This window comes from Vanellus vanellus (genome assembly GCF_965231255.1).
Source record: "Vanellus vanellus genome assembly, chromosome: 6".
Taxonomy (NCBI): Eukaryota; Metazoa; Chordata; class Aves; order Charadriiformes; family Charadriidae; genus Vanellus; species Vanellus vanellus.
In genome coordinates, this window is record NC_138911.1 from 36,845,452 (window position 1) to 36,898,076 (window position 52,625).

Below are 52,625 nucleotides of genomic sequence, written 5' to 3' on the forward strand. Positions count from 1 at the left end.
TACAAGGGCATTGAGAGGACCCTCAGTAAGTTTGTAGATGAGATCAAGTTAAGTAGGAGTGTTGATCTGCTTGAGGGTAGGAGTGCTCAGAGGGACCTGGATAGGCTGGATTGATAGGCTGAGGCCAATAGTATGAGGTTCAACAAGGCCAAGTGCTGAGTCCTGCACTTGGACCACAACAACCCCATGCAATGCTACAGGCATGGGGAGGACTGGCTGAAAAGCTGCCCAGCAGAAAAGGACCTGGGGGTGTTGATTGATAGCTGGCTGAACATGAGCCAGCAGTGTGCCCAGGTGGCCAAGAAAGACAAAGGCACCCTGGCCTGCATCAGGAATAGTGTAGCCAGTAGGGCTAGAGAAGTGACTGTCCCACTGTACGCAGCACTGGTGAGGCTGCACCTGGAGTACTGTGTTCAGTTTTGGATGCCACAGTATGAGAAGGACATTGAGGTGCTGGAGCATGTCCAGAGAAGGGCAACGAAGCTGGTGAAGGGTCTTGAGAATAAGTCTTATGAGGAGTGGCTAGGGGACTTGGGGTTATTTATCCTGGAGAAGAGGAGGCTGAGGGGAGACCTTATTGGTCTCTACAACTACCTGAAAGGAGGTTGTAGAGGGGTGGGCATTGGTCTCTTCTCCCGAGTTACAACCAATAGGACAAGAGGAAATGGCGTCAAGTTGCACCAGGGGAGGTTTAGGTTAGACATTAGGAAAAATTTCTACACAAAAAGTGTTATCATAGACTGGGACAGGTTGCCCCAGGAAGTGGTTGAATTGCCATCCTTGGATGTATTTAAAAGCTGTCTAGATATGGTGCTCAGGGACATAGTTTAGAAGTGGGCCTGGTAGAGTTAGATAGCAGTTGGACTTGATGATCTTAAAGGTCTTTTCCAGCCATAAAGATTCTATGATTCTGAAAGAAAACTATTTTGCTGTGGACTACTGGAGAAGTTATGATGACAATGTTCTTGGGCTCACTTATAGTAAATAAAAGCTTTTATCTGTCCCTGATGCCAGAATTAAATGTGCTTTAGGTTTTAGTGATACAGAACACAGATTTCAGTTAGCAATATCTATACCTTTCACTGCATACTAGAGTATCATAATATCGCAAAGACAGCCCCACTGTGTGCTACTTCTGAAACAGCTGAACTTTAATGCAAGGTAGGCAGATAGTCCTTCTAGGCAGATGATCAGTGCTTACTGTGTTTCAGCATTCCCCTAAATAGGAAAACACCAAAATCTTTAATAAGTAGAAAGGCTGAGCTATTACTTGTAGAACTGAGGCTCAAAGCTACACAAATCAAAGTGTGCTTCTGCTCAGAAGAATGCCACCAGCTAATAACATTTTCTGACTTACCAGACTTGATGTTTTTATATATTATCAAGATATATGTTCATTGCTTTTCTTACTGGAACAACTAATTTTGGTCCACTGTTAAAGTCTTCCAGAGTAAAAACAACAACAAAAAATCTAACAGTTTCACTTACACATAGATGACAGTGCGAGATTGCTGCCAATCAGCTTGCAAATTATCTGTACAAACAACTAATGATAAACCTAGGCATGGTTCTGAAATTAAATTTTAGACTCTTTGATGACTTTTAACTCCTTTAGGGACTACAGGGTGAAAATACAGGGAGGAGAAATTAAGTTATTAAAAATTATGAAATACCTAAATTTTCCTGGACTGGCTCACTTCTTTGTCTGAAAAGAAGAAAAAGGGAAGAGGAGTTTGGCCGTTTTGGATCTCTACCCAGAATCACAGTCAGGGTACTGATGAAACTCAGGTACTGGTGCATTGTTATGCACTGCCTGATGCATATATCCATTCATCAGTGTCAAATTTCCTGGACTGAATGTGAAACCTCTAATTTGGGTTGCAAAGTCATGCACCTGTGTATAGTATGCTTCACTGGAATATATGAGCACTTCCACAAGCATAAATGCAATTATTTTCAGAGTATTAGTAAGCAATTGGAAAAATTCTCACCAGCACAGCTGTAGGTCAAGAAAAGACTTTATCAATCATCTTTGTGAAGTACAGTGAGATTGTTGGTCCCATTTAAAATGGGGAGCAGAGGCACAAGGGAAAGGCCACAGAAGTTGTGGTACTCAAAATGAGACAACTAGGACCTTTTTTTCCAAAAAACTTATTAGCTTTACTTAGTACTTTGCATCATCATTAACAACTTCCATCAGTATGCCTCCTTATTTGCCCCTACTACATATCCATACTATGATCGGAATGATGCAGAGGTGCTGTGAAAGAAATTGTATCTTGTTTCATAGTTAAAGTCAATATTGACATCCATACATATAATGAGACAAATGAATCTCCTCATTTTGGATTACACAATTCTTCAAGAGGCATCTCTACATGGGAACACTGTCATAACTGCAGTGGCTTAAGGACACAGGCAAGATGTACAGGTGGAGATAAGACCTTTCATTAGACCAACTAGTATAATATAGGAAAAAGTCAACCGATTTCCAGATGCTGCTATTCTTAAAGTTTAGTAAAGCTTTCAACATAATTTCCTACAATATTCCTGTATTCAATTTGGGACACTGAGGCATGGATGGGTGGACAACTAGATACCCATCTTGTAAAAAGCTGTTTGAATGGTTAGGCTCAGAGGATATGGGTTGTACTCTAAACTGGAGGCTGGCAGCCTGGCACAGGGATCTATCCTGGGACCTGTCCATTTCAACACTGTTATCAACAATCTGGGGGAGGCGATGAAGCGCATTCTCCTCAAGTGCGCAGGCAACATCAAATTCATAGAATCATAGAATGGTTTAGGTTGGAAAGGACCTTGAAGATCATCGAGTTCCAACCCCCCTGCCATAGGCAGGGACATCTCCCACTAGACCAGGTTGCCCAAGGCCACGTCCAGCCTGGCCTTGAACACCTGCAGGGATGGGGACTCAACAACCTCTCTGGGCAACCTGTTCCAGTGCCTCACCACTCTCAGAGTGAAAAATTTCTTCCTAATGTTTAATCTAAACCTGCCCTCTTCCAGTTTAAAGCCATTCCTGCAACTCTGTTAGCGTGGCTCCTTTGGATCGTAAGTTATATTTTAAAGTAATCATCTACTGATTGAAGCTCTGAGAGCAGAAGTAGTATCTTGCCTTTCCACCGAGCAAATCTCTGATCCTCTGAGGACACAAAACAGCCATGAATCTATTTCACAGTGGGAGACCATTTCATCTGCAGGATGTCACGTTCAAGGATGAGTATGTCAGACTGCTGTGTGGGCATGTAAGTTATAACTGGATTTTTGTATGAGATTGTGTACTGTAAGATTTGCACATGAATTACCTTCTGACCACAAAGCTAGAGAGTATTCTTTCTGTCAAACCTCCGTTTATTGGTGTGTGTATGCACGCACATGAACTTCTCAAGGAAAAATGTTAAAGAAAGAGCAGAGATAGCTGGGATGTACTTCTCTGAAGTATAATTCAGCCAGGAGGTTGGCTTAACAACAGAATTGCCACACATAATACCACAGACCACATGACCTTTGGATATATATTAATGTATTTGTGTTTCTTAAACCACAGTAACCTTCAAGCTCTATGCTAGGAATGAGCTTAAAACTTACTCAGAAGAACATCACCTACTGAATCACTGATGTGATTTCCAGGAGTATGAAGGGTTTTTCCTTTTATCTGGCGGTCTTCTGCAAAGCAAAAGTCAGGTTGGCACAGCTCCTGGTGTGATAATGGTAGTTACCACTGCCTCTGAGAAAAAAGTGTCCTTTGTAAAATTGATCATTTTGGAGTCGTAGAGAGAAATGTGCCCTGGTTGTTGGCAGAGAATTAACTTTGAATACCTGAACCTTAGCAGTTAGTCTGAAAATCAAAGAAACCGTTTATGAAAACTGTCTGGATCTCGGTGTGAGGCACAATGGTATTATGATGCCTAAGTAATTTTTAAGAACATAAATTGAGCTCTCAAAATAAGCTGTTGACAATGCAGCAGCCAAAGTGCCCTGCGACCCAGTACTTTTGTACTGCTCCATTGAGTTTATTTCTCAACAAAAGACCATTTGCTCAAACTGTAAGTTACAGGATATGGGGTGAGTTTGCCCTTTTGGATTTTCTGCCTGGTCCTTTCTCCTCAGAATCACAGAATGGTCAGGGTTGGAAGGGACTTCTGGAGATCAGCTAGTCCAACTCCCCTGCCAGAGCAGGGTCACCTACAACAGGTTGCACAGGACAGCGTCCAGGTGGGTTTTGAACATCGCCAGAGTGGGAGACTCCACCACCTCTCTGGGCAGCCTGTGCCAGTGCTCTGCCACCCTCAAAATAAAGAAGTCCCTCCTCATGTTTAGAGGGAACGTTCTGTGCTCAAGTTTATGCCCATTACCTCTTGTCCTGTCACTGGGCACCACTGAAAAAAAGACTGGTCCCATCTACCTGGCACCCTCCCTTTAAGTATTTATAAGCATTGATAAGATTCCCCCCTCAGTCTTTCCTCATAAGAAAGATGCTCCAGTCCCCTAATCTTCTTTGTAGCCCTTTGCTGGACCCTCTCCAGCAGCTCCCTGTCCTTCTTGAACCGGGGAGCCCAGAACTGGACGCAATACTCCAGATGCGCCTCACCAGGGCAGAGTAGAGGGGGAGGACGACCCCCCTCGAAGGAGCTGCCAACGCTGAGTCAGAAGAGCTCTCAGAAACTCCTAATTAAGACACAAGGACCATGAAAACTACTGGGCGCCCTTTCCTTGCCCTGCGATGGAACTGGAGGGACAGCCCAAGGTGCTAAATGAGCACAGGGGCTTCAAAAATAACAGCTGCGAACGCGGCTGCCTCAGCTTTGCGTCTCCACCCCAGCACCGCGCAGACCCTCACTGCCAGCTGTGCCCGCCACGGGGGCGGGGAGCGGAGCGCAGCGTGATCCCGCCGACGCGGAGCTGAACTACCTGAGCACCGACCCCACCGCCGGCCCTCCGGGGCTGTGCGCCGAGGGGGCCTGGGGGCCGTCCCGCCCCGGCCTTCCCTCCAACCCATTCGCCCCACGGCGACCGCTCACCACCGCCCCCTCCTCCCCCGGGTGGCGGCGCGGAGGGACCCCCGCTGGGACCCCGCCCCCTCGGCCGGCCAGCCAATCAGCGCGCGCGGGCCCGGGCCGCGCGTGGGTCCACCCCACCCGCAGTCACGTAACCCCGGAGGGCGGGGGTACAGGGGCCGGCAGCGGTCCGTGGCGACCTGTAGCTGCGGTGCGGTCAGGAGCTCAGTTGCGTTTGTGTGTGTCCCGGTCCCCGCCCCGGCACAGGTGCCCCGGCGGCGGTTGTCCTCGGCCAGCGGGGGCCGCGGGTGGGAGTGCCGGCTGCTGCCGGGCACGCGTGAAGCCCCGGCGCGGCTCAGCCCGCTGTGGGGAGGGGGCTTTGCCGGGCCTGCCCCGCCTTGCCCGCCCCGCCCCGCCCCGGCCCGGCCCTGCTCTGCTCTGCCGGGTGGGAGTTGCGCCGTGGAAAAAGTTGCGGCTGCTTCGCAGCCTTTGGCGGCGCGAGCGGGAGAGCGCATTTTCGGTACCTGGTAAATCCGGTGGCTTCAGAGAAGAGCAGCCCCGAGAGCTCAGTACTTCCTTCTGCCGATAAGATCTTCGCCTGCGCTCGTCACGGGTGGCGGCTGCCGCCGCCGCTGCCCCACTTGAATTGGTTTCGGGCTCCTCCCGCGGCGAGACGGGGAGCGGGAGAGCGGCGAGGCGGGCGGAGGCGATGCGCGGGGCCGCGCCGCTCCCCCCGGCCCCCTGCGCCCCGCGTCGCCCCGCTCCCTGCGCTGCTGGCGGAGCCGGCCGGCCGGCGGAGCCGCGGCGGGCGCCGACATGGGAACCTTAGGGAGGAGGAGAGAAAACCAGTGAGTTTCGTCCGGGCTGTTTCACCCTCCCGCCGCGGGGCGGGCGGCGGTCCGGCGGCGGCTCTCGGGGTCACACGCTGCCCCGGCGGGGGCGGGTGGGATGCGCGGCCGCCGTGCTGCCCCCGCGGCGGGGTTGTCCCGGCGTGGGGCTTCCGCGGGGTGGGGGGAGTGTGGGGGTAGCCGGGGCGGCTGGGGCTCCGCGGGGGCCGGCCGAGGTGGGAAAGGGGGGGGGAAGAAGCGCGGGAGGGGGTGCGTGGGGGAACGCGGGTGTTTGTTTCACCCTTTTTAGGGTCGGGGTGCGCCGGGCAGGTGGGTCGGCAGGCGCTGGGAAGAGCCTGGCGTTACGGGCTGGGCGGGAGGGGGAGGGCTCGGCGGCCGCCCGGGCTCCGGTTACCTGCGGCACCGCCGGCGGGCCGCCCCGGGGCGGGTGAGCTGCGGCCGGGTCCGGGGAGCGAGGCTGTCCGCTGCTCGCCAGGGAAGCGCCACCTGCCCCGTGGGCCGCTTCCCGAGCTGGTGGTGGTCATTTCGTTTGTGGTTTCTTCCCCGCCGCCAGATCGGGTGCGGTGGAAATACGCGGTGCTCGTCCCGCGGCCCCCCTCCCTCTCCCCCCCAGCTTTAATCTATTTTTCATGTCAAGTAACTGCTGCGAGGCGATCTGTGCTAACGAACGGTTAGTTTCAGACGTCACACCGGCTGAGTTTTGCCTGCCCGGTGTTGCCAAGTCCGCCACAGTGTCATGGTAAAGTTTTTTTAGGGGTGCGGACGCTTTAGTTTTTCTACACTCTGTTGCCAAGACCTGAAATATCTTCTGCCGTAATTCCTGCTTTATTAGTACTGCGTTGCTAAGATCCTCTGCCCTGTGTTGAAGAGGCACGGGAAAAAAGTTAGGAGAGGGGCTGAAGCTTGCAGAAAGAAACCCCTGAAAGCTGCTCAGGCCCCTGCTCTTCTTTTTTTGTGTGTGAGAACAGGAAGTCGGATCACAAAAGCTAAGAGGGAAATTTAGAGAAAGGGGGAAGGGAAGAGAACGTTCTGTCAGCCTCACCTCGGAGGAGCTGGGTGGTTGGTGGTCGCTGCCCCTTGCAGGGTCAGGCCCTTATCTTCCCAAACTGTGGAGGCCTGGGGTCAGTGTTGGGTTGTTGAGTGACATCACGGGCAGTTTTGTGGCTTTCCCAGCACTCAAATGAGACAGAAAATTAAGATAAGGCTCGAAATTCACTGCGATGAGGTAGGGTCCAGTCTGTCTTTGTAAGGCACGCGTATTTCCAAATTCATCTAGGAGTGCCTATACAGGGATGTTTGGGTCTTTACCTTCCCTATCTGTATGTAATACGCACACTAGATAAATTTCTATGCCTTTTGTTCCCAGGACTGTCAGCTTATCAATAAAGTCTCGCATAGCGTTCTAAGAAAAGTTTTATGAAAGCTTAAGATAGCATCTTAAAGATGCTGGAGTCGCTGTGGAGTGTAAACTGTCCCTGAAATAAATCCAAGTTGTATTGAAATAGCAGTGGTTGTTGCCCTTTTGTCAACTGTATGGTTATACTCTCAAGTCAGATTTTGAACTAGTTCCTGTTACTTGCAGGCAAAAATGTTTCAGCACTTTTCGTTTGTATAATAATGTGCCTATTTACTATTTCATACAGAATTATGAACTTGTATGCAGTGAACAGCCTTTAATATTATCTGTAAACACACACATTCTTGAAATCTAAGATATATGATCAAAATACAAGCCTAAGACTAGATATGTGCTTTATTTTGGTCTTTTTCCTTTATCATTAAAGACGTTAATTTAGTCATGTATGCAACTTTAAAATAACTTGGGAGATAATAGTATAGAACAGGTGCAAATTAATATTTTTTTTAATTGTGGAATACTCCACTGTAAAATTGCACCGATATTTTGTTTACTTAATAGTGACTTTCCAAATGAAAATAATAAAGCTAGTCTGGTGTTTTCCAATGTGTGTAATATGTGATCATAGTTATATATTTTTTTGCCTCCTTTACTTTTGGTGGACACATGGACACACAATATGTGATGGTAGATTACTGCATAATGATATTCCTGTTACATAGTTTGAGGAGTTTTTATGCTTGTGCTGTAATCGTAACTCCCCAACAAGGAAACAAGACTTCTCGTAATCTTGACAGATCATTCAAGGAGCTCTATAACCGTGCGCTCTACAATCCAAATTTAGCAGGGAAAAAAAAAAGTGACTTACTGAACAGTCTCTTTGGCGTAAGTATTAAGTGGGAGGGTTATCTCAGCACCCTAGCTACTGGGATTTAATTGTCCTTTAAATCTCTCCTCCTTTCCCATGCAGCGTAAAATTTACCACTCAATCTTCTTGTATTTATTTCACTATTGTGCTTTCTTTTAGGCAACCTGCCCAAGCATGCAGCACTGCTCCTGAATCAGCACTTGAGCTGAAGCAGATCAGTCATTGTCCCAGCCTTTCAAATCTTGCCCAGGTCACGATGGTGCCATTGGGGCACTTGGCCAAAGGGGCCACTTTGGAGGATCTTCTTGAAACCTGCATTCAGTCCTTTGGTGAGTGTCTGGAGTTTTTTTAGAATCGTATTAATTTGTTTCTGTCCTGGCTATGTTTAGATCACTTACTAGTGAATTGCATTGATTTATTAGTGGAGTAGGAAGGCACAACTGAGAATTTTTTATACTGTAGGTCATTGCATCTTTTTGTAGGTTTGTGGATCTGTTTATGCATATGTGTGTAATACTTGCGAAGAGATTAGTGTAACTACTGCTTTTTCTTGAGAGAATAAGGCAAACACCAGTCATCTGTAATTCTGTGTGTGTGTTTGTTGTTGTTCCTTCAAGTACCAATTTGGTAAACTTTAGCAAGTAATCATTATATTTTGCGTATTGCAAGAATATTGTCATAATGTGTGTAAACAACGTGTTTCATATAAACATTTTGAAATTAACAGGGCTATTTTTAAACTAGGTGAAATAACATTGGATTGCTTCTTTCATGAACAGTATAGATTTAAAATTGCTTCTCTACTAAAGGAAAAGAATCCAAACAAATCATAGCTGTGTACCTTTTTGAGCCTATCAGTTATCCTTATGTCTTTTTACAATAAGAATTGCTGTATATGGACAAGCGTGACTGTTGCCTGAGCCCTGTATCCCTTGTTTCCTTTTCCAACTTTTTCATTCGTAAATATGTTTTTTTTTATATATATTATTAAAATATGTTAGTACTGAAGGCACTCAACATGATTCTGAATAATTTGTTTGTAAGTAGTGCATCTGTTCGTTAATGCTGTCTTTCAGTGCTATGAGCTATTCCCAAAGCATATGTGGCAAAGTCTTAGTTGCAGAGTAGTCCTTAGAAAATAAATGTAGCTTAACACCCACTAACCTCTAAAATAATTAATCTATATAGTTAAATAGTAACACATAGTGCTGGTCTAGTGATACAGCACATAAATACTGTATAAACAATGACTAATCTTTCACATTCATTGGAAATGCTTTTTTTTTTTTTTAACTTTAAAGCCTTCTAATCAACATGTGCAGAGAAATACATGTCTGAGAAAAGTTGATAAGTTGATGAAACATGTAAATGTCAGTAATGTTTTGTTTCTTTTTGGCTTCTTTTCTCTTCTGTTTAATTATTGTAAAGAACATAACCACTGAATTGCTGTAAAGCCCGAATTCCTAACCAAATGTCGATTCGTATTTTTATAATTTTGGTTCACTGGGAGTGAGATAAGACATCTAAAGTGTGTGCAAGACCTCCATACAGTTTTAATATTGTGACTACTTAATGCATCTCCATTTATATGAAAAAATTGTATTGTAAATATAACATTACAAAAATCTAGTAAAATGATTACAGTGATGAATTTCAAGTGGTGTAGGTGAAACCTTGAATGGGAGACTATTGTTGGCTTAATTATTTTAATACTTTTTTTAATACTCTATGTATATCAGCATACACATGCTTATGTGTTCTCAGATTCCTGGGCATCCATATATTATAAGGACAAAGGTGCATGCAGACCTGTCCAGTTCAGTTATAGGCATGTGAATTTTTCTGGAGGGTTTCATATTTCAGTTAGAAAATTTACTGTAGTCCACTAAATAGATTTTTCTTGGACCTTGACAGCTGGTATGTAGGTCTAGCAGAGTCAATTGTAGTGCATGTGCAAAAGTAATCTTAAACTCACTGAGGACTGCTAGAATTATGGTGCGTGCTGCAGAAATTTAGACTCTTAATTGGGCTATTCATAGTTCTTAAGCTATGTTGGAATTTCCCAGTAGGGTATAAATTGTAAAGCACAACTGTTATAACTATAGATAACTGACATAATGAAGTTCCTTACAGAAGGTTCTTGTAGCTGCCAACAAAAACAGTGTGCAAAATTCATTCACATCATCCTGCTGATAAAGGAAGTGATGGAAAAATCTTTAATCTGGGAGTTTGAGGAGGGGTGGGTGTAGAGACAAACATGGTGGGAAAAAAGGCATAGTTGCTGAATGATTGTGAGTAAACTTGAGCGAGTTTCTTCTCATGCATAGTACTAAACTAAAGCTATTACCCTGTACTCTAATAGTTCTGTTCAGACTGAGGTTATATCTTTAGTCTCAGATATGATGATATTTTGTATATTATTCTAGAAATTCATTATTGTGATCTGAGCAAGTTTTATTTCGTTATTAAAAATACAGATCCCCCCAGCACAGATTTCCTGTGTATATTTTAAGTTTACTTTCTGGAAAAGCCCTTGATTCATTTGCTGTCTAAGGATAAGGAGAACAATAGGCAGTAGATAAGAGATGTGATGTGTCACATTTCAGAATATATACTGCATCATGTTAATATTATACTGCACTTGCTAATATTATGTATACAATTACAAATGGAATTCCTATATAAAATATGCAGCTGAATTTATGTTCCTGGACTCAATTATACAAGTTTGGAGAAAGCAAATAATGTGTAAGAGAGGCTGATGTCAGCAATGGTGTGTAAGGGGAAGTTGGCAGTCTTTTGCCATATATTCTCTGGAGAGAATATCACAAGAAGGTCTAACGAAGATGGTATTAAGAATTAATACACACTTACAGCTGTGAAGAACAAAAGTATAAGTTATTTATCTTGCAGTATGGATAAGGAGAAAAATGAGAAAGGGGAATATGATAAGTTGAATTTAAGAGTGAGAAGGCAAAACTTTGTCACAGTGGTGTCAATGGATTCCAGGGTGTTTTGTAGAAAGAGACAAGTTTTGTCCAGAGAGCCAAGTTCATCCAAAACCTATGCAAAGGAAGTGAGGAACAAATACTGGATCTTGGAGTTAGTGATATTGTCTGTGGGTCTACAAGAGTGCCGGGTGTAAGATGACCCTAGAATGTGGACAGAATTGCGTGAATTGCAATGGTGGTGTTGTACCTGCTAATTCCAAAAGTAAAGCGTTAGGAGGCCTTGTTTGTTTGTTTGTTTGTTTGTTTGTTCCCCCCCCCCCCCCCCCCCCCAGGAAAGACCAAAAGCTTGTTCAGTGTAGTTAACTTAAACATCTGCTTTGGTCGTCTTTAGCTTGAACTGATGAATGATAGGCATGTGCTTCAGAGACAGAATCAGTGAGAGTCATATGAGGTAGTGTGAAGTAATGTAGATGATCACCACATCTGTGAAATCGGCATTACACCAGTGTTTGTTCAATAGCATGATGAGAAAGAGATGCTGAAAGTAGAGGTTTCTTCAAGTCCCATGAAAGGTTGCATCAGGATGAACAAGATGAATCATCCTGGAAACGAATTGCTAAAAGTAAAGGCAACGGAAAAGCCAGGGTGTAAGCTAGGGCAAGAGTTCAGGAAGAATAACATGATGAGAGACTGAAGGAAGGAAGTGTCTTAGAAAGGAATATTGGTCCTGAGATTAGGAGAAGATTTGTAGATACTTGAGACCACTCTCATATATTTAAAGAGAAGAGATTTGGTTATACAGGACAGTGATTCAAAACATGTTCTACATGACTTGGAACGTCTCTCAACATTATAAGTAGCTACAGGATGCTGTTACTGGTATGATCTGGATTGACAAGAAGAGCTGTAGAGTGCAAGGAAATGCATCACATGTGATTGCCTTAGAAAAGAAGGGGAAGTGTAGCATACAGGTGGAGCTGACAATAACTTCTAAAGATGAGAAAGTGATTATGTGGAAAGAAAGAGAAGTCATAATAGGGAAGTGGAGAAAAAGATAAATCAAAGAAGGGAGGAGAGTGCGTGGAGAGGAAGAGCAGGAGGTAGGGCTAAAATGATTGAAAAGACTAGAAAATACAGAGGCTGTAGAAAGGTTAGATTCAGTGAAACCTCTTCATCAGAGAGGTTAATTCTGAACAGAAAGGTCGTAAAGAGAAAATTAAAGGTAGATGTTCAGTTGGCAACAAGATGGCTGAAGCTGTGAGTTCAGGGAAGCAAAGTAGTAATTAATAGAGACTGGCTTGGAATATGACAGCTTCAGGAGGGAGATGATTTATTCTGGAGGAAATCTTCATTAGTGACTGATTCTGGAGTGGAATTGTAAGTAGGACAGTGACTTTAACATCTTGCATCTTTGTTTTTCCATTATGTAGTATTTAAAATGACTGGAAAAGAATGTACTTTCAGAGAATTGTCTGCCAGTCAAAAGTCAGTGTGGCTTTGTCTCCTACTTTGTTGCTCGTTGTAAAGACACTTATTCTACCAGCTTTGCTGTTGAAACCAACAAAGTATGGTCTAGTTTGCTGGTCTGCGCTCATATTGACTATTTAATGCTGACAGTTTAGTAGAACACAGGAAGCGTATGCTTGGCAGCACAGCCCTACTTTTTGCTCTTTCTTCTTATAGTAATCTTTGCGATGATGCATAAATGCATGGTAATATATATTTAGTCCAGAAAGTGTTACAGGTCAGAGAGGAAAAAAAAAAATCTATCAGTGGTGTTCGCTTCACTGGATATCTTAATTTGTTAACTGCATATCTGTTAACTATAGAAATGAAATGTTTGTTCATAACACTTTTCACCCTATGCTGTCCTCATGCTACTGTGAGCTTGACGTTTTGACTATTGTGTTCGCAAGTCAGTTTCTGTTCTAGCAGATTTTTTTTCTACTTGTATCTTCACTATATGCTTGTGCATGGTAAGAGCCCCTGTTTTTTTCCTTTGACTGTAAGTGTCTATAAATGTATCTTTTTTTTTTAAATTTTGAGTAAAGCTTAAGTGTGCTTATTTTTTTAAGTAAATACACCTTTCAAAGATTCAGTGAACTATTTTAACATGTATTCAAGCTTATAGGCCATGCAGGGTCAGAGGGCTTTTTCCTTGCCTGTACAAAACATTTGTTTAAATTGTTTTTACAAGTGTTTAAAAACTGTATTGCAATTGGGACACACTGTATCTTCAGCATAGGGTCAATTTGTTATCTCCCTGCTTTGTCTGCCATAAAGTCCTGAAATGTTACTTAGAACTACCTAACAAACAATGCCAAGAGTCCACTTGAAAGTCAGGATTTATACAAACGCTTTTGTCTTCCTAAAAACATCTGAGGGTCATTTTAGGGATCTCTCACCTCTTAAGTGTCAAAATTTTAGTATTATGACGGTCTTTCTGTCCTTAACCTTTGAGTGCAAGATCTTACTCATTTGCCTCTTATATTTGAGTGCTGGAAGCGTGTTCACTGTAGCATGCAGAAGACCTGTGCTTGTCCTACAATTCGGGCACTTCAGTTACTGCTAGACAAGATGAGTGCTCAATGGAAAAAAATAAATCATGAGACATCATTTTTAAATGCATGTTACTGTGCAGTGTCCCTGTGTCTGGTTTCTTAAGAGAGACGTAAGTAAAGGGCTTTAGGAAAGTAACCGAAATGTTTCCCAGAGTATGTATCATAATTTTACGTGGAAGCTCAGCCACGATAAACAATGGAGTTAGGTGTTTATACTGCTATGTCAGTCTTCAATACGAAAAAAAAAAATTAAAATAAGATTTAAACCCATGGCTACTACTCTTCAAAGAAGTTAAAAATAATAGCCTCAAGGATTAGCAATGTTTTTAATAGAATTTATGTGAACCTAGTGCAATTTGCAACTTCCAATGGTCATAATGCTCTTAACTGGGTCAAAGAATAGGTTGTAATGTAAATTGTTCTGCAGTGCAACTGGCTTGGTGTCTCAATGTGTGATAAAGTGAGATGTTTGTAAACAAATCTTAGAAATTCTGGAAACCACTTTTAGACTGATCTGGATGAAAGATGCCACGACGTTGTTTTGATAGAAATCAGAAATCTGGCAAAGGGGCTGGCGCTGCTGCCTCTTAGGTGCTAGCTGCCTAAAACTGTACAAGTTAATCATAAGTAACATTTTCTAGAATTAAAAAATAACTACATTAGCAGAGCTATCTAGTTCTGTGAACTGATAATATTTTTATAGCTCATTTTTGTATCAATATCATGCAAAAATATTGAGTCTTAGGAATTCTTTGAGAGCCATGTAAGTATTGCATCCATTTTGTGAACTATGAAACAGGCAAGTTACAGTTCACTCATTAGGAGAACTATTGGCATCCTCTCCTCTAAAATACAGAAAATTTGAAATTTTATCCATTTTTTTTTTTTTCCCCTTTCAGTTACCCAGGAAAAACCCACTCTACTCTTAAGTACATTCTTCCAGTCTACTTAAAACATACAATAACTAGTAAAATAATCATAGTTCAAGTACCGAGTTTGTCTTTATCCTTCTACCAAATTTACCATATACCAAATTCTAACATAGAACTGTGACTCAAAAGTGTCTTTCAAGGCATATGTATACCCACAGAAAGCAACTTTGGTCAGTTACTTTTTTCTGTTATGTTTGCCTGACCAGTCATTTGTTTTTATCTCATGCTCCACAAACTTGCAGGGTTCCACCTCTTGCCTCTGAAGCTTAGGCTGAGTGTTGCGGTCTCCAGTTCCCCCAAAAGTAGTTAAAATTTGTTCACGGGATTGTTCTGTATTAAAATGTTGTTGACCATCGTGCGCTAAGTAATCCGGGTGCGATTTGGTCAAATACAGCGCAGAAGCTTTAGTATTGATTGGCAACAGAAACTACGTTAATGATCAATTAATGACATTGTGGGAACAGAAGAGTCATTACTGCTCTGTAGAATGCATGACGTGGGAACAGAAGAGTAGTTACTGCTCTGGAGAATACTAAGTGCTGTTTAGCTAACTATTAGAGTTAATTGTGATTGTACCAAAAAGAAAATAGATTTCTTTTTAACCTGATGTCTGTGGAAAAAATTCTTCCCGAAGAAAAGAAACTTTAGATATCTTTCCATATATTTTAAAGTTCTATTTAGCTATTTTGACTTCAGTCTTTTCAATATAATTTTCCAGAGTCAAGAAATAAGTAATAAAAGAAAATGAAGAAAAATTAAACTTCTTGCTTTATAAAGCAATCTCCCATTTACTTATTTACCATAGGGGTATGACAGAAAATTCTGTCTTCATGCTTCTAAACATAACTTCAGCAAAAACAATATAACTTTTATTTAGCAATGCAAAAAAGCTTAGATAGTAATAGAAAATACCTCATTCTTCATGTTGTATGAATTTAATTATTTCTTCTCTTCCTCAATCTGTGTATGCAGTTGAAGCAAGAAATAAGGCACTTGTTCTTTAGGCTTCCCCATGCATTTTACTTTATATGTTATTTGGTTTGGTTTGTGTGTGCTTCAGCGTGAAGTCTTCCAGTGTTTTGTTGCATATCGCCAAGCGTGAAGACATACTTTTGCATTGCTTTTAAAAAAAGTCTGAAAAAGATGGGGCTTCCCTTAGACTGTTACACAGTTCGGTAGAACTTTCTGTTATGCAGGACAGGCTAAGATAACTTTCTAAACATGATACCATTTTTTTCCCCTGTTTCTGAGGTAAGAAGGTGCAAGTGCAACAGCTGGCAAAAGGCAAAGTTAAGAGGGTATATGTTGGGAGCTATTAAGATTATACTTGCATTGGAGATGACTTTAGGAATTGCCAAACACTATAGTTTTGATATTCAAATGTATATAGAGGTCATGTTAAGAAAAATTCAGTGCCTTGTGCCACCTACATTGTGATGAAAGGTCATTTAGAGATATGCTGCAATATCTTTCTTTCAAAATATGGAGCTCCTCTGGCAGAGAAAAATAGCGTGAGATGTCAAGAGCCTCCTTGCTATTTTAACCTTTACGGTTTTTTGGAACAAGATTCACCTTCAAAATATTCACTTTGGGTATGGGTGAGATTGTCTTCTTCCTTCCTCCAGGAGACTCAGTTATGTCAGTCTCCAGTATCTAGTGTTACTCTTTCAAAAGTATACATGAAAAAAACCCCAACAAACTACTTGTTTGTGTTGAATCACATAGAAAATAATCTGATACCTTTATTAGTAATATTAAGAAGTGCCCTGCAGCAGTACTTCAGAGGCATAAGCTCTGTGCTAGACCAACTGATACAATGGGGCCAATAAAGCTTGCACTTGAATACGTGGGGATGTTTGATGAAAATTTGGCATATGGCAGCTCGCTTGAATTGGCAGTTGGGGACCTGCTTCTGTATGCAGATATTTGACAGTGCAACCTGGTGATTCGGTGTGTGTTAGGTTTGGAGTGAAGCTGTGGAGGTGTTTGTTTGTTTTTTGTTTTTGTTTTTTTTAAACTTTGGTTCTTTTGTCCATGGTGAACAAGAGATGTTTCGGTTTAATGATGACCTGTTGTGGTTTAACCTCAGCCATCAGCCAAATGCCAAACGGTTGCTTGCTTCCCCCTGCCCAGTGGGATGGGGGAGAGAATTGGAAGGGCGAGAGAATTGGAAGGGCAAAAGTGAGAAAACTCGTGGGTTGAGATAAAGACAGTTTAAGTTTAAAAACAAAACAAACCCAAACAACAACAACGACAACAACCCAAACCCAACAAACAACAGAAAACACCAAATTGACAATCAAAAAAATCAAACAAAACCAAGAAAAACATGTGATGTGAAAAACTCTAATTGCTCATCACTAGCCAACTGATGCCCAGCCAGCCCCTGAGCAACAGCAGCCCTGGCCAATTTCCACCCAATTTTTATTGCTGAGCATGATGTGATATGGTATGGAGTATCCCTTTGGTCAGTTGGGGTCAGCTGTCCTGGCTGTGTCCCCTCCCAGCATCTTGCCTACCCCCAGCCAGCTTGCCGGTGGGGCAGTGTGAGAAGGCATGCCTCAACTGCTGGGATAGAAGATAGTTTGCCAGAGAGACTGTAAACACTAATTCCAGAAATATATCTAGAAGTTAGAGCAAAGACTAGGAAGCTGAGGTACGTAAGGCAAGGAAACCTGACACAGTAAGTCAGAAATAGTAGAGTAGGAGCGGCTTGGAGCATACATCAGTAATGAAAAGCAAGGCCAGGAACTGGGATCTAAGTGATCTGCAACATCTTCAAGTCCCTGAGAGGAAAGCAGCTTGGTGTCTTCTAGTCCATTGCAGTTTGAACCTTCAGATGGGGATGACTTTGTGCTTCCTTGGCTCTGATGACTGTCTGCCCCAGGATCAATCATGCACTTAGAGAGAACACTGCAGTTGTGGGATGAGTAAGTGCTGAGCATGCAGCTGGGTTCAATGGTCAAGTAGTGATACCAGCCTCAGAAGTTTCTGATTCTGTTCAGGGAATCTCATTTGTCTTATCCATCAGTGGTTATGCCAGCACAGCTGTGTTGCCAGGCATTACACTTGAATTATTCAAGAGTTGCCTGTAACTCATAAGCTGCACGTGGCTCCAGTAGCATGATTTAAAGCTTTGAAAAAGTCTTGAACGCTCAAATTATGTTTTGTAGGCTTTGGAGAAAAGGACTATTTCATTAAAAAGTTCTCATCTAAATTTGCTCAAATCAATATTTTAAACATGCTGTAGAACAATGTATGGGGGGGTGGTGGCGTAACTTTTTGTCTCGTTCTGTGTACTTGATCTGAATTTCCAAGGCTAATGGAATGTTTTCCACCCACGTTTCATTTGGTTTCTCTTGAAGTACATTTTAATTTCTCAAAATCATCCCATTTCCCTTTGACAAGAGCTTTTATCTTCTTGTTTTCATTTCAAAGAATTACCCACCTAGAGCTCTTTCTGCAAGATGTAGCTTTCCAAAAGCTGTTTCTGAGAGAGGGTAATGGCTTTCCCTTGAGGTTTTTCTCCCCTAATGTTCCCTACCCTCACACAGAACAGTCTTATCCTTTTTGGATTCATATTAGACTCGCTTGTGTCTTGGATATATCTGCATTGTTAATGAGTATTTGGAGGAACAGCAGTGGGTCCATGTCATTCTCCCCTCCCATTCTGTAGGGAGTCTGAAGGGGGAAGTGGACTTGGAGAAATGTCAAGTTTATAGGGTTTCTTCCAACATCTGTGTTTGCTTAACTTGTTTAGGGTTCTGTTGGTACAGGATCGATCACAAAATAGTATGATTCTTTCCTCTCTGGAAAATACAGATTTGCTCTCATTTTAATTTTGGAGTTTTTTCCTCCTAAGACCAATTACTTATGTAAATAAATTTATGTATGACTCGCTTATTGTCCATATATGCTTGTAACTATTAAAACAATTAAAAAAAAAAAAAAAGCTTTAGCACAATTCCCTGAGTATTTTGGTGCTGCCTACCAAACATTATAACATTCTTGTTGCATGAGGGGAACACCACCATCCTGTCTAGAATTAAATGTAAGTTGGAGAGCTCAAGACTCTATCTGCTACAGTGAAAATTAAAACAATCATTCTTTTAGCTAATTAGTGTGTCATCTTTGTAAGGACACTGTAATTAAGTTATGTTATTTCTGAAAGATATTAAGCACTTAAAATAATTATCTGAAATAAAGAAAAATTCACTAAGGACAGGTACAAATTTCTACACTTAGGGTGATCAGTTGTAAAAACAGTATGGTAAAGTCCTTGATATACAGCATTTCTGCATAAAAGGACCTCAATGTGAAGATGGATTTTAAAACTGAAAAGTGTGTGAAGATATTGTACCACTGCAGAAACTCTAAGGAGATAAATGCATGCGTAGAGGGATATGTGTGCTTATTTTTATTGTTTTATGTATAGCATGGCTTCACCAAGGGCAAGTCATGCCTGACAAATTTGGTGGCCTTCTACAAAGGGGTTACAGTGGTAGTGGACAAGGGAAGACCAACTGATGTCATTTATTTGGATTTGTGCAAAGCATTTGACACTGGTCTCTAAATTGAAGAGACATGGATTCGACAAATGCACCACTCGGTGGATAAAGAACTGGCTGGACGGTCGCACTCAAAGAGTTGCGGTCAATGGCTTGATGTCCAAGTGGAGAGCAGTGATGAATGGCGTTCCTTAGGGGTCGGTACTGGGGCCTGGACTGTTCAACGTCTTTGTCGGTGACATGGACAGTGGGGTCAAGTGCACCCTCAGCAAGTTTGCTGATGATACCAAGCTGTGTGGTGAGGTAGACAGGCTGGAGGGGAGGGATGCCATCCAGAGGGACCTGGACAGGCTGGAGAGGTGGGCCCAACCCAACCTCATGCAGTTCAACAAGGTCAAGTGCAAGGTCCTACATCTGGGTCATGGCAATCCCAAGCACAAATACAGGCTTGGCAGGGAATGGCTGGAGAGCAGCTCTGGGGAGAAGGACCTGGAGGTGCTGATTGACGAGAAGCTCAACATGAGCCAGCAATGTGCGACTGCAGCCCAGAAGGCCAACCGTATCCTGGGCTGCATCAAAAGAAGTGTGGCCAGCAGGTCAAAGGAGGTGATTCTGCCCCTCTACTCCACTCTTGTGAGACCCCACCTGGAGTACTGCATCCAGCTGTGGAGTCCCCAACATAAGAAGGACATGGACCTGCTGGAGCGTGTCCAGAAGAGAGCCACGAGGATGATCCAAGGGCTGGAGCACCTCTCCTGTGAGGAGAGTCTGAAAGAGTTGGGGCTGTTCAGCCTGGAGAAGAGAAGTGAGATCTTATTGTGGCTTTCCAGTACCTAAAGGGGGCCTACAGGAGAGCTGGGGAAGGACTTTTTACTAGGGCACGTAGCAATAGGACAAGGGGGAATGGCTTTAAACTGGAAGAGGGCAGGTTCAGATTGAACATTAGGAAGAAGTTTTTCACTTTGAGGGTGGTAAGGCACTGGAACAGGTTTCCCAGAGAGGTTGTTGAGGCCCCATCCCTGGAGGTGTTTAAGGCCAGGCTGGACGTGGCCTTGGGCAACCTGGTCTAGTGGGAGGTGTCCCTGTCTATGGCAGGGGGGTTGGAACTTGATGATCTTCAAGGTCCTTTCCAACCTGAACCATTCTATGATTTACCTTTGTATACATATACTTTTTATGTATGTATTATGTACAGGTATTAAAAATAATATTATAACTCTGATGCTAAGACCTCCTCTGGAGTGCTGTATTCAGGGTTGCTTCATAAAGGTGCAAGCTGCAAAGGGCTCAGAAAAGGACATCAAAGTTGACGAGAGATCTAGAAAACCTAGCTTCTGAGGGGAAAAAAAAGAGACAAATTTGGTGTTTCCTATCTCAGAAAAGAGATGAGGGAAGCAATCCTTAAATAGAGAAAATATATTGATAAGGGAAAGAGAATGTTTGTTTGGTTTTTTTTCTGTCTGCTGGGCTCCAGGCATAATGGGCTTATGCTGCCCAAGTCACCTGTAGTCTGTGATTAGATAGTAAGGAGAAGTCTCTAATGACAGAGATGCTCAAGTGCTGGAATAAGTCGCCTACAGAGGCTGTCAAATCCTCATCACTGTAGAATTTTAACAACAAATTAAACTGGTTCTGAAGCCTACTGGCTTTGAGTAAGCTGATTCTGCATTGGAGCAGGGGAATAGAGTACATTAGCTCCTAGCCCTGATTTCTGTCATCAACTGATCTTTCAGCTGTCATTAAAAAATAAAGGTTATTTCCAACTCAAAAAGTAAACACCCTAGTTAAGGTTGAATCTGCTCGCTGACCCTCAGTGATGGTGTCGTAACTGGTGAGCAGGATGGTGGTTTCTTAGGAATCTGATTCTGACCAAATGTGATCAATTTAATGAAAAGAGCTAAATGACTACCTCCGCTACAGGGTACCAAATTCCCAAATGGTGATAATAAGCCAGTAGTAAGAAGACTACTATGTGTTGGATAAGTTTTAAACTGAAGGGGAACAGAGCGTTTCCTATTTGTGAAGGGAAGTTCCAGGAAGTATTCATGAAATACTTATCCAATTTTGGTTGCTTCTAGCCATTCTAAGGTTATCTCATAGTACTGCAATGCACATGTGGTGCAGAGACATTGACTTATGCCTGTTTCAGTTCAGTCACTAAACTCTAGCATGTACTCCAACATGTACCTCCATATTTCATACATGGCTGTGTGTTTCATCAAGGTCTTTGAGACCTTAAGACCATCGGTTCCTTCTGTTTTCAAATCACATAGTGCTTTAATAATCCTTGCAGACATCCCCACACATCTTTAAGCCACCAGGAAAAAAAAAAACACTTTGCATAAATCCTAAAGAATTCTGTGTAGCACATCAGTGTAGCAACCCACGACTTTCAGCTTTGCTGAAGACCACCTGGTGATTACTTGATGCTTTCTTGCATTGCATTGTTTCTGGTGCTACTTTTTGATAACTGCTGGAAGACTTAAGGGAGTTGACAAGGAGGTATTCAAGTTCTTAGTAACTTAGTCAGTGATCACATGATATCAGTGCTCTGTGATTCACTTCTGATTCATTTCAGATTGTACACTAGGTGATAGAGTTGGAACCTGCTTATGAAATAAAGACAATGCTTATGAAATAAAGGCATCAGACCTAGAAAAGCTAACTTTTCTTTCTTGCAAAATTCAGTTCAGTTAAGACATCCTTGGCATTCTTCCTGTTGCCTTATAATTGCACTTGCAAGTGGGGAAGTCACAGTACGACAATGTTGTTTATTGAACGTACTCTTTCTGTTAAGTGTATTTACGCTTAACTTTAACTTTACAGGCTTGGTGGCCATCAGGACCTGCTGAAAAGCAGGCAGTTTGCTCTTAAAGCCTTGCTTATTGGCTTTTGAGTACTCTGATTCTTTCAGCTATTCTAGGAACAAGTGATACTTCAGTTATTTCTAAATCATGGATTACAGGGAGCCCCCAGTTGGGTTGTGCAATAGAGTGGATGGTGGGCTTAGGTCAGGATGTTCTTGCCCTTGCGTGTTCTGGGTCTCACATATGCAATGGAGCTTTTGTAATTGTAGTTTTCAGTGGCTTTGTGTTACTACGTAGATAATATAATATGTAGCCCTAAATGTCTTTGTGCTTTCACTCGTATAGTTTAATTAAATACTGGAAAAGTATATTCAATTCCTGCTTCCTTGTTAAAAACATCTTAGTACAATAATGGCATTTACAGGAGGAAAAGCATGTAACTGGTGGGTTGTTCGTATCTTGCTGTAATGAAACAAAGCTAAGGCTTATGCAGTGTTTTGCAGCTTTCTTTAAGGTACATTGACTAACTGAAACACACCCATTCCACTTTATTTAGTATTCACTTAGTGGTTTTTGCTCAGCAGGGTATGTGGTTAGAAACAGGTATACAAACGGAAATGAAAATGAGTCTCAAAGTTTTAAAATCAACTGCTGGAGGTTCAAGAGGGTGCTGCAGAGGCATTCAGAGACACTTGCAACACAGTCAGGAAAGCCCTCTTATTGGCTCCACCATTTGCACAAAGGTAGTTTACCGTAACTTTTGTTACTTCATTGCACACAGCCCTGTTCAGCAGATCAGCTCTCCGAAAAGAAGTGACCTAGTGGTCAGAGGTGCAAAAGACCCAACGACAGTTCTGAAACCCAGACTGAGCTGGCGTCTCTTCTCGCCTAAGGTCCTTTTTTACCAGTTTAACTCCATGGATTTTTTTTTTTTAATTATGAATTTGTGAAATACAAATGGAAGAGGAATCGGACTCAATATTTTTCTTTTTAGTAACATTTGCTGTATCATGGTGTATACACTTGAAAAGTGCTTCCTTTTAAAATTGGGCAGAAAGATGATGTTAAATATTTGATACTACATGTGTTTGTAAAATCGTGTGCTGCTACAGTTGCATGCAGGCTTGCTCTTCAGTACTGAACTGGGCGGGAGCTTTAAGGTTTTTTGCTGCAGAGTGTTATTTTGGTTTTTAAACCATCCCTAATACAATGTTTTTCTTTGTGGAGATAAGCCTTTTAGTTGGATAAGAGAATGGATAGCATGAAAGTATTGCTTTAATGTGTGCAAAATAATTGCATGTCATCGTAATGAAGTCTATCTGTTGTGCAATATCTGGATCTGGATATCTGGTCTGGATGTTGTGAAGCATAAATGCACTTTTATTATGAAAAAAAAATACCATAAATGTGTTGACCTAATCACTAATAGTAGGCAAAACATACTATTTTTCTCTGCATCTTTGTAAAATGGAGAAGGTAAAGTGGAAAAGAGACCTTCTAGAGGACAGAAATTCAATCTGGAACTTGGTGCCAGGTGGTACCTGTGTTGTGTCATGGCAGAGGATTTTGGAATACCCATGAAGTAGATACTGCTGGGAGAGTCAGTTACTTGCTGTCTTTGTCAGCTGGAGATGATCTATATTGAGCACTTATGAAAAGCTGGTGATTGAATTACAGCTGTATATACTTAATATTATGTGTGCACATAACCATTTGGCTTCCAAGTTAAGTGTATATTGAACTGCTTTTCTGATTAAACAAGAGCTGTTGGATGAAGGCTCTGGCAGAACACCAAGTTTTTTAAAATGGATGAAAATTGATACAGGCCTCTGCGTGCAAGATTCTTTAGGTAATGAATGAAATTATGTGAGAACACAAACAAGGAATGCATAAACTTCAGTTCATCCTATAAAACTGGGAGCTTGTAGTATAAGTCCAAAGGCAGCTCAAGAACTTTCAGTGACTTGGGGCCTGTGCTGCTCTCGTTTCAGGGGCTGTAGGACAAGCAGGCTTTCCCCTTGCCCGCATCACTGTAGGCAGAGTTGCTTCTTACAATTTAAGTGTAACTACAGAAGGTAGATTCAGAAAATGGTCTCTCGTGCTCAGTATTGAAGATCACCTGATGCATAACATTGTCATTCTGGGCTTAAAAGTGCTGAGTGGGTTGCTGCATGTTCATGTGGGCTCTGCCAGAATTTACTGATCTGGATTTTTCTGCTTGTCTTGCCTGAGAGGCTGTCTGTAGTAAGATATTTGAAGACTGTTTATTGTATTGAGTTTCCTCCAAACTGACTGTGCTTTCGCTGGAACAATGAAGTTACCTGCAGCAGGTATGTGATACCCAGCATGTCCTCTGCTTTCAGGTCTTCAAACAGCCAGCTAAAACAATAACTTTACTTGTGAATTACAGACCTAGGCCGTTCTGAGTCACCTTCCTACTAAACTACATCTACTCTGCATGAAATAGCCTGTTTGCCAGCTTAAACTAAATTTGATGGAAAGGTAGGAATCTCAAAAGCATAGCTTGTGTAGAAGAGAGACATCCGGATGGGTGCCCACGTTGGTGTAGGGGCAGCTGTGTGAGCCCAGCACTGGTTTGACTTGATTTGCTGTCCGGCCAGTGGGCCTGGGTTCAAGCACAGCATGTATTGCTTTTGTGTAGCTGATAACTTCAAGCATGAGTGAGGAGTTAAGGCATTGTTGTGGGGAAGAGAGGGAAAAGACTTTCAAGGGAGAGTGTAGTGATAAAGAGCACTAATAGGACTATTGTGGAGTGAAGAATAGAGGAGGCAGATCTAGGGGAATTCGGGCTTTGTTAGTTTCACCAAAGATCCAATGTGTTGTTCAAAAGGAAAGGCCTGGGCTTTGGGGTTCTCTCTTCACGTTTGGTACCTCCTGTAGAAGGGCATGGAAACTCTTGCTCAATGACTAACATGGGTTACGTTGTTTTGCAAGTGGGCTAAATTTAATGTTGCTTTTTGGTGTTGTGCAATTTAATTTTTTCCCCCCTCTAGTAATAGTAGATTTGCAGCGTATGAAGTGGCATCTGTTTCACCTGCCTCTTCCATTTTGCCTTATTGTGCATTGCTTCTGTATATTGTTCCTACTATTGCTATTTTAAGTGATAACTACATTTGTCCTCATAGAGGACAATATATTTAAAATTATTCAAAAAGGTAGATTTTCTTCTGTGTTTGAAAGGGTGTCTAATTCCAATTCCAATAGAAAAACATAATCTGTTTTTTTTTTTTACAATATTTACAAACACTTTCACTACTGTGTTTGTTACAGAAATGGAAACTTTTTTAATTATTCTGCTACGTTTGATGTCCTTGATCTTTTCTGAATATGGAAAAAAGCCTTGCAAGACCAAGAAGATAGATGTAGTTTAAAAACCTTCTTCAAATAAAATCTTTGTAATGCATAGTTCAAGGAAATGTGTTAGGACATTTAGGTCCACTGCTGGGAATATGCATAGGTTAACCTCTGGGCTTCTGCATACATTGTATTTCATTTCATGTGCATCTAGATACAGATCCTAACCTGTGCATGTGTGTTAGTGTTACGCGTGTCAGCTGTACAAAAAGCCTCACAAACACTTAAGAATATCGCCATTCTGTTTGATAAGTCCGGTCATGCCACTGACTGACTGGTATGGATCAGTAACTGAATTCTTTTGCTCCGCAATTAATTAAGATGTTTCAAAGGTTTTACTCATCTGCCTAAAGCTAAGCACTTAAGCGCGTTGCTGGGCTGAGATCGTGTTGTATAGTTATATGGATATTTTGAGTGGTTTTGAGACACGGCTGGTTTTTTGCTTGTCTTTTTTTATTATTTTTTTTATAAGGGTCTTCCAAATCCTAGAACTGAAATATAGCTGTTGTTATATAACTCTCATCAGAAAAATGATGCATTTCCTAAGTTAGTAAGTTACTGCTGTCTTTGAAGTAGTGTGGGTGACCAGGCCTGATTAGAATTAGTATTCTGAAAAAGCCTCTTGCAACTTGTTTACTAACGTATATGAAATTTCATTATGACTACTCGTCCTTTTTTTCAGATTTAGAGGGAAATGCATATCAAAACAACCAGCTGCTAAAGATGATTCTGGCTATGCATCAGTTTATCATCTCCTCTGCAGACATGCTCCAGAAGCTCATTGATCTATATCCTTTGTAATAGTCACCTGCTGTTGAGGTAATATTAGATAACTTGACAATTTTGAAACAGGTAAGTAGAGGATATTTAATCTATTCTCTATTTGTCTGTTATATCCACTAATTAAACAATATGCTTGTTCTTTTCAGTTTTTGGTCGTTAGGTTTAGGGTTGAAGTATTTTGTTTGTCTGTTTGGCTTAGCTTGTCATCCACAGAGAAAAAGATGAAACTCCAATTCAGATTTTAAGTAGGATAAATCACCCTTCATTTGCCATGGAGGGAATCTCTAGCAGGTGTTAGATTAATGTAGGCACCTCAGTTAGGTAGAGTGAACCGGGGCTTAAGTTTCAGATTTCTTTCTCTCTCTTTCTATACTCCGTACCAGTAGAAGAGCAAAGAACAAAAGTGTAATTTTTGAAAATATTCTATCAGAAAATTTTCAACAAATATTATTTCTCAGTCACACACTCAAAATTACGGTGCACCGAAATAAATCATAAGTTTTTCCTTCCTATTTGTTCCCATTTTGAGGTGACTGCTTGGACAGAAACACGTATGTGTTTCTGGCTCATTAGATTTTTCGCAAGGCTACTAGATCATATTGGCAATACTAGCCTTTCTTAGGAATTTTTAATTGTGGAATACATTGCCTGACTTCTTAGATTTACAGAATGTTTATTCATAATGAGATGAGCACATTACGGGAAGCAGACCTGACAAGCTACAAATCTCCAGCCAATTTTGGTACAATTTAATTTAGATAATTCTTTCTTCCCTCAAACTGTGTATCTTACTGGCTTTTAAAAGCAGCGTCATTTACAACAGAGCTTTACTGTAACATTGAATTCTGAGTGTCCTGCTGCCTCTCTAACCACAAGTGTTAGATCAAGTGTGCTAAGCTCTGACTATGCTGTAGTGTTGCGTTTAAATTAGGCTCATGCACTCTTTGAAAATGGAAGAAAGTGATGGCTTGCATGTTTCTAAGAAGTAACGTTTTCTACAGTCAGATAAGTGATTCAAACTTTTATCAGACTTGCATATTTTGCAAGCTTGGTTTTTGACTCTGTGTGTAGCTCCCTGTAAAGAGTTTGAAAGGTAAAGACAGTTTTGAATGGATCAGATAGCCTGGGCTCTTGTATTTTGAAAAACCTTGAAAATGTCCCAGTTTCACCATTGCCCATCCCCTAAATTACGTGAGTGATTTTACATGGTTATGGATGATTTGAAAGCTATCTAACTTCAGACATTCAGTTTGAGGCCCTTCAAAATATTTGGGAACTTATTCGCACCTCATTAGTTCTATAGTCAGCCTTATTTAAGCACTTAATATGAGTGCTTAAATTGTGGATGGTATGTCCCCTCAGGCTACAGTTAATTTCAGATTGTGGGAGGATCCACAAGGTATTTTCATTATGTTTTTTAGTACTTAAATTACATGTGTAATCTACAGCAGAAGAATCAAGATATGCATAGTATGTTTTCCAAATGGATTTTCCATGTCTTCAGAAGACATTGGCTGCAATATCAAAACGTGTTTTACAGAGCTAGTAGACTGAAAATATGGGCATTTTTTTCCATTTATCACAGCAAGTCAAATCAAAAGTGTCACAGAGTTAGAAGGGTGAGGTTAGCAAGGAGAGGCATTTCACATTTTTCTCTACCATTGTATACAACTGGTTACGCTTAAAAGAAAATAGCTTATTTTTTGAAAACCGCCAGTGAATTGTTATTAACTGATTTCTTCATAAAAGCAGTAACTAATATTATATGCCATCAGTAGAATGATTCCTATTGCTTACAGGTAGGGAAGTATTAAGCATGTTACATTTCATATCATATGTGAGTGGATGGGGTTTTCCTTAACAGTTTTCTACCTATCTTAATGCTTTAGAAAATAAATCTTCCATGCTGTGTGTAAAGATATGCTATTTTGTGAGGTAAGAATATTCTTGCTTGGTAGCTATTAGCCTGCAGCTATCCATGTGCCATAAGTAAGAATGCTTTTTTTTTTTTTAAGTATAGCAGAATTTGATATCTCAGTTTAGAGTAAACAGAAGAGAGGAAAAAAAGATGCAACTCTGATAATAGATTAGGATATGATATCTCTTCGTTATACAAAATGGGAAATAAGTAGTAACAGGAAAGTAAGAATTGTTTTAAATTGTGATTTTATTATCTCAGAGCAGATTATTGGTTAGGTCAGAATGCTTTGGTATTATATGTGATCTGGGACCATTTTTGCGTCTAGGCAAATTCATACATATGTGCACCCATAAGAATGTGCATCACCATTTTTCCAGCAAGCACAGATTTTTGGATGCATGGGTGTTCTGGGTCAGGCTGAGATGGAGCTGACTTACTTCATAGCAGCCCCTGTGTGATGCTGTGCTTTGCATCTGCGAGTAAAACACACCAGCGTTTTAGCCCTTGCTGAACAGTGATTGCACAGCATCAAGACTTTCTGTTTTTCACTCTGCCCCCACAGCGTGTAGGCTGGGGGTGAGCTTAGGGCTGGGAGGGGACACAGCTGACCTGAATTGCCCAAAGGGCTGTTCCATGCCATATAGCACCATGCTTAGCAATAAAAACTTGGGGGTGGTCATTCCAAAGTAGCTGTTGCTTGGATCCTGGCTGGGTATCTCGTGGGAGATGGTGAACGATTGCCTTTGCATCACTTGGTTGGTTGGTTGGCTTTTGTCTTTATCTTGACCCACACGTTTTTCTCGCTTTTGCCCTTCCTATTCTCCCCCATTCTGCTGCGGGGGGAAGGAGTGAGTGAGCACCTGGGTGGGTACTTTAGTTGCTGTCCAGGGTCAACCCACCACAATGGGTGACAATTCACATATAGGAATTGAAATATAAAATATATAACTGAAACAATTTGAATGCCCAACGTAGAAAACTAATTCTCTGAAAATGTTTTGTGCACAAGAGACTGAGTCACCTGTAAACTGTTAAGTATATTTAATTAGTACATTTTTCTTTGGCTAATAGATAAAATTCTGACTAGCATAGTGCCTTTTTTTTTATGTCCAGACCAAATAATTTCAAGTTTTAAAGGAATATATGAAATTATATAGAAGTTCATGAAGAAAAAAATCAGCATGCATATTATCTAGATTTAATGTGAAAGTAGAAATTTTAAAATTAAACTTATTGCAAAAGTATATATAGTATAGTTCTATACAGCACTAAGCCAGGTAGTTTCTAATTTGTTTTTAATCTTGAAATTTTGATTTTTGATGAAACCAAGGTAGACTAGCAAAAGCATCTAAAAGCAAGATTTATCCCCTGAAGTTGGTCAAGAAGAAAAACAACTCATAAACAGGAGCAACTATCTAAATTTCAGCCTTACTGATATTAGAGCAAAACCTTTATTTTTGTGTTTCTGTATTCTCAATGTGCAATAGGTATTGGATTACAGAGTTCTGGGTTATGTTCAAAATGGACTCTAAACTATCCACAACTATGGAGGAATTTCAAGAACTGGTTAAAGCTAATGGGGAGGAGTTACACTGTCGTCTAATTGACACAACTCAAATGTGAGTGCCAAAGTCTCAATATGCTCAGAAAACAAACTTTTGCTCTGAATTTCCTTTATTCAAATATGATGTCTCTCCGGTATAGCAGGATAATAGTTCTGTAGTGGATTAACTTTAGTAAGTCATATGTTATCTATCCTTAGAAGAGCTTATACATCATTATAGATCAAATATATATTACGTAGAGGAACAGAATGCTTTTCAAGAATGACTTGGGTAAAATTTAACTGCTGTGTAGACTTTGTGCTGATTCTCTATGCTAGATAAATTTTACTCTATCCAGGGAATGTAGAAAATTTGTAGAGGCCTGATGATTTTGAAAGATCATTGGAAGTCAATGAGAAAGGAGAATACATTTTGATTGGGTAACAGGTGAGGTAAAAAAAAGTGTGTTTATATTTTTAATACCAAAGGTAAACGAGAAGATATAGTTTATTACACTGTGAAACTCTTGATACTATTTTATGTGACTTCAGTTATAAAATTGCTTGTCCTGTCAAGAATAAATCGTACAGCTATACACCACATAATTCTTTCTTGGGAAGAGAACCTCCCTTGTTATATGAGAGTAAGATAGTTCTGTGGAATGGTATAACACGGTCAATTCATACTTTGGTTGGAAATGCACAGGCAAAAGCAGAGCAGAATTTGGCATATGTTTTATATCTGGTTGTGAAAGAGGATATTTAGTTTTTGAAGTCCAGTCAAATTTCATTACTCCATGGGTGAATAGCATAGGGGGACAATTCATACTCAGAGGTTGGTGGAGGAAATCTGTAAGAATTATTAAATGGAGGAGCACTGGATGTGTTCAATGAAGACAAAGTTATGGACAGCAATTCTGGAAGCACAATATATAGTCTTACGCTGTTTAGTAATATAATTGTATTGTACTTACGTGCTACATCAATATAAAAAAGACTAACACTAATGTTTTGTCATAATCTCTAATGCATGAAGGCAGCTTGCTGTTTAGAAATTCAAATAATTCACTTTCTGTTGGCATGAAAACTATGTTTCATGTTGGCATGGCACTTTCTAAGGCATGAAAACTATGTTACTTTTCTATTAGGGAGAGGAAAAGTTTGCTGTTCAGAAAATAACTCAGGGTAATTCTGTTTTAAAATGTGTCTAAAAGAAATTCTAGGGATTGGTCTAGAAAGCTGACGCAGCGTGTAAAGGCCAACACCAGTAAGAAACGGAAAGTCTCGCTTCTTTTTGATCACCTTGAGCCCGAGGAGCTGTCAGACCACCTTACCTATCTTGAATTTAAGTCTTTCAGAAGAATATCAGTAAGTGATTTTTATTTATTTATTTATTTAAAACAAAAATGGGAAGGATGTAGAAAAGATGAGAGAGGGGCAGTATTACAAGATTAACCCTGCAGCGCAAGCTGTTGGACAAGCTGAGTCTGTGTCCAAACTCTCTCTGTTTTGCTAGTGTTGAAGGTGGCCAGGGGTACTTATTCTGAGTACATACCCTTTTGCTGCAGTCATTTGACAGAGGGAGAGCGAACCTTTTAAGGTTCCAGTTGGAAGGGAGTAAACCATTTGATTTTCTTCCAAATAATCTCCCTTTGTTAGAACAAGTGGTGTCATTGGGCACAGGAACAAGCAGTCTCCTTTGACTCAAATCAGTAATCAGGCTGAAATGGGACAATGGAAACTTGGAATATTCTCCTGGAATGCTAACCTCCTGTGGCTGTGCAGCATTCTTGTGCAGTGACTAATGGACTGTCTGTATAGAAGATGTCCACTGGACTCTGCTTGCCATTTTTGATTGTGCCTAACAAAATGAAGACTAGGGATAAGAAAGCACTTGAGAAAATGACATTTTTTAATGTAAAGGGACTTAAAAATATTTTATTACACAAGCTTTCAAGTACACAAAGAATTCTTAAGGATTTATCTCATTTATGTATTCTTCCATTTGATTTGTTTTCTCAGCTATGTTGGTAGCTGATGAGATGCGAACTTCCCTATGCACCTTGGCTTCGCTTGCATCCTTGCATGCTACAACATTACTTCTATTCAAACTTGATACAGTTCACACATGGAAAAGAAAAATGAACATTTGAGGCCAAAATCTAAGATGGTGGCAAAGTCAGTGTGATGACAACAGAGAAAGCAAAGTGGGGTTTTTATTTTTTTGTTTGTTTTGGTTATGTATTTAGTATTTTTTTTTTTTTTTTAAACACTACAATTTGAAGCCGAAGTCTTGCAAGGAAAGGAGCTCTCAATAGATTGTGGAAGATTTCACAGTCGTGTGTTAGTGTACTTTATTTTAGGTACATGACTCTTCATGTTTTGTGTTAAATTCAAAAAGCCATAGAACCAAAGTCATGCACAGATTGCTGCCTGTAGGCAGTAATAATATGCAAATCTTATATAACTCAACATTTTCAAGCTCTGTGCAGACATAAGGTAATTAGTGATTAATGAGCATAACAGGTATGATTGCAGTCAGTATGTCAGAAGTGTCATAGAGTTCCAACAGTTACATACTTGAATACATATTATATGCAGGGTCCCTGTGTAGGTTTTGGTCTAAATTGAATTTACCGAGACCTCAGATCAGAAAATAATGTGTAATTAACAAATAGCTATGGTCGTTAACTCTTTGCAGAATGTGTTCATGATATGCTAAGCCACAGAGTCCATTTGTTATTCCAACATGGCAGCATATACTGGGAGAAAGGCTGCAAATGACCTGCTGTGGTCAGTCACTGGAATAACTATTCATAGGCTTGGTCATTTGAAAGTCAGAAAGGAATACTTGATCCTCTGAACACATAGAGGACACAGCAAAATCTTCCATGAGACACCATGTATCTTGCAGCAAAGAAAAATGCAGGGAGTGGTGTTCACAGGGTAATGACTGCAGGTATGCTGGTGTTTGGAAACCAGTTTAATTTGTAGTTATAAAATATAGGGAGGCTATGCTCTTTTGTGAGACTCTGGATTCTGCTTTCCTGTAGTGGCTCATAAGTTTGTCGTTGCAATTACTAGACTCTTGCATTATTTAAGTACCTGGACTTCTTTACCATATCTGCAACTAACAATCTTGTTACAGCTGATGTCGTTAATAAATTCTTGCACCAAAATTATTTCAAAACTTTTAGTATATTAGATACAAATTTGTTCAGCATTTAAAAAAAAAAAATTCTGAAGGAGAGCGCTGCTGAGAACAAGATATAAACTGATCAAACTGATTCATAATTGTACTGAAACTGCTATGAAGTCCATAATTATGTAGTCAGATATTGAAAAATTATCTATCTGTGTAGAGTAGTTGCTTAAATTTTAAGATCCAGCCAAGTCTGGCAGGGGCTCAAAATTAAAACAATAATTGTAAGTAAGTACTATATAATCTCAGAGACAGCTCTACTTATTAATGTTAATGTTTTTCCATTTTTAATTTAACAAGAGGACAAATCCAGAGGTGTCTTCTGTTCATATCTGCTTTTTAAAGTGTTAATAGCTCTTAATAAATGGATGGGACAAGTTAAAAAGTCAAGAGAAAGTGAGAGAAGGAGAGCAAGAAACAAACAGCAGCCTGACAATTTATGACCTTTTCTTAAGGATCAATGCCATTCATCATATTCCTGTGGCCTTAAGAAAGGAATATGTGTCTATTACAGCTATGACTGTTTTTTGGTAAGATGTTAGTATTAGTGGTCATAGTAAAGAATGGATGTATAAATCCCATGTCACACTTTCTGATGATTCAAATTCTTGTGTGTACTTGTTGATGGGTAAGTCAAGAGAATAGATAAACATTGCATCAACAAAACCAAATGATTACTTCTCTTTGATGGTAATTGGAAGAATGGCTAAAAAAAAAATCTATTTGTCACATACAGATGTCTACTGAACAATTTTAGATCGCTTTGGTTAAATAAGAGAATCTCACAAGCTGTATTAAAAATATTAAGGAATCTGTAGCCCTCGTTCTTAATGGTCTTATCTCAGTTTTACATTAATCTCATTGCACTTGTTTTTTGTATTGGCGTAGCTTAATTCAGAAGTGTGCCCTAGCTACATGAACATTTAACATTCTTAAACTTCCTTAAACTATGCTTGAGTTACTAGACTACACTAAGTTCCCTGTAGAAGCCGAGATTCAATGAATCTCTGGAGCCACTGAGGCTGGGAGGAAAGCCCCAGTTCTACTCATCGCAGGGTTTATAAGAGCCAGGGCTCCTGAGATACACATGATGCAAGTGATGGGATACAAATTACGGCGAAAAGGTACTTTCAGTTAATTCAATTAGTTGAAGCCTTCTGCTTTGAACTGAACAAAGCTTTGTCAAAGGAGAGATTTCAGTCTTACAGATACTTATGTTGTGAAATATATCTTGTATATTTCACTTGAAAAGCAGACTTTTATCTGCACACAGATAGTGAGGTATATGAAACTGTAGTGAGTTTTCATTTACGCTTTTTTTTTTTGGTTTTTTAAAGTTCTCAGATTATCAGAACTACATTGTGAATAGTTGTGTGAAGGAGAATCCAACAATGGAAAGATCAATTGCTCTTTGCAATGGTATCTCTCAGTGGGTGCAGCTAATGGTTCTCAGCAGACCAACACCACAGCTTCGGGCTGAAGTGTTCATCAAGTTCATTCATGTTGCGCAGGTCAGTTAAATTTTGACATGTCTGGTGTTTAATTTGTCTTTCTCTGATACAGCTCTTTAGTTGTGCTTCCCACGCTACTACTGTGGGATCAGCTGGGAGTGTTGGCACTGGTCTCCTGGTTCATACGTACAGCATGCGTATTTGTGCATGCTGGAGTTTCGTACCAAGTGTTCAGAGATTACAGTGTCGTGGCACCATGACTTTCTCATATCCGTTCTGAAGAAATTGTTTTCACTGAAAAACTAGACTTGCTTTTGAATCAGCTGGTGAGATTCCAAGCTGTGACTGCGTACCTTTCAAAGCATGAACCACTGTCATGTCTTTGGCCATAATTAGAAGCTTTTCTACCAGATGCACCTTACTGGATAGAAGCAGAGCTATTGTCCTATTCATTGCATACTAATTCAACTGCAGTCATAACCAAGATAATAGGCAGTGTTTCCTAGTTGTGGTAGACTGTGGAAAGAGGGAGAAGTACTGAGGAAGTACTTTGAAGACTTACTGTATCTGCAGAATTAATAACAGTAGAATAAGTACATGTTACACCCCGTAAAATCACAACTCATTGCCAAAATGAATGAAGTCAAATGGATAGTGGCACAAAACTTGTAAGACTTTAGAGGAAGACGATAGAGGAAATGTAGAATTTGGATGTACGTACTGAAAAACTTGAACCTTTAAATAATAAATACTGATTTTTTTGTATACCAACACAGAAGCTCCACCAGCTGCAGAATTTCAATACATTAATGGCAGTGATAGGAGGTCTCTGTCACAGTTCCATCTCCAGACTCAAGGAAACAAGCTCATGTGTTCCTCATGATATAATTAAGGTTGGTATTGCTCCTCTAAGTTTTACAAATAAGATAACCTTTAAACTTTTTTGTCATTGCACACACAAAAACCAACCTTACTCTATTGGGTAAGATGGAGAGAAAGACAGAAAAAGGAAGAGTTCCTTTCGTTTTGGAGGGGTTTTCTTTGTCATTTCATCTGCACAACACCAGTTACCCTTACACTTCCAACCCGCCCTTTCTTCAGGATTTGTATAGCTTCTCTAAAGTTTCTCTTTTAATGCTCAGATATGACAAGCTGCATTTTCATGTATATGCAGTAGTACAGAATAGCATTCAAACATGAAAGCAGAGAATTGGATCCCGGAACATTTGAGAAATAAACTATTGTCATCCATAGCAACACTGACCGTGCTGAGTGTATGAAATGCTAGCACAGAGCTCTGCACTTTGAGTTTAAAACTGAAAGGACTGGTTTTGTTCATCTGATCTTTCCCTATGACAGATTTTACCTAGTTCACGGTTGAACAAACTTAGCCCTAATACACACACGTTGTATAATACAGCAGAATGTCAGGAATCAGTTGTAATTTCCAATTAAATTCTTGTGAATTACAGATGGATATATTTTTTGCTGAGATTCCGACTACTGAAACTGTGAAGGAAAGAATACTTTTTTAGCAGTGGAATGGCTTCTTAAGAGACAAATATGCTTTATTATTTTATCTCGTTTGGGGCCCAAAAGATTTCATATAGGTATCTAATGAACCTGTTTTGATCGCATTGCCATCAGCTTGAATGAACAGTGCATACCTGGAGTATAGACCAGAAGTATGACCTCCCAATGATAATAGCTGCAGCCCTCGGGATCTATAAAACCAGTTAGCAAGCTTATTTTAGAAGCATGTTGTTTTACAAATGTTGTCATTATGAGGAGTGGACTGCATATGTGTCCATCATTTGAATAACTTTTTGCATCAAGAAATTGTATACAAGCACTAACATAAAGCAGATAAATGAAGGCTAGTAATTAGTGACTTGAGAACACGCTTTAAAGTTTAACTATAACAAACAGTTTGTGAAGGTTAAAAGTCAAGTGGTTGGACAGAAACCTCCACAAGAAAACATTGGTCCACTGATTTTATAATGTTGAGCGTCAACTTTGTACCTGTATAGTTTTAAACAAGGGAAATATTTCTACTGCTAGACTTAAGATTCCTTTGGCCTTTACAACAAGTCCAATATATTGTTTCTTCTTCATTTCCATGGAAGAAAAGTTTTCTTAAAAGCACACGTGTGCCACCTTGAACTGTAGTGGGAGTTCTGGTCACGCTGTGATGGGACCATAGCACAGCGTAGGGTTTCTCTCCCAGGACTTTCCAATTCCAGCAATTCCAGCTGGTGACCTGGAAGCCAGAGAAGTGCATTCCACATTTTAAGGTGAAGATGGTCGCTTTTATGAAGATCAGAGAGTTTGTGCTGTGCTTATGCATTAACTGTGTACATGTCCCCTTGTTTTGAGAGGGATCCTATTTCTTTTCATTGACTTAATAGGGATTGTGGGAAGAACAGCACTACAGATTAGGCTATAGATTAACTATCTATAATTACACATTATAGATAGTTAAATTAGGTGAGGTGAATACCGAGATTTTATTTGAAGCCTAAGGTTTTAAAATCCGTTTCAAGAGTCATTGTGAGTAAACACCTTAACAATAATACGGGAAATCCTTGTGCTGTGTGACCAGAACAAAAACAGTAACCAATTTTGATTTTTTGTTTTCTCTTTATTTTTAGGTGTTTAATGAAATGACAGAACTGCTTTCATCATACAGAAACTATGATAGTTACCGACGTGCCTATAACGAGTGCAGTAACTTTAAGATCCCAATCCTTGGGGTCCACCTGAAAGATTTGATATCACTTCATGAGGGCATGCCAGACTACTTAGAGGACAAAAAAATTAACATATACAAACTATACTCTCTGTATAACCACATAAATGAGCTGATACAACTCCAGGAAATGCCACTTCCCTTGGAGGCTAATATGGACCTTGTTCATTTGCTTACAGTAAGTCTGTTAGATGAGATAAATACCTCCATTTAAAATAATAATCTCATATGCCTCTCAAACAACTAAGTAGAGAATTCCATTAATTATAAATACATAATATTGTAAGATTTATTTTTCCTTAAAGAAACATACAATAATAGAAGTGTAAAAGTTAGCGGTGCTGATTTATTTGGCAGCGAGGGCAGGGGTGCCAGTTCAGCAGTATGCTTCCAATTATTTCTATAAGGGAAGGAAATGTTTATTTCTTCTTTGCTATAGTAGTATGCATCCCGTCTGTACTTTCACTAAGGAAGTGCTTTGAATCCTCTGCTGATTAAGGTAGAAAGGTAGAAAGCTTCCTTAGATGCACCTTGGAGGCAGAAGATTGCATGCAAAGCATCCTTGTGTTGAACACACAAACTGTCACGTAACAGTTCAGTCCCTCAAGATGTGTAGGGTTAAACATACCACATTTCTAGCCAAGTTTCTTCTGGTACTAAAAAAACTGTCTGACATAAATGTTAATCAAATATAGTGTTGTATTACTCTTCAAGTCATATCTAGTCAGTGCCATGTTATTTACAAAATTGATAATACCTAGGACATATGTCGCAACAATAGTTTTAGCTTCTCCTAGTAAGTCAAAATACTACCTTTTCTTAAAATGGTAAATGTACCTTTCTTGTTTCTCAGTTTTGTTTGGCCTTAACAAGTACCTCAGCTTGGAAGAACCAGATAGGCTGCTTCCACTTCCTGGTTACGAGGCCTGTTTCAGCAAAAAGCTGATAGATAAAAATGCTTATGTGGTTGATGTTATTTGTTCTCTCTGGGAGCGCTCGTGTGTGAAATTAAGCACATATGCCCAAGGCCTGAAATAGAGCTACATAAAGTGGTGAATTTTCTCCTGCTAAGTGTTTTAAATGTTTTGTCTCAAATTATTTTAAGTCCCCCCATTTTTTTTTTTTAATAATGTTTTATAAAAATGGAACTTTGGCCACGTTTCATACAGCTATATATGACAGAACATAAATTAAAAGAAATGCTTCATTTCAAAGCAGGAGCTTCTAATCTGCTAATATTGCAGGGTGCATAATTTTCCTGTTTGTTTCCTGATATTTTCCAACATTCTTTCTCCTTCTTCTGTTTCCTTTAGTCATATGCTTCCCATTAGCAGGCAAGTAAGTTTGAAGAGATGTTAGTAATTACATACATAAGTCAATAATTCATAGAAGTATCGTAACATTTGGACTTTTGATTGTTTTTGAGTGTCAGAAACTACTTTAAGATTTCCCAATGAATCAAAAATTTTTCACTATTATGACTACAACGGTAATTCTTGCAGTTGTTCACAAGAAAGTTATTGCATATCTGCAATTTGAGTAAGGTTATTCATTGGATAAAATAGCATATTTTTGTATCTTAGTTTATATATGTATGACTGCCACTATTTTGACTTGAGTTTTCTGAGAATTTGAGTTGATGGACAGTTTGGAATGGTGCTTTTGTGCTTAGTTGCACAAGAGACAAATATTATGGGAGTAACATTTTTTTTCACGTTACTTATTAACTGAGTGCTAATTATGCCTACAGTCTCTTGCTGTGCTAATGAGTTTAGCTGTGTAATGTTACAGATTTCCAGATAATGGCAATAACAGTCTGGAATTTAGAAGTGTACCCTTTTCAAATCACTGTCAACACCTGTGCAGGTCAAGTGCATTTTTTCTAGGTGCAACGTAAATTAAAAATTAATCCACCAAAAAGTCCTAATGCATGCTGGGAACAAGTTTATCAAGTAGTACTGACTCTTTTGGGACTAAAATAATGTTGTGTTTGTTTTCAGTTGTCTCTTGATCTTTACTACACAGAAGATGAAATTTATGAGCTTTCCTATGCACGAGAGCCACGAAGTCACCGAGCTGCTGTAAGGGCCTTTCCAGATTCTTAACAAAAAGATTTTTTTTTTTTTTTTATGGGTAATGTAGCTTTTGTCCCTTACATTCATTTTATTTTATTGTATGCTAAATTGGAAACATTTTAGCTTTATAGACTCAGCAAAATCTGTTAAAGCGTAAATTGCTGACGATGAAGCCTAAGCTAGAATATATGGGAGAGTTGACACCATATCAGGTTTTGTAATATGGACACAAACACAAATGAAGTTACTTGTGTAGAGACCTGACAACAAGCTCTATCCTGGCAATTTATACTGATTCTTTTAAATGAAGAATTCTTATGTGATTTAAATGATGAAACCCATGAGTATTGTATCATAGTTTTGCTCCTGTTTTATAAATATGGAAAATACAGTGAATTTACAGGGTTGTCAGTAAACTGTGGCAATTTAGGAACGACTGCTGTTTTGGACACTTCAGGGAAGAGCTTCGTCTGAAATACCACGTAATTATCAAAAGTATGATGTTGGGTCCAACAGGCCATTTCTTGAAGCCTTGTCTCATGTTGTCCATTGTCACAAATAAAAGAAGTGTAATACTGAAAATCTTTCCATGTGGTACTAATGAAGTTCCATTCAATATATTCTAGCCTTTGACACCCTCCAGACCACCAGTAGTTGTAGACTGGGCCTCAGGAGTAGCCCCAAAACCTGATCCAAAAACTGTGAGCAAGCATGTTCAGAGGATGGTAGATGTAAGTATGGTTGGCCCATTTACCTTACATTTCAGCCGTAGCCTTAATGTCTAGGTATGAGAAGATACAAAGAAGTGAAAAAATACTGGACACATTCAAAGCTGTGCTGACTTTGTGAGCACCTCTGTCCTCACAAAGAGATATTTCTGCCTAGTTGTAAATAGCCGCAGCGGCCTGTGAGGTATGGAAGGAAATTCCTTAAACGGCTGAGGAGCCAGCAGGGAGTGTGAGTGCTGGTTTGTATACTTCCGTTCTTCTAAGGAGCCCAGGAATCTGTTTCTACCAGGGACTCCAACATCATGTTACTGGTGGAGTCTGAAAGTGGGCCTCTCAGGGGCTTTGTTACTAGCAGCCATTGCCCTTTCTCTCTCTTTTGAGTCACCCACTTTACTGGAAACCATCAAGTAAGCTCGGATGATTGATTCCAAAACTGACAGAGAGAGAGAGAGAGAGGTAGAGAGTTTGTCTTTGCATCCTTGCTTCACCTCTTTTCCTTCTAAACACTTGTAATATGGCTAGGTATCGTTTGATGCACGCTGTTTTGGAATATATTTCTAAATTTGGCCTAGGTGTGTTCCTTGCCTTAGCGCCAGAGACAAACAGTAATGTCGTTCCACAAGTGGAAATAGGGGTCTACATGACAATTCTGTCCTGTAGCTACTTTTCACATAACATTGACCTGATAAAATAAGCCAGGCAGCTACACTGATTGGTGAGAGAGATCATCACTGACAGCGCTAATTGAGAGCATTAGTACAAGTTGTCTATGTAGGCCTCGACATAATGATCTTAAAGCGAAACTAAAAAAGAGCTGTCACTGTGTAGTGAAGCGTTTAGTCCAGCCTATGTTGACTTATTTGCATTTTGCTACAAATCCAGAAATCATAATGCTGCTTTAGTCTCAAAAGCAGTTAGACTGTTGCACTGTTTAATAGGTACTGGAAGAAAGCGAGAGACGAATTCCATAAATCTTATGGAGACTTTCTAAAGTAGTAATTCAGCCCATCCACGTTATAAACAATTCTACTTAAACTATTATCTTGAACAGTCTGTCTTCAAAAATTATGACCATGATCAGGATGGATACATTTCCCAGGAAGAATTTGAAAAGATAGCCGCCAGTTTTCCCTTCTCGTTTTGTGTAATGGCTAAGGACTGGTGAGTACAGAGTTCTGCTTATCAACTTCGTAGCATCTGTTTTGGGGAGGGTTTGGGGATTCTTGTTTTTAAATCTGATTTCTATCATTAGGGTGGTAAAATCACCCTCTTCACCCACAAATAGAAGTGAAAACATAACCAACAAAAGCATCTTCTAAATGTATTGTGAATGACATCTTCATGAACTTAGAGCAGTGGTAACTAGGCTGAAGTAGGAAGAACGGATAATAGAAAAAGAAATTATTTTTTTTAATGATATTCAGTATATACTACTGAAGAACTTTTCTAAGATTAACCTGTCCCTCAAAAATAGAGAATTGGCAAATGTATATTTTGGTCAAATTAAGAACGTTTTTCTTAACATATTAAAGCACGGAAAAATACAGTAGTGATTATTCAGAGGTTTTCTATGAAGTAGTTTTGAGGTTGCATCACGTATGCGGATATTTTGTTTACCCTGACAGGCAGCATTTTAAATGTGTAGATAAGCTTCAGTAGACTTTGGGGGTGGTTGACAAGATTATTGAGATCACTGTAATAATTCTCCTTATGATTTTAAGAAAATGTATGTCTCACAAACAACTTTTCTTGTTTATTTTCAGGGAAGGTCTGATTAGCAGGGATGAAATAACAGCTTACTTCATGAGGGCTAGCTCAATCTATTCCAAATTAGGACTTGGCTTTGCTCATAACTTCCAAGAGACCACTTACTTAAGGCCTACTTTCTGCGACAACTGTGCTGGATTTGTAAGCTTACTTTTTAGTAAATTATGTTAATGTTGTTTAGAAGAATGCCTTTTTTAATCTCATAATCAGCATGTGTCATATAGAGAAACATCTGTATAAAACACCAGTGAAGCTATATAGAACACCGGGCTTCTGCCTGTGTAGCTATTTAAGGTACCCTTTACACCCCTCTCGGCAGTACTGTTACCTGTTAAACATGGCTCCTACCTTGTAGTGTTTGGTTGTGTCACCAAACACCGTCTCAGGCAAGGCTTCCAAATCCAGAGCCTTCCACTCTGCGGGGCTGTTAAAACTCATGTCCTGGTACAGACGTGACATGCCCCCTGCCTATGGCACAAAAAGTTTTAGGAAAACTGACTGGCCTACCAATCCCCAGTTTAGCTGGCATCAAACAAGGCTGCTGAGATGGAACTAGCATCTACTCCAGCTCCACAGTTCCTCTGGGGGCTCTCAGATCTGCTGATGTATTCATTAGAGACTACCTTAAATTTGTTTTGTTTGTGATTGAGGAATGCACTTAAAAGTATTCTGTTTACCTTATGCTAAAGAGGGAAGTAGTTCATATTTTGACCTTACCATTAAAAGGGTAGAAAACCGAAATATTCTGCAGCTGCTCAGATCTTAGAAATGAGTGGAACTTTTAGTGGATTTTTATATCTGGAGGTGCAGAGAGATATATTAATACATAGTCTTTGTTTGAATTTCAGCTATGGGGAGTCATTAAACAAGGATACAGATGCAAAGGTAAAGTACTTTATACTTTGTTAATTTTAATCTATAATTGATGGTGAATGAAAAAAAAACCTGATCATCCTGAGATCCATTGCTATGTCTATGGATCTATTTAACTGATCTCTCAGGGAGGAGAACACTGAAGAATAGTATGACAGACAGATGGTCCAGAAGAAATGCAAAGACAAAGGAACTCGTCTGATAGCTCTAACCCTTTGCAAAACATCACTGAATTTGGAGGGTTTGGGAAAAGACCCTTCTATTCCAATGGGTGCAAACACCAACGCTCTGTGAAAACTGAGCACATTCACAACATGTATATTGGGCTTTTCTTCCTCATACAGGTATCTGCTTTCTCTGTAGCTCTTACAGTCACAACGCTGTTGCGACTGATTGTTGCTATTTTGTGTTTTCACAATGAAAAAGAGTTTTAGGTGTATATAGCAAAGGGATGTTGTTGGTCTGTTTACCAGATGTATGTTGTTACAGGTAACGCATGTAGAGACTCTTTCTTGCTTCCTGGGGAGGCAACACAGTGGGATAGGCTGATCTTAGGTGCTACTGAATCGTGTAAACTTTGTTTTGTTTACAGACTGTGGAATGAACTGTCACAAGCAATGCAAAGACCTGGTGGTGATAGAGTGCAAGAGAAGACCCAAAACTTCGGTTGCAGACAGCAGCCCAACATCTGCTCTTGCTTCAAGCCTCTGCCCCATGGGAGTCAAAGAGCAATTCCATGGTGAGAAAAGATCATGTTTATCTAGATCTTTTGATCTTTTGATCTTTCATTTGCTCCTTTTTCTTTTAAAGCTAGTTGTGCAGCATCATTTTAGGTTTTGTTAATTAACTGCAGTATTTTATCAACATATAAACTAGAACCAGGCACAAGCCTGTACCAAGTAACACCATTCCAGTGCTAGTCTGAATAAGTAAGGACTCCCTTTCTGGGACATCTCTTCTCACACTACACAACGTGTGGTGCACAAATTCCACAAAAACTGAGTAAATCTTCTGCCAGACTCTCATGAGAGAGCTAGGTGCCACAAACTGAACAGCTGACAGGTTCTCTTAACTCTCTCACCTTGTGACAAGCAGGTCTTGGCACGCTCCAGTTTTTACCAGTGTTGTCATGTTAAGTGACTACTGCACAGTTACAGTTCTCAGATTTCCACGTGGAGTTTATAAAGTCAGTTTACGTATGTATCTGTGTGCTAGGAAAACCAACAGCTGATTGTATTTATTTTTTTCTGCTTCAGTAGCTGAATCTAAAACTCCTCTGCATCACTCCATCTTTCATTTCATCAGAAATGAAAAATCTATACCCCTCTGTTCTCTTCTCCTTATATCAAACAACTTTTCATATTGTGTATTGCCATGTAGGCCTCCAAAGGAGGAAGTGTTGTCCTTGAATAAGACCACAGGCTGCTTTTGTTTTTCTTTTGATTTTGATGTTCCAGCTCTCTCCATGCTCACTGTCTTTGCATTTCTGTCCTGCTCTTTGCCGGTATCTAATGTTCTTCAAATCTACTCCTTGCTACTTTGATATCAATTTTTTTTTGCGTTGTATTTAAGATTCATACTGCTGGATTCCACCTTAGGCTTCCTGTTAGCACTTATGTGGAGCACAATGCAGCCAGTTTCTCTTGATAACTGACCACGTGCATCTCTATGATTGCACCCGCAACAGCTTGCAGCGCTGCATAATAACCACCTCGTGGGACGTCACGCTTACAGAGAGATTGAGCTGTAGCGTGTTGCCCCATCATCACCCAGTGCATCAGAATGTGGTACCTCCCAACGCTACGTCATGTTGAAGAATGAGAATTCAGGTCTAGGTTGAAGGTGTAAGCTTCATCTCTTCATCCATGTCTTCATTTAATTCTCCGGAGTCTGCAGCAGCTTCTGGACTGACTTCGTTCTTTCCCCTCATGTGTTTAAACGTGCAGTCTCATTTTCTTTTCTTCCCAACAACAGAAATTACTTTATCTGAAACAGGTCTTTAATCCTTTAATCACATCTTTTGCCCACTGCTTCTAACACTGTTGTTCTTTCTCACCCTCCCTCAGTTTTTACTTCTAACTGCAAAAGTAAAAGTGTTTTAGGATGACCTTTACAAAAGCAGTGTAAAATTTAAAATGTCGTTATTTCACCTTTATAAAATGGATGAGATTAAGTTGTATCTTACAGCTGCAAGTTGTCATAACTTTGAACTAACACCCAGGTTTAATCTTCCAGCCCAATCAGCAAGATCAATGGTCTATATAAAACCCTTTAACCATCTAGAGGTTTTTCTCTAGCTGACCTTGACGGTACACCTGTTTTCCTCTTACTGATCCATATTTATGTTACTGAGACAGGGAAAAGAGTTGTTCCAAGAGACACAACATTGAGAAACTTCCAGTGACACCTATTTTGGAGAGCAATGAATCTAAAATCAATAAAGAATAAATGTTTAGTTTATTTATGAAAATCATGTTTAATTACTATGCCTCCTGCTTCTCCTTTCTTGGGATAAGATCTACACTCAATTTACCATATATATTCTACAGGACAAGAAGAAGGGCCATTCACATTTCCTAATGGAGAAGTAGTGGAACACAATGAAGACAGCAAGGACCGAACCATTATGCTCATGGGTTCCTCAGCTCAGAAAATCTCAGTGAGACTGAAACCAGCTGTGGTTCATAAAGGTATACAGACTGATTCCGTATTCCTGGCTAGTGATGTATCTCGTAGGCTGACAGAGAAGAAAGAACATAAGATGCCAGAAAATCCTTATCTCCAGCCAGCCCCACCATCCCCATGTCCAAGCCCTATTCTAGGCCGCAAAAAGGCATATGTTAAATGGGAAAACAAGGACTCAAGCCAGAAAATGAAGGAGGAGCATCACAGCTGTAAACCCTCATACCAGGAACTGGAGCAGGTACATACATGATGAAATGAATTCTGTTTTACACAACAGTACTGTAAAGTGGTTGGAGGGTGTGGGGGAGTGGCTGGGTGGGAAGGTGTCACGTTACTCCAGTGTAATTAATTGCCAGAACAATCCACGAGTGCCATCATAAATTCTTAGCCACTTCAACTCCAGCAATGCTTCGCTTTAAGCATCAATTGTAGTACTAGTACAGGGTTTAGGGAATAAAATTTGAAGCTTTTCTTGTGATTACGCTGATCCCTGTCAGTCTTAAAAGTGACAGGCAAGAAAGTGAACATAATCCAGTCGCTTAGAACAGGATGTTACTCTGTAAAACACGTAACGTAGCCCTGAATCTGGCCTTGCGAGACACCACCTGGAGTACTGCATCCAGCTCTGGAGCTCCCAACATAAGAAGGACGTAGACCTGTTTGAGTGAGTCTAGAGGAGGACCACAAAGATGATCAGCGGGCTGGAGCACTTCTCCTATGAAGACAGGCTGAGAGGGTTGGGGTTGTTCAGCCTGGAGAAGAGAAGGCTCTGGCGAGACCTTATAGTGACCTTCCAGTATCTGAAGGGGGCCTACAAGAAAGCTGGAGAGGGACATGTTTTTTACAAGAGCATGTAGTGATAGGACAAGCAGTAATGGCTTCAAACTGGAAGAGGGGAGATTTAGATTAGATATTAGGAAGAAATTTTTCACTCTGAGGATGGTGAGACACTGGAACAGGTTGCTCAGGGAAGCTGTGGATGCCCCATCCCTGGAGGTGTTCAAGGCCAGGCTGGATGGGGCTTTGAGTGTCCTGGTCTAGTGGGAGGTGTCCCTGCCTATGGCAGGGGGGTTGGAACTAGATGATGTTCACCGTCCCTTCCAACCAAACCCATTCTATGATTATTGTACATTGATTTCCGCATTAGTAGAGCAGTAAAGTGTGAGCTGTGTTCTTGTTTCCTCGACATTACTGCTGTTGTGAGAGGAGCAGTGGAGGGTAGATAAATGCAGGTCGTGAACACAGCTGCTGGTAAGTTTTAAGAGTATGCACAAAGGATACACCAGTGACTATGGAAACATTTAAATAAGTTCCTGGTTCTGTTCCATTGATAACAGCTACACCAACTGACTTTTATGCCAGTCAACCTAAACATACAACCAGACAGTCCTGAAACAAATTCAAAATAAAATGCTATTCTCTTTTTTTGTTGTTGTTTGTTTGTTTAGGAAAGAAACATTCTAAAGGCAGACAATGAAGGTTTAAAGATCCAACTGGAACAGGCACATAAAACAATTGAATCTCTCACAATCCAGAGCAGAAACCATGTAGTCGACAACGTACAACACAGAGACTGCTCCTAGCAGACAAGAGAGGTCTCCTGTGGAAGAATGTAAGACTGGAGGAGGGGTTGTGATAAAGCTGCTTTACCGACTGAACTGGAGAGAGACGAGTCTGAAGGATGTTAGAAAGTCTCTTTACTCAACACATTTCCACATTAAACATGCACTCCCAAATGTATAAATCCATTCCTTTGCCTTTTTAAGGTAACTTATCATTATCTGTGCAATGAAAATAGTATCTTCTGGGTTTGCTTTTAAATGGAGTGACACTGTTGCTGAAGTTTCTGTTCATGATGAAGACCATGTGGATTCCCCAGTGACTTGGCTGCCAGCAGCACACCTTACTCTACAAGTGTTCTGACAAAGTAGCTATTCGTAGGACTCTGTCACCTCAGATTTGCCCTAAATTCAGGTTTGTAGAAACAAATGTTGGATAAAGCTGAGTATTTAAGTAAAACTGTAGAAATACTCCATGAAGAGAAACAGTTCCTTCTCATTGTGGCTGAAACCAACTAAAATCATGACGTGAACTGTCATCTTTATTTCTAAAGTTTAATACAAGTATTAAAATAAGTAGTTAAGCTAATATTTGATTATTTCATTCTTAGGCTTTGTTAGTATAAACTGACAAAATTTTTCTAAACCTTTTTCAGGGCTTCAGAAGTCCTGCTGCTCAAACACTTACCTTTGAGTAAGGTAAAACAGATGAGCCTATGGAGAGTTTACATTGCATACTGCTTACATTTTTGTGTTCCGCGCTACAGCTTGGAACACTTGGCCCTACTTATTTGGCTTAAGGGACAGCTTGCTGTCCACGTACAGTAGATATGGGTCAAAGCTGATTATTTTTCTCTCATGTCAAAGTGGGCATCATTGTTGAGTAGAACCTTGAGGGCCATATTATGAGGGAAACTGTACGGTAATCCCAGTGCAACAGTTCCTGTGTTCCAGAGCTCCTAAAGCCTTCTGGTTCTAACTAAGGTTTCTCCATTTTTCTCTCTCCTGGATTTCACATGCACTTTAGGTAGAGTCAAGATGAGTGTGCTCTTACATGTGTAAGTTTTGTATAGTACAAGGTGCTAGGGAGGTAACTTCGTTTTCTTAAAGCTACAAAGTGTACATATTGTTAAGCGACAACAAAACAGTCTTTCAAATTACTGAGAAATCTACTTGTCAGAATAGCCAATTTTAAAATTCCATTTGCATTCCAAGCAAATCCGTACACTTACAGTTGTATACAACTTGCTTGCATTTATCAGAGGGATTTGTCATCACACATTTAAACATCAGAAATGTGTAACATTGATATATTTATTTACAAAGTCCATTTAGTGCTCCTCAAAACTTGTAACTTACTTTATAAAGTGCATTACAGACTGAAATTTAGTCAACCCATTACAATAGCATGTGTGCTTTGTGTTCAAAGTGGTATAAATGTATGTTCCATCCACAATTTACAGTCATTATCAAGTATGTGAATGCTTTATTTATTAAAAAAAAAGTCTATTTGAAACTGCCAATTTAGTGATTCTAAATTCTTGTTTTAAACTTGGATTGTGCTTGCATCTCCATGTCTAAGTAAAAGAAATGGAGGGAAATAGTAGTAGTAGATTTTCTGTTACCTTACTGTAAATACATTTGCTATGTAAAGAACTGAAATGCGTAAGACAAAACCCAGCAGCTGTGAAGATTATGCAGCTTTTGTTTCTCATACACTAAACCTGGATTATTAACAATTAACATGGAATTGCACTTTGAGAAATGAAGCAATCAAAACAGCTTTCAGGTCACGTCTGCAAACTTGCTTTGCCCATTTTCTGTAAGCTGCTTGATTTTGTCCTCTATTCAGGGAACGAGAGCAAGGTGTATTTCTAAGTCTGTTTCTGCAAGAATTAAAATAAACAAGATAAATGTCAAATATATTTTCATGTATTTTGAAAATACCCCCCAAAAGAGCAGCTAAGACTGATAAATCTCGTTGTGCACCTAACTGCTCGCTTGTGATCTAAACTCTGGATTCTAATAGAATTTGTGTGTATACGTATAGTCTGTCTACTCTGGGGTGTGGAGATTGTGAACAAACTCTTATTTTAGAAAGAAAAATGCCCTGATGGCTGCAGCTGGCCCAAAGGCTGTTACTAGGTTAGTGCATACTAAGTTTAAGTACTTAGTACTCAAAACTGAGTTATGACCATAGATTTGTACAGTCTTAAATGCTAACTTAATGTTTCTCTGTGTTGTCCTCTTGTTCCTACAAACAATTGGAAGGATTGAAAAGGGATCTGTTTGCAGGAACTTCTTACAGAACAAGTGTGTGGTGCTTCATGTATGCTGAAAACTTCCTGCCTCAGGTCAGTTGATACCTGGAGAATTTCAGAGCTCTCCAAGTACCTTCGGGTTCTCTCCCCAAAGCCTCTTACAGTTGTTTTCTTTGTTTGTTTGTTATGGTGGTAGTCCCTTCTTATGTCCTTTTCTCAGCATGAAAGACTAATAGCAGAAACTGACCCTACTGGGATACTGCTGAAACTGACAAAGCTACTGAACAAAAATCCCATCTGTATTAACCTTCAAGCTGCTTGAGGCTAGGAAAAAAAGATACAATTACAGTACTAAGTGCTGTTTTAAAAATCATGTTAGCAAACAATGATATTGAAATTTATCTCGTCATGGCTACTTTAAATGCAAAGCACTCACATCTTTAATCCTTCTCCAGGGTCAGTTGTTTCCTGTACCTACAGGAAGGAAGAAAAAACAAGTGCCCACCCCAACTACTGTTTATTTTTAAAGTGTGAATTCTGATCATTTAAAGATAAAAATAGACTGAGTAACATAACAATTAACAAGGCAGGGCTACTGTTCATATTCCAGTTAAACACAACTGTCTTTGAAGTAGCTTATATATGGTTTTGGAAATATCTTTTTGTTACAGTAGCAATCTGCTAGTTTGTTGTAACTGATCTCTGTGGCAACTTCAAAAAATTTTGGTTTAATGCTGTTTGAGAAGATGGAGAAAGTGTACAGATTGTAAAGATTTTATATAAATTGTAAGATTTTGGTTTAATATTTATAATAGAAAAAGATATTAAAATTGCACTTCATGCCTCTGCGTTTGTATTTCAAAGAAATCTAAACAAGCTAATCATCTTCCTTGACTCTGTCACCTGAGATGCTTCTGCAGGATTAATCTAGTACCAGCGTCCCTCGTCTAGCTTCACCTTCTGTGAGCCTTGGAAGGTTGCCTGAGAAAACTTAGGAAGCCACGTATTTGCAGATTAGGCTTTCGCTATTTTAGTGGTTGACACAGCACAGACACTGTTTTGCTACTCACCATTCCGAGTATTACAAAGCACAATTCTTCATCAGCACAGTCTCTCGCTTTTGTTAAGAACGCTAATTCTGAAAAGATTTCACAGCACGATAGCTAAATTTAAACGAGGCTTCTATAGTGTCTGCAAATGCCGGCTATTACACAGGCAGCATTGTAGCACCCTGAAGATTTGCTCTTCTTTACCTTGTAGTAAAACTCAAAGTACCTTATCTCAACTATGTTTTTATATGGGGGGATGTACACAGGAGGTGAGGGAAGAAGACAAGGAGTGCACACTAACTACTGAAAACCCAATTCCTGTTTATATGGGCAAATCTGCTCTACAGTCTTGCACATACAAAACAACGTATGTTTTACTGCATAACTGTAGAAATTAAAAAAAGAAATCTTCAGAAGTAATCAGAGGATATTTCCTTAGTTTAAATAAAGACAAAAGTAATGATCATATAGACCCATGTAATTTTTTTTTTTTTTAACCAAGATAAACTTTAACTGAGATTCCTTAGTAATCCCAGACAATGTAATAGAGATATATTTATGACATGCCCTGTCTGTTGATATTTTCCTATATTGTTATCTACAGCCTTCTCCATTTTGGTCAAAATATATTGGTTCTTTTTCATTACCATAAAAAGTAAGTTTCATCGCTATTGTAAATCGCCAGCAGGAATTCTTCCTTACAATCACACTACACAAGTGATGCAAGTAACTTCAAATACAGTACTTTATTCCTTAGTGTTTACAGCTGTTTGATAACAAAAGTGTCTCTCAAATCCTGAAAAAAAGCCAACCTATTTCTGAGTTCTTGATCAAACCAAACAATATTCAGGTAGATAGTCACTAAGTGTGAATAAACACAAAAAAATGCTCACAAACACATATATGAAAGTCTTTTACTTACAACAGAATTTTTGAAAATACTTTTTTTCAAGACAAACATACAAAATTTGAGAATAAGTTTAACTCAATTGTTTTCATGGTATTATTGCATCTTTTGCTAAATGAAAAGCATACATTCTGACAACAGAGGACAGAAAAAGCTACCTCTATGAAATGTGGTGGTGCTTACTTTAGTGTTCAACTACTGGCTTCGCATTTTGGAATTAGTTAAGAAAAACTGAAATGGCCAGGTTAAAAACCAAAACCTCCAACCTCTTTAAATTTCCATCTTTTGCATGGTCTACATAAATATAACTGAAACATGACAGTGAAATAATTTAACTGTTTTAGAATTACACGTGGGCACACAGCTGGTTCACGTGTTGGTTTACTTCATTCAGAACTGTCCTGCCTGCTACAAACAGGATACACTGATGAGTGTCAGAGCACCAAGGCACAGCCACATGCACAGTCACAACAGTTCAACTAAACCAGTGCAAATTCGCATCTTAAGACTGATGAAATCTTTTCGCATGGGTAAGCCATTTAATTTTCCTAGCATATTTCCCTGGTGAAGCTAAATGCTTGACGGCTGTTCAGAAATTACTTGTAGCAAGAAATAACGTTGGGATGAGCAAACAGAATTTTCTGTTAAGGCTTTGGTTGTTAAAACTACTCTCTCCATCCCTTTGCTGACCAACACTTCACCTCCAAGGCCAGTGGTCTCACTTGGATCAATCTGTGAGCTATTCCAGAACATTAAGTAAAAACCAAGCTCAAAAGCAAGCAAAACAGTACTACGCTTCCATGTGACCCACGAGGGTCTCTCCATAATGACTGCAGAGGGTGACAACAGCCTAGGCCAAAAAGGAGTGTAGAAAAAAACAGGCAAAGGAACTATATTGCTAGCAGCTGGGTGAAGTTGAGACATAATTTCAAGAGTTCGCATCCAAGCTAACATGTTCAAGCAAGGGAAACTGCCCGTTTTTGTTAGAGACCTGCTGGGACCCTGAAGTATGGGTAAAGCTGTATCCATCACATCACAAGCAACATTCTCAAGCAGACAATGATCAGAGAGGGAATAACAGAACAGAAACTTCTGAAGTTTATCTAGATTAAAATTTCAAATTAAAAGGTTGGTGATGGCTCATACATTAAAACCTGACACAGGCTTTTGAAAGAGATAATAATTTGATTTCGAACAGCGCTTTACATTCATGCATAAAGCTGCTGATGAAACAGGGCGCAGTGCACGTGTTTCTGAAAATAAAATAACACCAAATATGGACAACAATAGGAAATCTGTGCAGAAAGAACTCATAACTGTGGAACATAAAACCAAAATCAAATCCCAATGTTCAACCTGCAGTTAAGCCTACAGCTACATAGTCAATTAAAGTGCTTCAAGGTTTCTGCACTATGCAATCAACAGACACCCGCAGGTTTATCATCAGATGCCTTCCCAAATCTGTGGTACCCTGACCCTGATAAATACTGTCATGAGTACAACAGGGCATCATCTCCCCGTTCCACCTCTGTACTCAGGAGTGGCTTCACAGCAGGGGAGGAGATCTAAAAGATGCTGGACAATAGAAACTGCCTTCTTTAACTGACAGCTCTAAATTTAATTCTTGTCTATGGCTATTTACAGCAATAATTGTACAAAAGCTAACTCCTTCTTCAAGACTAACACTGTGAAGAAGGCACCCATACCATATCAAGACAGAGTGTCTTTTAGGTTATCAGACCAATTGGTTGGCAGAGTAAGAGAGGGAAAAGATACTGAGGAAGGGGAACTGTTGTATGAGATTTCTTATTAGCTGGCCAGTTGGTGATTCCCAAACACAGAGCAGGCAG

The 52,625-nt window shown here is 39.9% G+C and overlaps 1 protein-coding gene across 1 annotated transcript; it reads left to right on the forward strand.

Moving 5' to 3' along the window:
* Positions 1 to 5,831: 5,831 nt before the first annotated feature.
* On the forward strand, positions 5,832 to 46,620 carry RASGRP1 (RAS guanyl releasing protein 1; the record flags this gene model as incomplete). The annotated part of the gene is made up of 17 exons (XM_082485302.1): positions 5,832 to 5,863; positions 8,248 to 8,417; positions 25,905 to 26,002; positions 27,870 to 27,940; positions 29,414 to 29,545; positions 30,684 to 30,837; positions 34,009 to 34,182; positions 34,899 to 35,015; positions 36,774 to 37,049; positions 38,872 to 38,952; positions 39,573 to 39,677; positions 40,726 to 40,835; positions 41,438 to 41,582; positions 42,290 to 42,326; positions 42,907 to 43,053; positions 44,864 to 45,237; positions 46,448 to 46,620. 17 exons carry the CDS (start codon positions 5,832 to 5,834, stop codon positions 46,580 to 46,582), a joined length of 2,358 nt encoding a protein of 785 aa, XP_082341428.1. The 3' UTR covers positions 46,583 to 46,620.
* Positions 46,621 to 52,625: the final 6,005 nt, after the last annotated feature.